At 42.3% G+C, this 71735-nt stretch overlaps 6 protein-coding genes across 6 annotated transcripts; 5 read left to right on the top strand and 1 right to left on the bottom strand.

Moving 5' to 3' along the window:
- Positions 1-1437: 1437 nt before the first annotated feature.
- LOC310988926 (uncharacterized protein) lies at positions 1438-3232 on the bottom strand (the record flags this gene model as incomplete). Its single annotated transcript, XM_083975736.1, has 5 exons — positions 3181-3232; positions 2961-3056; positions 2838-2888; positions 1899-2093; positions 1438-1820 (listed from the first exon to the last, which is right to left on the bottom strand). The coding sequence occupies exons 2-5, from the start codon at positions 3034-3036 to the stop codon at positions 1438-1440; spliced, it is 705 nt and encodes a 234-aa protein (XP_083831862.1). The 5' UTR covers positions 3037-3056; positions 3181-3232.
- Positions 3233-4296: 1064 nt separating this feature from the next.
- Positions 4297-14222, top strand: renbp (renin binding protein). The gene is made up of 11 exons (XM_083975874.1): positions 4297-4411; positions 6387-6492; positions 6627-6702; positions 6793-6868; positions 8619-8797; positions 9116-9343; positions 10391-10472; positions 10630-10805; positions 11847-11978; positions 12954-13041; positions 13599-14222. Exons 2-11 carry the CDS (start codon positions 6392-6394, stop codon positions 13670-13672), a joined length of 1212 nt encoding a protein of 403 aa, XP_083832000.1. The 5' UTR covers positions 4297-4411; positions 6387-6391; the 3' UTR covers positions 13673-14222.
- A 20093-nt stretch (positions 14223-34315) lies between these two features.
- lrif1 (ligand dependent nuclear receptor interacting factor 1) lies at positions 34316-42636 on the top strand (the record flags this gene model as incomplete). The annotated part of the gene is made up of 4 exons (XM_083975729.1): positions 34316-34332; positions 38439-39046; positions 39284-40047; positions 41920-42636. 4 exons carry the CDS (start codon positions 34316-34318, stop codon positions 42634-42636), a joined length of 2106 nt encoding a protein of 701 aa, XP_083831855.1.
- A 2414-nt stretch (positions 42637-45050) lies between these two features.
- Positions 45051-49401, top strand: LOC310989025 (uncharacterized protein). The gene is made up of 3 exons (XM_083975875.1): positions 45051-45118; positions 46058-46576; positions 48466-49401. Exons 2-3 carry the CDS (start codon positions 46061-46063, stop codon positions 48796-48798), a joined length of 849 nt encoding a protein of 282 aa, XP_083832001.1. The 5' UTR covers positions 45051-45118; positions 46058-46060; the 3' UTR covers positions 48799-49401.
- A 606-nt stretch (positions 49402-50007) lies between these two features.
- On the top strand, positions 50008-61536 carry LOC310988920 (uncharacterized protein; the record flags this gene model as incomplete). The annotated part of the gene is made up of 3 exons (XM_083975722.1): positions 50008-50087; positions 60179-60719; positions 61054-61536. Exons 1-3 carry the CDS (start codon positions 50068-50070, stop codon positions 61534-61536), a joined length of 1044 nt encoding a protein of 347 aa, XP_083831848.1. The 5' UTR covers positions 50008-50067.
- A 3060-nt stretch (positions 61537-64596) lies between these two features.
- On the top strand, positions 64597-70991 carry igf3 (insulin-like growth factor 3; the record flags this gene model as incomplete). Its single annotated transcript, XM_083975721.1, has 4 exons — positions 64597-64632; positions 66331-66475; positions 69114-69316; positions 70782-70991. The coding sequence occupies 4 exons, from the start codon at positions 64597-64599 to the stop codon at positions 70989-70991; spliced, it is 594 nt and encodes a 197-aa protein (XP_083831847.1).
- Between the last annotated feature and the right edge of the window lie 744 nt (positions 70992-71735).

Raw genomic sequence — 71735 nt, 5'->3', positions numbered from 1 at the left:
GGGCGGGGGCTGCTAACTCATGGTGCGTTCAAAGAAACTCGTACTTTGTGTTTTTCCTTCCTGTGAAGTCATACCAGTTCGATCTGGTACGAGTTCACGGGTCGGAAGTTACGAGTGGCCGTTATAGGGAACTTTCACAGACAACAGGATGGTAAAAACACGAGCTACGGGTTACCTGGAACGCTACCAAGTCGTAGTTGTGACTTGAAGCTGTAACTTACGGTTTCAAAAGCCTGCCTTGAACGCAGCATTAGCCGAAACGGCCGTGAAGCTGATATCTGCTTTAAGTGGTGACCAAATAGGGAAGAACAATGTCCACATCTGGTCAATCAGACTATTTTTTAGAGAAGAAAACTCTTGCTACTTATCTATACCACTGCTCTGTGCAGAGTCCCCACTGGGTTGACATGTAGAGACAAACAACCTCACACGCTCACTCTCATACCTACAGGCAATTTAGAGTCCACTAGAATCCACCCAGTGTGCATGTCTGTGGAGTGTGGGAGGAAGCCGAAGAGCCTGGAGAAAACCTAAAAGGGAGAACATGCAAACTCCACTCAGAAGGCCCCCAGGTCTGGTAGTGAGACTGATCAGTGAGGGGTAAAAAAGGCTGATGTTTGAAATACTACTAGCACAGGAGGGAGGCTGTGGTAAATGTTCTAACTGTTATCTCCTGCTTAATAAAAACACGTTTTTTGTGTTTCTTTTTCTGGATCCATGAAGCAAAACACAACAAAAAAATTCTGTTTTATTCTTATTGTAAGCAGCAGGTCATCTGAACTGAGATATTGGACTGGACGATAAGACTGGGCTGAGCGTGGCGTGAAGCAGGTTTGTGAAGATGTGGAGCTTGAAGCACAAGGGAAAACAGGCTGCTGAGAAATAGCAGAGTCGATCTGAGATCAGCCATGGCGTTTACATAACCACACAATAGTACAGAACCAGCTGGTGGAGAATGGAAAGATGAGCAGGGCTTAGATGCTGCTGCTGCATTCGGGGCATGATTGACAGATGAAGAACAGGTGTGCAGAGGAAAATGGCACTGGAACAGACAGACAGACACTTCAGACCGGGGACAAACAAAACACATCAGGGAGAGAAAACAGAGGGAGAGCTCAAAATCCTGTAGAAGACTCTGAAATGTGGCTTTCACCTCTTTATTATTAAAAAAGCCTGAGATGACTGGTAGATCAGAACGACTGTGCGTAGAAATGTCTTACATCCACACATGTGATGAAGCAACATAACGTCAAACATCTGTTTCTCAATCCTGTATGAGTCAGGACTGTGAAGAGGAAGTAAAAATCCTTTATTTCTCCATGTTTGAGCCGTTCCTGTCTTTCCTTACAGGGTATAATGATGCATTCAGCTCTCAAAGACTAGGACTTTGGTGCCTGTGGATAAAAGTCTATGAAGTGGAATCATATCCAGCTCAGTTCAGGTGGTGAAATGCTCTGTCATCTTATTTTTTATTTTCATGAAGCCATATAAACAGATGAACACCACCAGGGCGTTTCCCACAGGCATGTAGACCAGTGTGCTGGTCCAGAAGGCAAACAGGTACACAGTCCGATCACAGTAAGGCACTATGGCTGGTAGTGGTCGTGAGGCGTTCAGGCGCTCTCCGACCAGGGTTTGAATCAGTTTTCTCAAAGTGTGCTGCTTGTTGCTGATCATCCCAGTGTGGTTCAGGTTCAGAAGGCTCTGGTTCTTCAGCGTGAGGTCAAACCTGCTGTCAGGTGCAGTGTTGTTGACTCCGTCCTGGATGGTGATGTTTTTGTCGTAGTTGGGTGGATACAGAGAGTAAACCTGGTAGCTACCTGAAGACGAGAGAGAGAGTTAATTAAACAGATGAATGGACAACAGCCGACACAGTCACACTCTCAGGTGTCACTCACCACACAAGAACCAGATGGAGGCAAACAGAACCAGGCCGAGCATGAACGCAGTCCACACCCGATTGCCTGGTGATGCTGGACAGAGGAGCTCTGGCAGAGGGAGCAGGCCCATCAGCAGCAGGGCCAGGATCCCACACACCAGCACATACACTGGGATAACTGGAGCTACTGGGCACTCATACAGGTACACTGCACCTGTTTACAAAGAGCCAGAAGCACTTGAAAAAACTGCACGTACAAATGTTTAATTGGAGTTTAGTCATTTATTTCTTCTCTATGGAGGTCAGAGCCTGCCAGTATTAAAGGTATATATATATTGTCATTCTCAAAATTCAAACTTCATTGTAATTCTATAACAATAATGAATCTTAAAGGGATAGTTCAACATTTTAGCAAATTGGCCCATTGCCATAATCCCTATAGTTTTAGCAGTAGGTTCGTTACCTTTAATTGTCGGTGCAAGCTATTTTTAGAATGGTGGAGCAGAGCCACAAGCTGCTCAAAACTACACTACGGAGGCTAATGGGATTTCTTGGTTTCCCTCATCAAACTCATCAAATACACAATCCAACAACTCCATAACGCTCTTGTGGACAAGTTGTGACCTGCACATTCACCACGCTATGAGATAATAACAGAATGTTATTTTTTCATAGCGTGTTGAACTATCCTTTGAACTATCCCTTTAATATATCCATTTATAGATTAACAGACTTGAAATGGAAATACAAACTTCATTCCTAGATTTAACTAATGCTAAGTTATTTATAAACAATGTCTCTACTCTATTCAAGAATAGAAAAGAGGATTTGAAGACGTAAACCACATCACTACTGTGTCTTTCACATCACCACAGTGGTTCACTGTGACTATAAACTACAAAGTTCACAAAATGTTGAAAATTCATGAATGGAAAGGTTATTTCAGTGCCTCACCTACCTACTGCGATGTGCGCAACTGGAAAAGATATGATGAAGAGAACGACCCATCCTGAGGGAGGAGACAATTCAGAATGAGTGTTTATAAAATCTAATTGTTGCTTTATTTTCTGTAGTTACTTACCTCCAATAAAAACACCTGCACTGAGCGCGCTGCATAAACACTTATAGTGGAGGTTCCCTGCCGTTCTGACGCACATGTTGAACAGCCCACAGTTACCTGAGTGATGTGAGAGGACAAAGATGAAGCTCCATCACTGCAGGTAAACAAACTGCCACTGCTTCCTTAAGATACTTGTTAAAACTGAAGGTAACTGTTAGGAAAGAAAAGTTAGGCTACTTACCACTCGTCTGTTAAAACACCCGAGAGTCAGTCATCTGAGTCTCAACTCTTCAGTGTGTCGGTGAAAAGATGTGTGCAGGAAATACATTGCATCACCTTGGGAGAAAAATGTGTAACAGAGGATTTCCCCCCCGAGTCAACATCACAACATTACAGCACTGCTTGTGAGCCACCAGCTTTTCCTCTTTCAGAAGGGCTGTAGCCAATCAGCTGACACAGGGTGAAGACAGGATACACTGGTCTATCACAGGGCTGACATGTAGAGACAGACAACTTCACACACCCACATTTCACACAGGAGGCAGTTTAGAGTCACAGTTTAACCTCACGTTCATGTCTTTAGACTGTGGGCTTTGTCTCCGTCAAGTATGAATGACAAAAAAGCTATCAAAAATATTGTCTATTCACTATGCAAGTAAATTCCAGCCAGCTGCTTCCTGTTTTCAGCTATTTAATTTTTTTTTTTATCTGTTTCCTTTTTTATTGAGCTGAACAAATTGTAAGCTATTTAACTTCTTATAGGCTATTTGGAGCTTTTCTGTCTTCTTGTTCCAACATAGTAGGACGATGGCTGAAGATGCCTGACATGTGTAATCAATTATTGAAAGAAAGAAAGAAAGAAAGAACTGGTTTGCCCGTCTGTGTCTGTCAGTGCTGCTGAGGTTGTAGTCAACACTTTCTCTGAGAGATGGACCAATGTCACCACATTAAGATGTGGAAAAATAAGAGAGCCATTAAAATGAACAACAATTTTACAAAAAAAAATAAAAAATAAAAGTTTCATCAAATTTTAATGCTGTAGCCTACTTATTTTTCATTTATACAGTTCTACAGTAAAAGCCTGGCATTAATGTTTTGTCTGTGTCTGTTTGTGGAAAATGTGTTTAATAAGGAGCCAACATGGCCACACTGAGCCAGGTGTTTGTAGGTGACGCAGAACACCTGAACACCTGAACCTCTAATGTGGAGGATTTGTATTCTACACACATGTACAATAACTTATATTAACTGATGATGGTGGTGTTTTTTCCACGGTGTCTGGTCACATACAAAGTAAATAAAGTGACGAATCTGCGGGTGGCAGAGAGTGAAAACAGGAAGTGGAAACCAGGATCAGCAGACAACATGAGCACCAGTCAAACTGGAACCTCGGAGCTCTGCAATCACATGATCCCCGGCCACCGCAGCCTCAACACGGTCTGCTGCTGTCGGAGCTTCACCTGGGTCCGGAGGTAAGACGACGGCTTTCACTGCTGAGACGTGACGGAGAGGAGACGCTGCTGTCGGTGCTGCTGTGTGACTCACAGGAGGATGTTAATGTTATTCTCACTTTTTTAAAACAAAAACCGACGAAGAATCCTCCACCGATCTCTGCAGGGACTTTCTGTTGACATAACTATCTCCGTCTGTCTGGCATCTGATTATTGATTTTTGATGGAAGACGCGGCAGTGTGTGGTGTGTGTTCACGGTTACTGCGACACAAACACATATTTGTCTGTTATTAATTTAACAGCTGCGAGAGGAAGAACTCTGTTCTTACTCCAGTAATAATATTCAGAGCACGCCAAAGTATATTCAAGTAGGCTACAGTTGTACTGAAGTGCAGGACTCAAACGCACCACTATTCGTGCAGCAGCTTTTACTGTCAAATTTTAACCGAGGAGCTCAAAGTCTCATCTGGTTGATGCACAAAACTCACTGTCAGCTGTTTTATTTAAGAAATTATATTGTTTTATATTCTGAGGATAGCCTAAAGTTACAGTTGCAAAACAACCATGTTTTAGTTTTGGCCAGGTTTGTGTCTGCATGCTGTGGAGCTGGTTGAGCTGTGGCTGCAGAATCAGCATACTAGACATTATAAATGATAACAGTCTATGTTATTTTATTTTATTTTATTTATTTTGCTTAAAATAGCTGCATATAATAAATTGACCTATAGGATAATTGATTTCCAGAACCGAAATCTGAACAATGGAGCCCCTCTCAAAATTCTTGTTTTATTTTGTTGACATAGAGTCAGAGGTTTTTACAGAGGGGATTTTGGATATCTCTTTTATTCATACTGTAAATGAGAGAATACTGTCAACAGCCCTAAAAAAAAAATCAAATTTTGCTATGTTTTTAGGAGTAAAATGTTGTAGGCTATACATCAGCCTTTGAATGATATATCAACAAATCCCTCTGTAAAAACCTTCAGGACATAGACAGGAATGAAACTGGAAGGTTTGGTGTCTGTAAGTGCTGAGATTTCAGGCTCAGAGTCTGAGGAAAAACTCATTTTGAGAAAACGGCCTCTAAAGACTTGTAGTAGATTGTTCATGTTAATCACTTTTACGATTGGTTGTGGATACGGAGGAAATGACAATTGTTGGAGCCTACATATTTGTTCAGGAGAGAGAGAGCTTTACAATGATACCTGACATGACATGGGTCAGACAACAGGCACGGCACAGTATGTCACAGTAGCTGTTAACTTTTGGTGAATTTAGGAGAAATCTACTAACAAAAGAGACAAAATGAAGTAAAATTACCACTTTAATGTGGATTTTCTACCATTTCTTTCGACTTTTCTGAAAGAATACATGTTAAGGAAGAAAAATAGCCCAAATCTCAAAATTGACCAGTGCATGAAAAAACTGTGTTTTTGCCTTTAAAATCTGTGAAAACCTAGTTTATTCTCTAATTGAATTAATTCACAAATTCACCAGGCAACTAGAAAATGTTCAGAGTCCCCTTGTTTCATAGGGCAGCGTTATCCTGGTGCTCGGCCAGGCGAGTGACCGGCTTCTTGGTCACCTCTCCTCTCCTCCATGATCGCTCAGTCAGTCTGGGTCCAGCTCTAAAAGAGTCCTGCTCTCTGGGCTCTCGGGAACATTCAGTGCAGGAGAAATTGTTTTTAGTAGCTTCAACACAATCCTGTCTCTGAGCTCTGTGGGCAGTTCCTTCCTCCTCATGTGTTTTGCTCTGATCTGCACTGTCAGCAGAGAGACCTCTATAGACAGCTGTGGGCCTTTCTATTTCACATCCAGTCAGCTGAATTCAGCACAGTGGACAGTGAAATGTAGAAACATCTCAACCATGGTCAATTTGAAGTGTTCCAGAAAGCAGACTAAATCCTTATGTCAATATTTCAATATTTTTATTTTGACTTTATAATAAATTATCAAAAGTGATTGATAATATTGGTCCATGGTGTTTTCTGACAGGAAAGATGTCTGTGGTGAAGCTGGAGCAGAGTCGAGAGCGGATTCGTACAGAGCTGGATAACGTTGTGGACTTCTGGCTCAAATACTCTCACGACACCGTACATGGGTACTGTAGTTTACTGTAGTTGTGCATTTGAAATGAAAATATTGTATTTGATCTGTATTATGTACAATCACCTTGCATGTAACCATGTAATCCTCATCATTCTGATGAACATGAGTCCTTGCTTCTTGTTTCAGAGGCTTCTTCACCTGTATTGGGAGAGACGGGGCGGTTTATGATGAGCTGAAGTACGTCTGGCTGCAGGGTCGGCAGGTACGTCCTGGTCCTGGTCCTGGTGCTGGCAGTGTAATGTTTGTGGTCATCAGGTTTTATGTGAGTAAATTGTCTTGTTTTCGGCTACAGGTGTGGATGTACTGTCGCCTCTACCGGACCGTGGATCGATACCGCAGGCCAGAAATCCTCGAGGCAGCGAAAGCTGGTGTGTAGAAATGTGAAGCCAAGGTCCAGATTTGTATCAGTCACTTTACTTTGATTCTCCCATGTCAATGGAATATTGGTCTATGTGATGCTGTACTAGATTTCCAGTCATAAATCAAGTTTTATTTTATTTTATTTTACATAATTACACTTTGTGTTTTGAAACATTATTTGGGAGGGGCTAAGGCCAGAAACAGTAGCAAAGACAGCAGACTCAGAGCATTATGCAGGTTACACAGACATGAACCACAGTGATAGTAATAATGAGTAACTTATTCCTCCTGTAAGGCCACACAATCCTACTCATTATAGTAAGTAATTAAAAAAATATATGAATGCTCCGCCCTTCGTCCTTTGCTCCCCACACACCCTTCCCAACATTTGGTGCAAATCAATTCAGTACTTTATTTTTACAATAATGATTATGATGAGATTAAAAGATGTTAAAACAAAATAGTAGTTTTAGTATAGTAGTAGTAGTTCAGTATTATTAAGGTTTATGAGATGGAAGAGGCAGCAACCGTTTTCAATAATCTTGAAAGTAGAACTAAACTTCTCATGACCTGATCTGAAAGTGGAAATAGAGCAATATCATGTAACTCCATGCATGTGTTTGACTGACTCGCACCTCTAGCGTGAACACAAACTGGATCAGAACAGTGTGTCAGCGCCAAACAACAGGTGTTGTAGTCAGCTCCATGAGGCTGCACAGTACACAGCCCATGGTGCTTTGAGCTAAAAGCACTGGCAGTGTTACCGTTTTTTTTTAGCAGGTGTCACATTCACCATCTCTATTAAGCTGTTTTTGACCAGACCAAAGACACAAATGATCTCTTTGCTGTTGGTTCTAAGGCCTTAATTCATCATGCTGTTAAGGTGGAAAATTTCACACATCCACAGGTAAATGATTGCAGACCCATCACCAGGGTCTATCCGCTGTAGACACAAGTGACTAATGACAGTCATGTTTGCTCTGTGCTCGCTGCTAATTATCTGTCTACATGGCACTGAAACCTTCCTGAATGGAAACTATAGACCTGCAAAATGTCACCTTTTATAAGAAATAAAAGAAAGAAGAGGAATGATTAAACTTTACCACTATATTTGTGCTGCTGCCCAGACTTGATAAGCATTTAACAGTGGAAGGCCAATGACAGTAGGAACAGAGGTTCTTTTAAAGGAGACATATTATGCCTGCTTTCCACAATTTAAAATAGTTCCCAGGTGTCTTAAAGACATGTCTGTGATATGCTTTGGTCGAAATACCCCAAGGATCAAACATCACAGCTCTTTTCATCCACTCAAAACAGCCCTGTTCAGAACGGCTGGTTTCAGTGCCTGTCCCTTTAAATGCAAATCAGCAACTGCTCGGCCCATCCCAACCCTTCTACTGGTCCCAGGTAGGGGTGGGGTTATGCAAATTAGAAAACTAGTTACATAACTGGAAGACATCTGAGGGAACAGCTCGTAAAACCACTTGGATTTAAATCTAGGGAACCTGCAAATTACAGATTTTTTTTTTGTCAATTCTCGCATTTTGGGGCCGGAAGGCAAGACCAACACCTAAATATATGTTAAAGAGCCTTCAAAAAGTGATATTTACATAATATGTCCGCTTTAATCCTGAGTACAAGATAGTTGTGGCTTCATTGAAAGACTAACGAAGAAGATGAAATCATCATTGTTATGAATTCATATCTGTAAAAAGATTCATGTGTCCTGTATGACAAAATGTTGACTTGTGTGTGCAGGAGGAGCGTTCCTCAGGAAGTTTGCCCGAGTGTCCAGCGGCAGTGATCAGTCGAAATGTGCCTTCTGCTTAACAAGAGATGGTAGAGCAGTCAAAGTCCAGAGGACGATATTCAGTGAGTGTTTCTACATCCTGGCCTTGGATGAATTGAGCAGAGTCACCGGTGACAAAGACATGCAGGTATAAAAAGCTATTATTATTTTAACAGTATCTGCACTTGGCACCATTTTACCAGCTCAAAGAAAAAAAAAAAAAAAAAGCTGATTAAAAGTAGGACCATTGTGTTGTAACAGGTGTTACATGTATTGGATTTGTGCTGGTTTAATGCTGATTATGCATAAACTGAAACAAATATTGAAGCCACACGAACTTCCCTTTTTTTTTTTTTTTTAAATGTGAACTTTTGCTTTGTCACTGGGACAAACATCACACTGTAACTCCATCAGAGCCACAACACTTCATATCTGGTGCTGACCCTCTGCTCTGCTGTGTTTCCAGCTGGAGGCTGAGCAGATGATGGAGCAGTTGATCTACTGGGTTCGCAAGGACTCATCCGGTCTGGGCCGGCCACAGCTTCCTGGAGACGTCGCCACCAACAGCATGGCAGTTCCCATGATGCTGTTGTGTCTGGTGCAGCAGCTCACTGAAGGCCGGGGTCAGGAGGTGGTGCAGAAGTACAGAGAGCTGGGCAGCTGGTGTGTACAGCAGATCCTACAGCACGTCCAGGTATGGATACATTTTTTGGCAAATTGGCCCATTACCATAATCCATATAGTCATAGCAGTAGGTTTGTTACCTTTAATTGTCGGTGCAAGCTATTTTTAGAACGGGAGAGCAAAGCTGAGAGCTGTTCAGAGCTACTCAACTCCAAAACGCTCTTGTGGACAACTTGTCCACGAGAGTGTTTTGGAGTTGTTGGATTGTGTATTTGATGAGTTTCATGAGGGAAACCAAGAAATCCCATTAGTCTCCGTAGTGTAGCTCTGAGCAGCTCACGGCTCTGCTCCACTGTTCTAAAAATAGCTTGCACCGACAATTAAAGGTAACGAACCTACTCCTAAAATTATGGGGATTATGGATTATTTGCCAAATCTTGAACTATCCCTTTAAAGTAGTGGTTCTCAAACTTTTTCGGTCATTCCCCACCTTGGACAAGGGAGAATTTTAAACATCTAGTTTGTCCAATATAAAGTTTGTGAAGTGTCTGAGAAAAACTTTCCCCTTTGGACAATAAAGGCATCTATCTATCTATCTATCTGGAGCTGCTGACAGTGATAGTTTCCTCATCACTCCATTTGTGCCACCGCCTGATCCTCCCTCACGGGACAAAGTCTTTTGGACATACTATGTAGGCCTGTATTCTCTATGTTTTTCCTCTCTTCATTTCTAACCGACTCGTTTCCGTTTTGCCAGTAGACAAACGTGAAATGGGGTGCACGAGTGCCCAAGCTTGCTCACTCTTGATTTGCATATAAGTGAATGTTATATGAAAACAGAAAAGAGTGAGGAAAAAATCCAGACGCTGCGACACCACAAAATGGAAACATTGTAATAATTCCTGTGACCAGTGCCCACAGCTGGCCATAAGTAAGTGGTGTAAATCAGCTTGTTGCACCCCACCTGTCATTTCGCTATTCCCCACCGGTAGGGAGCGCCCCACACTTTGAGAATCACTGGGTTAGTGGCCAGGTGTATATACTTTATTGTATGTTTGCACTTTGCTGCTTTTACCAGTAAACATGCTGAAATATCTTTGTTCTCCTTGTGTAACAGAGGGACGGCACAGCTATTTTAGAGAACGTGACCCTGGATGGAGCAGAGCTGCCAGGTTGCCAGGGTCGACTGCAGAACCCAGGTAAACACTCGGCCGCCTGCTGACCAGTCAGCCAGGTAACGGCAAACAGCACGGAGAGTGCATGGGGAAGCTGATGTCCAGCCAAGTGCTGTGTCCTGTGCTTAGTTGCCCACCTCAGTGTTGTCCCTCTCTTTCATGCTGACCCGTGCTGACTCAGGCCATGCCCTGGAAGCAGGCTGGTTCCTGCTTCAGTACAGCGCGGAATGGGGGGACGAGGAGCTCCAGAAAACTGCCATTAACAAGTTTGTGCAGCTGCCTTATCAGCGTGGCTGGGATAAAGAGCACGGTGGCCTCTTCTACTTCCTGGATGTGGATGGTCACTGCCCTACACAGGTAAACTTAGTTAGTGTGCTTGTTGTTCTTAGGGGCCTCCTCTTTTTTTGAACTTGATTGTTTTTTAGATTGCCTTCTTTCTTTTGCATCATGTAGGACAGTTTTTGTTGGTGTGAGCGTGTGTGTATGTGTGTATGTTGGACATGGAACGTGTGTGACCACATCAATTTCCTCACTGAGGATAATAGACCGAATCGCCTTGTTGTTTACATTCTACTTCCGGGTAGAAAACCAGCACGTAATTTGAATGAGATCAATAGTAACGAACGAGAGTTTAGCTATATATCATATTTTTCACGCCCTATCACCGTTTAGACAAATCTGAAATTATTGAAGAAACATTACTATTTCTGTGTGTGTGTGTGTGTATTTTGTGTTGCTATGTGTTGTATTTATCCAGTTTGGGGGAATCACGGTGTCTAGAAAGCATCAGTGGCTCAGCTGACAGGGACAGCTAACGGCGGTAGCTAAGCTAACGGCGGTAGCTAAGCTAACATCAGGACGTCAGCTGTTAAAACCCTCCCATTGTGGGACACGACATGAAACTACTCCAGTTAGCTCAGTCATGTTGGAACTCAGATATCCGCTGGAGAAAATATTTTTTCATGAACCGTTTATTGAGTCACTGAGTTATTAAAGTTCAACAGGTAGCTAACCATGAGCCCAGCTAATCTCTGATAACTAATTACAAAAATGTGCACACGTAAATAGTAATGTTTGTCCAATCATTGGTTTTATAAACTTTACAAACATCAGATTAGTCTAAACAGCGATATAGTGACATGAGAAAGTAGATATATATAGCGAAACTCTCGTCCGTCACTATTGTTAGAATGCTGGTTTTCTACCCGGAAGTAGTTGTAAACAACAAGGCGATTCGTCCTATAAAGTTGACCTTGACCTTGTATACACAGGATCAGATTTTCCTTTAGAGAGTATTGGTAGATGCATTAGTATTTCCCTTGTAATAGTAGTTAGTGTTTACATAGTTTTTTATGATGCATTGAATGACTTGTTGACACTGCTTGTGTGTTTAACTAGTTGGAGTGGAACAAGAAGCTGTGGTGGCCTCACTGTGAGGCTCTCATCGCCTTCCTGATGGCCTACAGTCAAACCAAGGAACCAGAGCTGCTCGACAGATTCTCCGAGGTTTATGAATACACCTTTAGCCATGTGAGTTTACACTGTAGCGTCGACAAGGCTGTACATTTTCAATTTTATATTTTCAGGCCTGATTCAACATTTGGCAAAGATTCTTATGGTTTCTTTTTTTGAGATTTTAAAGGGATATTTCAACATTTTTGGCAAATTCACCCATTACCATAATCCCTATTGTTTTAGGAGTAGGTTCGTTACCTTTAATTGTCGGTGCAAGCTATTTTTAGTACGGCGGAGCAGAGCTGCGAGCTGCTCAGAGCAACGCTACGGAGGCTAATGGGATTTCTTGGTTTCCCTCATCAAACTCATCAAATACACAATCCAACAACTCTAAAACGCTCTGGTGGACAAGTTGTGACCTGCACATTCACCACGCTGTGAGTTGTTTTTGAGGTAAATTCTTGTAAAACCGCTGTCGGTGAATGTGCAGGCCACAACTTGTCCACAAATAAATGCAAACTGATACTGAACCTTGAAATGAGTCATTAGGACTTCTCCCAATAAAACAGTCACTGCTCTCAGACATGCCCAAGCCCTGCCCATTGGGTTACTCTCAGTGATTACCTATGAACACTTTGAGATACAGGTTCTTACTTGTAGTTGTTTATCCATGCTCTGGGAGAGTAGAGCATTACCAACCATCAGTTATCAAGTCATGATGATGCGTGGGGCAGGGCCTCTCTCCATTTATAGTCACGTGTTGTCTTGTTTGATAATATTTCATGAACTTTTCAGCCCTAATGTATCATTACAAGATAATGTACTCTTTATGTGAATGACACAACCTTTCACCGAAAAAGTGTAGGCTGAAGCATCAGCTTATTTTGCCTACCCTGCTTAAATTAACATTTTACGTCCACTCATTTAAAAAATTTTGACAGAACAAAAAAACAGCATATTCTACATACAGCAGTTTATGAGCACACTGGTATTTATAATTCAGTTTTATATTTATTAATAATGGTGAATATTGTGTCTGATTCTGTGCAGTTTCCTGATGCTAAGGGTGGCGAGTGGTTTGGCTATTTGACACAAGAAGGGAAAGTTGCACTGGATTTTAAAGGAGGACCCTTTAAAGGTAAGCAAAAGGGGAAAAAACTGAAACATAGTAAGTCATGAATGCACGCATCATCACTGCTACAGGCTCCAGGCGACATTAGCTACCACTAGCTTAACGCACCTGTAGCTCACAGTGTTGGTGGTCAGGATGCATTGTGGGTAACAAAAGCACCCAGTTTCCATCATGAATCTTGCAGTATTAGTGCTAAATCAGTGCAGTACTATTTGGTTGTATCTGTGTCCTTCTGGTGATGTATTTAAAGGTGTCATTATGTTTTTCTTATGTTATCATATAACAATGTTAGACTCACTATGAATAAGAAGAATAGAAATCAAAGTCACCAAAACAGATACTGTATCTTGTTTTTGCCTTTGTCAAATCTTAGTGCCTGCATTACCCACAATGCAGCCTGACTTTAAGTTGCAGTTTAATAGCTAGAGTAACCTGGAGCCTGTAGCAGAGATGAGGATCGGGGCACAGAGATCTGGTCGGTTCCTTACTGTTCTAACTTAGCGTACATGCAAGAGTCTGTAACAGGATTAGTAAGATAACTGTGTTCCTCTCATCTTCTTCAGGGTTCTTCCATGTGCCTCGCTGCTTGTACATGTGTGAACGTATCCTGGACGGCCTGCTGGCAAACAAGGACTAAACATCTTGACATGAATTTCATGATAATGGGACTGACTTTGATTTAGTCAAACTACAATTATCAGGTTATAAAGAAAAAATGCACAAATTTTCACATGTGCAGCATTTCACATTTCAATAAAGTTACTTTAATCTAATGAAAAAATTCCTGTCACTGAGCAACTCATACATTTATTAGCATATTATATTAGAATAGTGCTGCTGTAAAACAAAATGAACACTGTCCTCTGGAACCTGTGGTAGTTTGTGTCAATATTAATCTAAGATGCCTTTCTGGGTCAGTCTCGATCATGTTTTCTCCACCCCCCCCCCCTTTTTTTTTCTTTACTACTGTTTTTATTGTTACTACTCTAAATGTAATGGATTTGTGAGCTGCTCAATGACAGTTTACAAGAGGACACCTAACATGACTGCCCTGTATTTTCCACTTCACCTGGCTGCATGTCTGTAGCCCGTAGAGGAAATCACCCTAGTTCCATCCCAGGCGAAACACTATCCCTCCCTCATCGTACATAGTAAAACATTAAAAAGACATGTCAAATTGTGCCTTCTACATGCACACTTAAGTTTTAAAAGACAGGGCTCACCAGTGAATGGGGAAGTCCTGGGGTCTCATTTATAACCGTTGCGTACGCACAAAACGGGCCTGAAAGTGGCGTACGTGACTTTTCACGCCACGGTTGTGATCTATAAAAAACTAACTTGACGGGAGAATGTGCGCAGCTCTAAGCAAACTCTGGGCCATGCGTACGCATGGTTTGGAGGAAAAGGGGAATTGGCGACACAGACGGTGTGGTGGTGAACTGAAGTCAGACTCAGGAAATGATGATTGAGAAGAACGATTATGTTTTTATTATCGGCCGTCACACATTTAATTTCAACCCTTATGTGTTAGATCCATGTTGCCACGGTGATTTAATTCAACAGCGTTATGTTGCATCGGACTGGTTTCAGAAACATCTTCTTAGAATCTAACTTAAAATTCAAAATCAAAATTCCTTATATTTAATCACCACCATCTCTCCATCATATTGTCCACTCCCAGAGCGCAGGAGGAGGAGAGGACGGCGCTGCTGCATGGGATAAATACATGGTGTAAATAACTAGCCTATATGTTCCTATGATACTGTGAACATAGGATCGAGAGTCAATTAAATCTCAAACCCTGGAGAAAAAAATCCAGTAATCGTTCCCACAATTGTTACATTCTGTTTTCTTGTTATCAAGAGAAGTGTCATGTTTGATTGTAAAATATGACTGGGTGTGGGACTAGGCTGGTTCCGGATTATTGTAGATCAACGCAATGAGTGGTGGTTTAAAACAATGGCACAAACGCAGAAGGTCCAATTCATCTCATTTATTGTTTGGCTGGTTAATGCTGATGAAAAGGAGAATGAAAGAACAGAAAGGATTAGCCCACAAAACTCAGATATTCATGGTAACAAGTACTCAATCTTGGCAAACCTAACTCAAACTTAAGAGTAAAAGAGGTAGCAGCAATATGGTTCAATTAACTATAACATAAACAAAGAGTATGTGGGACTTAACTGAATCACTTACATCAATCACACAGCTCAACAATCAGGGAGTTGGGGAGGACAGGACTAGGCAGCAGCTCCTTTGTTCCCCAGAGCAGAAAGGGCTTGCCACAGGTGAGCTACCTGCCTAAATCAGCCTCCGAGCTCCGCCCTCCGGTGATGTAAGGGGAAGGAGGAGGGATAGAAGGAGTTGAGGTGGAAGGAGGGATGTGGAAGGAGATGGGGATTTTCTACATTGATCATTCCTCAGAATGTAACTGATTCTGCTAATTATTCAAAGTTTTATGATCAGTCTAATTACTGTAAATAATACAGCGGTGAGCCCCGTGCGTAATTCTGCACCACGGCACCGCGGGAGGAGAAAGGAGGGAGAGGGAGACCATGATGAAGGTTAATAACTCTTTCAGATTAAAACTGTTGTCATTGTTGTAAATGTGCCGAACCGGGTCCAGCATGTGAGAGGGCAGCGCACCAAAACAACACCGCGTGCGCTCTGAGCCGCTGACGCCGTTAACAGCTGCAGCAACACGTCACGTCGCCACTTTCACACCTGCAGCTAATTCACAACAGAGCACGTCAGGTTCATTGACATGCAGATGGCATTCATGTGGTGGTTTGCATTGACCATCTAGGGTTAAAACAGGGCGTGAACAGGGAGGAACGTGAAGCGGATTCAGCTGCGCACACTTGTAGGAACTCTGTGATTTATAAAGGGAAGTTTGCTTGCAGGTGTGCGTACGCAGGGTTTTATAAGTCTGAATATTTACTGGCGCACGCAAAACTTGGCTTTTGGGCGTACGTACACTTTTAGTAACAATCCCACGCACAGTTTTATAAATGAGACCCCTGGTCTGGTGAGTCACATGGCAGCAAAGTCTTCCTCCTCGAGCTTATGCCCCCTGTTTCAAGTCAAGCTCCTCCTGCCTGGTGGTGCACACACCCTGCCCACCTTCATAGACTTAGGTGCAGATGCCAACATTGTGGCTGAGAGCTTGGCCACACAACTGGGACTGGAGAGAGCTCCACTTAACACCCCTATACCTGCCAAAGCCCTTGATGGCCATCTTCTGGGGACTGTCACTCACCAGACTTCTCCTGTCCATATTATGCTGATCTCCAGTAACCACCATGAGACCATCCGGTTTCTCCAGTGGGCCTTCCTCTGCACCGGACCTGTGGGAGGACTCCCTGTCTGAGGAGGAGGCAGTCTCCTCCCAGCCCTAGGACAGAGAGTCCTCGGGTTTTGAAGAATTCTGGTTTCTGACTGATGGCCTGGTTATATTGTTCCTGCTGCCTGCTCCTCGTCGGATTGTTTGCCTGTGCTGTCGTCTCTCTGGTACCGAACCCTGCCTTGACCTAGCCCTTGAACTGTTTGCCTGTCTGCCAGAGCTTCAGTAAACTGTTGAACTATCTCCATTTGTTCCCAGTCTTTTGTGCTGCAATTGCTGCTGGTTCATACATCACCCATTACATATATGGTATGTATTGATTATGTAACGGATGTGCACTCACTCCACCCATAAAGTACGTGCTAACCAACTTGCCAAGCAGTTGTCAACCTCTAGGCGAAGAGGTTAGCATCGTCGCCTGCCGTGCAGGAGACCAGGGTTCGAACCCCACCCAGGGCAGGCCGTGAGAAACACAACGCAGAGGGCCAGATACGATCATCGGCTACAGTGGTGCCGTGACCCGGATGCCCTGGGTGGAGTGAGTTCAGCGAGGGTGAGTGTAATGGACATAGATATATATAAGAACTAGATGACTCACCCACCGCTGTTTCCCAATGACAAAGCGTAGCCAGTATGGCGGCCATCTTGGGACGGGCAACTCTCTCCCTCAGAGCATTAAAGCAGAACTATGCAACTTGGCCGGAAATAGCTCGCTCCTTCGTTGGTTTCTCTTTTTTTCCCTCTCCGGGGCTCCCCCACAGTTCTAGGAGGCACATGTCACTGTCGTAAAAGAAAAACTCGCCGCCACCACCTCCTCCACCCCCTCCCTACACGTGCTTGTGTTTACTGCTGAAGGTAGAGAGCGGTGTTTGCTAAGCACGGAGCTAATGCTAACACGGAGCTAACGCTAACAGGGAGCTAATGCTAACACGGAGCTAACGCTAATACGGCCACACAGACAAAGACACAAAGACACAGACATACACACACACATGAATAAAGGTTCCAAAACGCGAAGGCGTGTGTGTGTGTCATGATGTATTACATTATCTTATAAAAGATCCATGGTGTGTGTGTGTGTGTCTGTTAGCATTAGCTCCGTGTTAGCCACAAGCCGAACTTCATCAGTACAAACATGTTTCCATGGTTTCCTCCGACTTTCCGAACTCAAACCAATCACGATTCATGACATGCATGACGTCATCTGCGTTCTTATCTCCTACTGCCGTAAGGCAGTTTCTCGCGATAGTCCATCCATTGATGAGATTTGTAACACCGAGACGGAGGACTGATCTTGCAAGTGCGGTTTTCAGCCAGTGGGGGGGGTGAGCGCATTGGCCTAGACCCCATTCACCTCATAATAGGTCACTCTACCATCACAGTGACTCTGAGCCACAAATCCTGCATAGTTCTGCTTTAAGCCTATGGCGCATGTTCTGCTATAATGACCATAACTTGCTCAGTTTTTGTCCGATTTCAAAACGGTTTGATTTTTTATGAACGTCTATGCAGTTATGATGCAGCATACTTAAAATCACGGATAATTTTAATCATGTACTTTTTTTTGTAAAAGTAACATTATAGTGACATTATGCAAATAGTTAAAGTAATAGCTACATACTGATTTATTTTTCACAGAGTTATGAATCGTTTTTTTAGTGAAGATGACTGGATCACCTATCTACTGCACTGTAACTGCAGCCAGAGTCAGAGCAAGTTGCCCGTCCTCATATGGCCGACTGTGAGCTACGCCTGCGTGTAGTCCGATCCACCCCCTTGGTAATGGATGTGCACTCACTCCACCCATAAAGGATGTGCTTAACCGACAACCTCTTGGCAAAGAGGTTAGCATCGTCGCAGAACTAGTTTATTTAAATGGAGTTAGATGGAAGTTTTTCTCACCGTACAGCAAACAAACAACACAACAAACATCCTCATCCTCTCTAAAACCACAGTCCAGTTAAAACAGCTTCTTCCTGGACTGAGTAACCATCAGAACCGAACTGAACCAGGACTCTGCAGCGATGAACATTTAGTTTCTACTTCAACACAAAGTGAAGTTAGGACAGACCGACTCTCACAGAGCGTAGAAAAGATACATTTATTACCTGTAGGGTCAACAATACTATCATCAGTTCCCTGTCATAAAGTCGACATTATCTTAAGTATCAAGGTTCAAGGTTCAGTTTATTGCAGTTTGCATGTTGACACATGAAACAAAATTCATATCAGCAGTGTACAATAAGAGTGAGTTGTGATTCATATGTATAGATCAGAATAATAATAATAGTGAATAAAAACATAATAATTACATATATTAAAGCTATGGTCTAGCATTTGGAAGATTGGTAATTATTAACATTGTCTATACGGTGATTATGGTCCTGTAGTCCGATCTACACAACATGAATAGCAAAAAGAACCAAAAAAATCCATTCAGTCTATCCGCTGTAGGCCTGCATAGAAATTGAGCAATGCTATCCATACGTCATGGAAGGCTCCCTTTGGCTCGTACCCTCCATCCAATCGCGTTGTCTCCCCTGCTCCTCCTTGTCCCCACCCCCTTCCGCTTAGAAACTACAAGCAGTTTGTAACCGTCCTGAGCTGCTCAGCCACACACACATGAACCCATGAATTCAGCGCCTGCTGGCCCCCCACCCCCGGCCGGTCTGCCGCTGAAAGCCCCACTAGGATTCAGAGAGGCACAGTACAGAAGCACAGAATGTGTTGCCGCAGTTACTACCGGTACCGGTGCTGCGTTGAGTCTCCCTGATCCTCTCCCCGACACACAGTCGCTTCCAGCCGCAGCTGCAGCCTGAGCGGGGTCGCTCTGCAAACTGCACAGCCACACAGCACCCTGTACTGGGCCGCGCGGCGAGCAGCCTCAGTCCAGCTCTGGAGCTTTCCTTGGCAGCGGTTGCCGCGGCTACCGGTAATTACAGCAACGACGGCAACTGGCACTGCCGTCATTACCGGCAGCTGGTGCACAGCGGCTGCAACGGGACCGCAGGTACTGGTGGCGCCGCCATTAGAGCTGGAGGGAGACTGGTCGTGCCGGGCGACCCAGCACAATTTTTTCAAATTCTTCTCATCATCTTTCAGATCGTGGACCATAGCTTTAGTCCATCAGTGACAGGCTTCTGCACCCGCGCTGTTCAACTGAGAGGTACCGCAGGTCCTTTCTCCCCTCTGCTGTCAGACTCTTCAACAAGGCCTGCTCCCAGCAACCAGACCAGAAACCCCCATCCCTATGTGCATAATGTGAGTCAGTAGCGTCCTCCTGTCTTCATCCATCGTCCATCAGCTGCTTCACCTCCATCTTCTCTCTGGTCCAAAGTCAGATCCTTTCAATAACAATCACAAATTGATCAACAGACCAATCAGACTGGTTGATCAGCCATCAGAGGAGTTTCAGCTCCGACCTGAGTTCTCTCTGTGGACGAGACAGAGACAGAAGACAGAAGACAGTGAGCCAGAGACAAACAACCAGAGACAAACAAACAACTCTGACCTTTGACCTTGAGAGTCACTACTGTCCCTCTCAGTAAGTCTCCGTCCTTGTCGTAGACTCTACATCTGTATCTTCCTCTGTCTCTCCTTGTGGGGTGTTTCAGGGTCAGACTGAGGTCTCCAGTCCTCAGCGGGTCTCCATTCATCTCTGTTCGTCCTCTGTAAACCTGGTCCTGTCCTTTAGATCCGTTCTCATATACATGGACCTTCCTGTCGTCTCTGTCTGTCCACTCCACTCTGACGTCTTCAGACAGACCAGCTGTGGTCTTGAAGGGCAGCTGGACAGACTCCGCCCCCTCCTTCACCTCCACCTCCACCACCTGTCGGACTGAGAGACAACAAACCACATGATGATGTCATCAGACAGCAGCAGCAGAGGCCTGTACCATGAAGCCAGGGTTCCTCTCAGCCTATCCAGCTGATCCTTTCCAACACAGTCCCTCTGGATCAGCGGTGCCCCGACGCTGGTTATCAACTCAGTAACTCAACCCCGGTTTGTCTTATTGTGAATCGGTGAACGTGCACATATAGAGGGCAGGTTCAAGGCAGCAGACCAATCACAACCATGAGCACTGACGCCTCAGAGAAGAGGTGAGCGAACACCTAATTTCTCCTGCGAGGTAGAAGAAAAAAGAAAGGAGTCTATGGTCCGACCTGACCCGAGTTATTAAATGATTATGATTATTTATTAGTTGTTGAATGGGTGCTGATTAAACTTGTAAGTGATGCTGCTCTGGATCCAATTTTTTCCCTCTATTCCGACTCTTTTAAAACAATGGCCAAACAAGAGAACCATTTTATTATATCATATATTTTCCATCTCTGCTGAGCATAAGGTTTGTTCTAAATTAAATAAAAGCCTGTCCTATAGACGCGTGTCTCTATAAGACGGTCCGCTTGGCACACACACACACATCCTCAAAAAAAACAAAAACAACAACAATTGGCATCGTATGGATAATCATGGTGAAAATCGAACGGATTTGATCGATCCTGGAAAATCCTTTTATCCGTTGTTGTGAGACGCATGTGTTTTTCCATAATGTATCATAAATTGGATACAATCACCACAACTCTGTCCAGAGCTTCTGTCTCCTTGGAAACAGTAACCCACGGTACAGGGATTTCAAAACAAGCATCATAAAACATTACAGCCGTAACGCTCTTCTCACTACCTGGGCTCCGGGTTATCAGTGAGAGGATACGTCATTATTCCCGATTGGCTGGTGGGTGGAGCCTTTTACTGGATTCAGATCAATCCTGAAAGCTACGCCGACCCGGAGCAGGTTAGCCGTTCAGAGTAAGTTACCATGGTAACTCACCTCGCTAAGACGGTGATCCTGCTTTGTGGTACAGGCCTCTACCACCTGAATCTATAGCTCTGATTTCAACTGTTTCATCTTTGACATGAATTCTCTGCAGAGGAGACAAAACCAGAGACAAACAAACAACTCTGACCTTTGACCCTGAGATTCACAGTTTTCTCTCTCATTAAGTCTCCGTCCTTGTTGTAGACTCTGCAGGTGTATCTTCCTACGTCTATCCCCATGAGGTCATTCAGGGTCAGACTGAGGTCTCCAGTCGTCAGCGGGTCTTCATTCATCGCTGTTCGTCCTCTGTAAACCTGGTCCTGTCCTTTAGAACCGTTCTTCTCATACACATGGACCTTCCTGTCGTCTCCATCCGTCCACTCCACTCTGACGTCTTCAGACAGACCAGCTGTGGTCTTGAAGGGCAGCTGGACAGACTCCGCCCCCTCCACCTCCTCCACCTGTTGGACTGAGAGATAACAAACCACATGATGATGTCATCAGACAGCAGCAGCAGGTTATAATCTCTTTACTGAATGTGTTGGACATGATCAGAGTTTAGTTTTGTCTGTTTTTTTTGTTGGTTTGCACGCGCGCGCACGCACACACACACACACACACACACACACACACACACACACACACACACACACACACACACACACACACACACACACACACACACACACACACACACACACACACACACACACACAGTCTCCCACCCTGGGGCTGAGGTGTAGAAATGTGTCTTTGTTAACTGAATAACTAACATAACCAGTACTACTGTTACCATCTGCATAAGTATTTCAGTATGAAAGCCCACAAACATAGACAGAGAGAGCTCCCAGGTTTCTTTATTGTTATTGGACGAAGCAAGAAAAAGAAAAAAGAGAGAGAGAAGAAGTTTACTGTCAGTATTAACGTTGCTTGTCAGAACTGTGTGCAGTTTGTGATTATTGATGATGATTTGATCAGATCTGATCCAAGAACATTTGATTTGAGTCTGTCCCTCACACACCAGACCGGACAGAGTCAACAACATTTTGTTGTCAAGGTAACGTGAAAAGGGGGTAAGTGCTGTTTGAACATACATTGACTAAAAAAGTAACGTTCTTCAGTCTAAATTTTGTCCAGTGGGGGTCCGTGGTCTAAGTGTGTCAATTTAGGGGTCCTTGATGTAAAACAGTTTGAGAACCACTGACTTAGGCTACAGCTGAGGTCAGGGTTCAGGGCCTGAGTCCTTAGAGGAGGGAGTGGAACTGGGCCACAGTCAATGAGGTGTTGATGTGAATAAATGTGTGTGCAGCCGTTCATGGTCTCTGTCTCTCAACACATAATGGAAGATTTTTTTGGAAGAGCTCTGTAGTCTCTCTCTCTCTCTCTCTCTCTCTCTCTCTCTCTCTCTCTCTCTCTCTCTCTCTCTCTCTCTCTCTCTCTCTCTCTCTCTCTCTCTCTCTCTCACACACACACACACATCCTACCTCTTTTGATTAATCGTCTTTTATGAACTTTGAGCCACCAGGCGACACCAAGAGAAACACCCAGTAGAACCAGTAGAACCAGGAGACCGCACACAACGGAGACTTCAGCATCGACAGAGAACTTTTCTGTGGATGAGATGAACATAAACAACAACGTGACCTTTACATGACCTCTGTGACGCTGGTTCAAATTCCAACCAGATCTGACCTCAGACCTGTTTCTACAGCTCTGACGTTTGACCTCTGACCTGTATCCTGTACTGTGGGTGTTACTGTGCGTTCACACCAAAAGCAACTTGAGCGACCGCGGCAACCAGCTGCCATTCATTTTCAATGTACGCTGGCGACGATGAGCGACCGGAGCGTCCGGCGACAGCCAATTGCGGACTGGGATTCTCACAGCGGCAGAAATTGAGAGAGCCTGAATGGACACATCTACAGCACAGCTTGAAAGTCCCGCCCCTTTGGTCGCTTGGTGCAAGGGCGACCAGAGCGACTACAAGTGATTTTATCGCTTTTGGTGTGAACGCACAGTTAGGGTGTGTTGCTGACCTTTGACCTTCAGCTGTATGTTTCTCACTGTTCGTTTATTTCCAAACGCTGAGATGATGCAGGTGTAGCTTCCGCTGTCAGAGAGGTGGAGGTTCCTCAGAGTGAGACTGAGGTCTCCAGTGGTCAGAGCGTCAGTCTTCATGGACGTTCTGCTCCTGTAAACCTGGTTCTGGTCTCTGAGGTCGTCTTCCAGCTGGTATATCTGGTGGACGGTTGGAGGACGGAGGTCGTGGCAGCTCCACATCACTGTGGGGTTTTTGGGTAAAGGATAGTCCTCACAGGGCAGCAGGACAGACCTCCCACTGTAGAGCTCCACAATGCCTCCATGCCAGGACACTGAGGACAGAGACAGGAACATAGAACGTGGTAGTATGCCTGCACACAGTTTACACACAAATTTGTGCTGCTCACGTTTCATGAATGAGACCCAAATGAGTGTTTGAATTGAGTGTGTGAGTTGAGTGTGTGTTGGGGGGGCAGGACACAAAGAGACAATTTATACTGGCTAATCTACACACACACACACCATCTGTGTTCTTAATCCCTTTGTGAAGAATGATACAGCAAGGAGCAACGGCAGCAGCAACCAGGAGAACCAGCAAAACCTGGAGAACCAGGAGAACCTGGTGAACCTTGACCCGGTCTGGATGACGTCCTGTAGTCGACACAATCAACAACAATATAAGATTCAAATATTAATAAACAAAAAAACATTAAAAAAAAAAAAAAAATTTTGCTCAGTTCCACTGTGACCTCTTACCTGAGAAATAACCAAATATACACAATATATTTTCTAAATGTGTGCGGACCCAAACACAATAAACCAGGAGAGTCAGGAGAAGCAGGATGAACATTAGACCCAGTAGACCAGTGATCCAGTCTGGAGCAGGTTCTGTAACTGAGACAAACAACATGAGATTAGATGTTAGTGTTGTTGTCAGTCAACAACCCCCATACATACACACACACTACATACCATCTTTGTTCTCAGTCCCTTTATGAAGAAAGAAAATGCATACACCAACACCACAAGCAACCAGGAGAACCAGGAGAACCAGGAGAACCTTGATCCTGACTGGTCGAGATCCTGTAGTCGACACAAACAACAACATGAGATCATTTATAAACATTAACACAACATTTCTGAGCAATTGATACCAACAAAGGGTTATTTCCACCCTGACCTCTGACCTCAGTTAACAGCTCTGACATCACATTGACTTACATTAGTTTCCTGGATGCACACACACACACACACACACACACACACACACACACACACACACACACACACACACACACACACACACACACACACACACACACACACACACACACAGATAACTTACTTATTCTCTTTGTCATTGTATACAGTATGCCAGTGTGAACAGCAGCAGTCAGTGAGAGCAGGAGACAACAGACACCAAAGAGAATGTAGACCGACTCTTCAGGATGTCCTGCAGTCGACACAAAAAGCAACATGAGATTAAAATAGCACTATAAACAATGATGTGAAACATTAAAAGACATTTCTGATGAGTCCATGTCCTCTGACCTTTGACCTTCAGTGGTACTTGTCTCTGCCTCTCCTCTCCCTCCCTCCCTCTGAGGATGCAGGTGTAGCTGCCACTGTCTCCGGTGGTGGGTCTCCTCAGAGTGAGGCTGAGGTCTCCGGTCCTCAGAGCGTCAGTCCTCATGGACGTCCGTCCTCTGTAGTCCTGGTTCTGGTCTTTGAGTTCGCCCCCGTCCGGCTGACGCTGGTGGACGGTTGAAGGACGGAGGTCGGAGCGGCTCCACATCACTGAAGGCTCTTTCAGGTCAAACGTAGGAAAGTCACAGGGCAGCAGGACAAACTCCTCCGCCTCATTTGTCTCCACAGCTGAGGCATGCTGGGAAACTGAGGACACAGACAGAGGTGAGCAAAAAACCCTGGGCCCAGTTGTTCAAAAGGTGTAATCTGGATCAAAATGATCCATATTTTGAAATCCCTTTTTTTTTTGCTATCCAGGATCACTAATCCGTCTTACTTTTATCTCAGTTGTTCATAGCAAAGTTGGATTGGATCAGTCTGATCCAGATCCAAACTTTTCAGGATTACCAAATCCAGATAATGAGTGCTCTAGATGGACTGTATATCACACTGAAGGCTACTAGGTAGATTAAAAAAAACAGGTCTGGAGTAATATTTCCCTATCATCCCGTAATCACAATCATCAGTTAATTCATTATAAGTTAATACAAAGATTCTATCTATCCCCAAGACGATGCTGCCAGATCCATATTACCCAGAGCCCACTATGCCAATTATGTCCTCACAAAGTGTTAGGCACATACATGCACATGATGTGGGAATGATCTGGGGTCTATTCCTTTTGGCTCAGTATTTCAAATCTTCTTTCACGTTTAATCCAGACAAATATACCTTGTTTACCATATATATTGCTTTTGAATGATGACACCTCTCTGACTTTATCATTTCTTAAGAAGAGAGTACTGTTTGCAGGTCTAACAGCTGCTAAAAAGATGTTGATAAAGAGATGGAAACCACCACATGTTTTAAATGTGTATTTGTAGAAATGATCATTTTATGAAATTTTGTCGCTAGAAATTTCCAGTGCCCAAAAGGCAAAGTGTTTTTCCCTGTAATCGCTCTAACCTAATGTTACCCCCGGGACAAGGGTGGGGTCATGGGGAATGGATAAATGGAATTGTAATGAAATAAAACAAAATAAAAAATTGATCACAAAAAAAACTGGTTGAGCCGCAGCATGGGGTCACTCAAAGGGGTCCATGGCACTGGTCCGACCTCCCATTGGTTCGAACTCCCATTGGTCCGACAATCGGAGTAATGAGAGTTCGAACTAATGGGAGGTCCTCATTAGTTCGAACTGGACTAGTTATTAGCATTAGTCCAACTCTCCGTTTTTACCATTCACTATGCATTTATATAATTATTCATATAGGCTCCACCTGTCAATAAGACACGCGTGGAAGAAGAGGTGCAGTTTATTGTGTTTCACCAACGAGGAGCTGTCATTACGCACGACTTTTACGCACTGCTGCGCGCTCATTAGTGTCCATAATTAAACCTTGACACTCATATCAAATCAAACTTACATTACAGACAGGTATACAGACAGGGTTCTCTCTCTCTCTCTCCCACTCCGAACAGACAGACGGACGCAATCAGAAAGGAAACGGAGGCTGCGCATTGATCCTTTTTTCCTTTCTGGGATCAAACGGATCATGTGCATAATTAACTGCAAAACAAGCACATCATATTAATAACATATAACGCTCATTATGCTTCCAGCCTGTCTAGCCTCTACCTGGTGTTTTTACTAAACTTAACCAACTCCTTTCTTCATTGCCTGAACCTAACCAAAGCGAAATTTAGCCTAGGCTACTTCTTTTTTTCTCTCAGTCTGCTGTCAGCAGGAGCGGCGGCTGCAGCAGGCTCGCGCCCGTGAAGTGAGCTCAAGCCGGCCAGGTTCAGCCACGCTCGAGCGGAGGGAGAGAGAGAAAAAAAGTGCATTTATTTTACTCTGTACTCTGGGAGGGGGGGCTTTGATTATCAGTTTACACATCTTGATCAGCATGTAGGCCTATGGTTGTGCGCGATCTGACATGATCTGGCTCCTTTCTGGGCCGCGTGTGTGTGTGTGTGTGATGTGCGTTTCTGTGTTTCTGGGAGCTCTCTCTCTTTCAGTAATTCTCGTTATTTTGCTCTCTCTCACAGATAAAGAGAGAGAGAGAGAGAGAGAGAGAGAGAGAGAGAGAGAGAGAGAGAGAGAGAGAGAGAGAGAGAGACAGAGAGAGAGAGAGAGAGAGAAAGCTGCATGCTCCTATCAATGGAAGAGCTTGTCAGAAAGTAGCGATGAATGACAGTTCGAACTAACGGGAACTGCCCATTGGTCCGACCTCCTATAGACGGGTTTCTGTGCAACGTCATCGCAGATGTAAGGCTGGGGCATAGTGCGTTGAATAAAACATTGAAAGTAATGGGGAGGCATCAGACAGGTTTATGTGAAGGGTGTCAGGAGGAGGAGTCAGTGGAGCATGTGGTTCTGAGGTGTAGAAGGTATGAGAGGCAGAGGGAGGTGATGAAGAGCAGGATCAGGGAGTTAGGGGTGCAGGAAATCACGCTTAAAGGATTACTGAGTGAGAGGGCACAGGTTAGAGTTTTGTTATGTTATTTAAAGGAAACAGGGGTGTTTTATAGAATTTGATGGATAGGCAGGAATAGAAGGTAGGGTATTGATGGCAGTTGTAGGGAGTGCAGGATGAGGGTGTTTATTTATTTATTATCATTATTATTATTATTATTTTTTTTCTTTCTTCTCTATGTATGATATGGGGGTAGAATGTAAGTCTTGTCTGGCTCACACTCCAGAACAGAAGGTGGCGGTAATGCACCAAAAGCTGGATGCCAACCGCCGTAAAACGAAAAGAAGAAGAAGAAGTCATCGCAGATGTGCGCGCGCAGCCAGGGGGCAGAAAGCGGGACATTTGTCATTTGTTTACCAGCGGAGTCAGCGGAGAACGAAAATGACAAAGGGCTGTTGTGCTGTAAACTGCACGAATCGGCGAAAGGATGGATGGAAACAGTTTAATATCCCGAGAGGATCTCATCCTTTTGCCAAGAGAAGAAGAAGATTGTGGCTCCAGGCCATTAAAAGGGCGGATTGGGGTCCCGAAGGTCCCAAAGGCGGCGAGACTTTGTGCAGCGCCCACTTCGTTTCTGGTATGTTTGTCTTTTCCAACATGAGCTGGATAATGAGTAGGACTGCGTGTGATTTTACCATACTTAATGAGGATATATTAGTGTGATTCACTGACTAACTGGCCAACAAATGTGTCCGTCTTCTACTGAGTTTGTAAAGTTTAACGTTGTAACCTATAAGTTTAGCTTTTGTTGTTACTGTAAGTACCAACATTAGCTGCATGGCTGGTGTAGGTTTCTTGGTTCAGGCTGAAAGTACGGTGGCCCTGAAGTGCAAAACACAACGGCAAATCAGACAACAACGGCAAAAGAGAAAACACAACACAAAAAGAGAAAACACAATACAAAAAGAGAAAACACAACGGCAAAAGAGAAAACACAACACAAAAAGAGAAAACACAACACAAAAAGAGAAAACAACAGCAAAAGAGAAAACACAACGGCAAAAGAGAAAACACAACACAAAAAGAGAAAACACAACACAAAAAGAGAAAACACAACGGCAAATCAGAAAACACAACGACAAATTACTAAACAAAGGCAAATCAGAAAACACAAAAGCAAAACATTTGGGAAATACATAGAGGCCTCTGTGCTAGTCCCGCTCATGGATGTATTATATTACATGTAACGGTCCCACTTGTCTGTCGCGCTGGCGGTGTTGTCTTTCCGGTTCAAAGCACGGACCAGTTCTTTTGTCCAATCAGCAACGAGTCATGTCGCCCGAGGGTACCTACCTACCTTTTCCGGTTTGGTTAATGTCGTTGTGTTTTCTCTTTCTGTGTTGTGTTTTCTCTTTTGCCGTTGTGTTTTCTCTTTTTGTGTTGTGTTTTCTCTTTTGTCGTTGTTGTCTGTTTTGCACTTCAGGGCCACCACATGAAAGTCATACAAGAAAGTGTCTTCACAGTTCACACAGCTAATGTTACAGTGTACGATTTTCTTTAACTCTGAACCCGTAACTTAAATGCTTGTGCTATTGGTGCTCATTATGACTGAGCTCGTAAATTAGCAAATAGGTTAAAAAAGGTGAAAATAAACAATAAGCATAGCTAATCTCATTCTTTTTCTCAGGGTCACCGTCCATGGATTGTGATAGTCCAGATTTTGTTCCATCCGTTTTTTCACACAGCAGCAACAGAGACATCTCGGGAAATGGGGCAAGGTCAGTGTCGTCATGTATTTGAAAATTTCTAATTTCTTGGTAGCTTGTTAATTATCTGAGCAAATAAGATGTTCTTGTTATTATTATTATTATTATTATTATTATTATTATTATTATTATTATTATTATTATTATTGTTGTTATTGACACACCTGAGGGGTATTGCACAAAACCTAGATAAGGGATTAAGCCGGGATATGTTGGTTATCCTGGCTGAATTTAGCCTCAAGTCGGTTGTACGAAAGCAGGCTAAATCTATCCTGGTCAAGTTACTATGGTGATTTATTCTCTGCAGCTAGCCTGCTCCAGACCAGGCTAACAGCCAGGCTAAGTTGATTCTGTTGTCTTTATCTGTGAAGTCAGCAGTCACTCTGATCAGAAATCAACATGTTTCATACAGTTATTCTACATATTGGCCTGATTTATAAACAAACTAAATACATTTACAAATCTGTGTCCATCTATGATATTTTATGACCACTAGTAGCTATATATCACTGGCTTCTCATAAAAAGCAATGGAGCAAAAATGGCATATAGATTTATTTTTATTTTTTATAAATAGAAGAAGAAGATTGTGGCTCCAGGCCATTAAAAGGGCGGATTGGGGTCCCGAAGGTCCCAAAGGCGGCAAGAGTCTGTGCAGCGCCCACTTCGTTTCTGGTATGTTTGTCTTTTCCAACATGAGCTGGATAATGAGTAGGACTGCGTGTGATTTTACCATACTTAATGAGGATATATTAGTGTGATTCACTGACTAACTGGCCAACAAATTTGTCCGTCTTCTACTGAGTTTGTAAAGTTTAACGTTGGCTCGCGTCGTAACCTATAAGTTTAGCTTTTGTTGTTACTCCTACCAACATTAGCTGCATGGCTGGTGTAGGTTTCTTGGTTCAGGCTGAAAGTTATACAAGAAAGTGTCTTCACAGTTCACACAGCTAATGTTACAGTGTACGATTTTCTTTAACTCTGAACCCGTAACTTAAATGCTTGTGCTATTGGTGCTCATTATGACTGAGCTCGTAAATTAGCAAATAGGTTAAAAAAGGTGAAAATAAACAATAAGCATAGCTAATCTTCTTTTTCTCAGGGTCACCGTCCATGGATTGTGATAGTCCAGATTTTGTTCCATCCGTTTTTTCACACAGCAGCAACAGAGACATCTCAGGAAAGGTGGCAAGGTCAGTGTCGTCATGTATTTGAAAATTTCTAATTTCTTGGTAGCTTGTTAATTATCTGAGCAAATAAGATGTTCTTGTGTGTCTTTCTTTATTATGTTATTGTATTATCTCTTAAAGCAGATATCAGCTTCACGGCCGTTTCGGCTAATGCTGCGTTCAAGGCAGGCTTTTGAAACCGTAAGTTACAGCTTCAAGTCACAACTACGACTTGGTAGCGTTCCAGGTAACCCGTAGCTCGTGTTTTTACCATCCTGTTGTCTGTGAAAGTTCCCTATAACGGCCACTCGTAACTTCCGACCCGTGAACTCGTACCAGATCGAACTGGTATGACTTCACAGGAAGGAAAAACACAAAGTACGAGTTTCTTTGAACGCACCAAGAGTTAGCAGCCCCCGCCCTTGTCAGGCATCAATTGGTCCTCGTGCTACGTCACCACATTCACGCGCATCCCTTGGCTGCACACACAGCCCTTCATGCCGTTCTCTCTCCTCATTGGATAACACTTGTATCCCACAAGGAAAATTTTCTCCTCGGGTTACAGCAGAGCAGAGTGACGGAGAGACTCGTGTTTAGGCTGAAATACTTCATGTAAGTGATTGCTGACGGAAAATAGGACTATTTAGGACTTATATTAACAAAAACATTCCACTGATATCTGCTTTAATGTGTTGATTATTTTGGGTTTTTAACTGAACTCTACTCTGTTTGTCCTAGATATGAAAGAAAGAGAATAAGAGATGAAGATAAGGCTGTGTGAACCATGGTTTCCTGATACTGTGATCGACTGTTAGGTGTAAAATAATGTTAAGTTGTGTCTCTGGTATCTGATTTTTTTTAACAGCCCAACCAGATGGGGTCTGGCTGCTTAAAAGTAATTGAAGAAACGATTGGTTCGACCTCCCGTTACTCCGACAAAATCAACAAGTCGTTTCTTCAATTACTTTTAAACAGCCAGACCCCATCTGTTGGGAGTGGAGGGTTAGAATTTCTTCTCAAATCTATGCACATGTGTTTAGTTTTTGTCACATTTAAGTTTAAAAAGGAATCATCACACCAGCAGATAAAATCATCCACCACTAGTCCCGAGGCTGTGTCCTCCCTTTGCAACAGACTCACTGCGACCGTGTCATCAGCAAACTTAAGTACATGTCTGTCTGGATGTGAGCTTCTGCAGTCATCAGTGTACAGGATATATAGAATGGATGAGAGGACACAGCCCTGTGGAGAACCAGTGGCAGAGAGGAGGACATCAGACAGAGCACTGTTCACTCTGACACATTGTGATCTGTCTGTTAAAAAATCTAAAATCCACAATCCATTGATCCCTATGTCTGATACTGCAGCACAGAACAGTGCACTTGCCACCACAGACTGGTAAAACATCTGCAGCATCTTACTGCAGATGTCAAAAGATCTGAGTTTTCCTTAACAAAAAAGAGAGGGACTAACTGGATGCAATGAAGACCCTAATCCTCTCTCTTCTCCTAATGAACCTATAACTAAAACACATAACAGTCAAGGAATTTTAGTTGAGATACACTGACAACATTGGTAAGGTAAAATGATAGCAAACCAGAGAGAAGTTTACCTGTCCGTCCTGAATAATGATAACCATGCTCATGTATCTGCTATATCATGGCTTAAAATTTAATGGATACAACAGCCTGTATTATCTTTGTATATACACACTGCTGTGCTCAAAATGTAGTCACCTTAAATGTTATATAGATGCTAATTAAAGAAAGACTGTCTTCACGTGGCCCACACAGGTAAATGAGGGGCCGCTGCCTGCACGAGTTGCAGCAGGTATGAATCAGTGACAGGTGCCTGCAGCACAAAGCTGCACTGAAGAACGACCTGTGACCTCTGGTGATGTCACAGCTGTCATGTCTGCTATAAATGCATTAAAGCATCTTTATATAATTCTCAGGTCGTCCCGTCTTGAGTCCACAGGGACGTCTGGCTCCATGTGGATCTTGTCTGCAGGGAAAGTGAATAATTATGTTCAGTGTCTGATCTGTCTCGGTGTGGAAGGCTCGTCTGTCTTCTTTCTGATCTTCTAACGTAGTCTGTGTCTAAGTCAGTGTCTCATCCGTCTCAGTCTTCTTTCTGATCTTCTAACGGATGGACATATTGGTGGTCGTCGTCCTCATATCTGTGATGTCACAGTTACAGCAGCACATACTGTTCATTCATATTCCTCTGGCCACACCTCCAGACATAGTGGTTATGATAATATAAATACCTTTATTGATTTTCCAATGATTACATATCGACTGTATACGCATTCAAAGACAATCTGCTGTTAAACTGCAGCTGTAACTCTACTGCAGCAGCTCCACCTAGTGGCACTTTTAATGAATAGCACCAGATGTGTCAATAATAATAATAATAATAATCTTTATTTATAGAGCACTTTTCATGCATAAAAGCAGCCCAAAGTGCTTGAACAAAGCAGAAACAATTAAAAAAAAAACACACAGGAGCTGTGTCCTAGTATTGTTGGGTGGATTTTAGATTTTTTAACAGACAGATCACAATGTGTCAGAGTGAACAGTGCTCTGTCTCCATGTCTCTCCCCCAGAATATGACAGGTAGCCGACCTGTTATTGTGATGCATAATGTTTTTAATGTCACTGTTTGTAGGTTTTCCAGCTGTGCACTAATGGTGGAAGTATGTGTCTGTTATTCTACTTTCTCTATGTGTGTGTTTGTGTCACGGACTTGTGGTGCCACAGAGATGAGAGCTGTGACACCGGGTCAGGCTCTGATCATGCAGGTTTGGTTTTCAGCAGGGGTGTGTGCATCTCACATTAATTTACAGTAAATGTATAAAGTAAAGAAACCAATCCTTTCTTTTCATTAATAAGCTCCAGAGACTTGAATGGGAATTTAAACATCTGCTATTGAAACATGGGGTTTTTAAAATAGGCCTATACCCACATTTCTTTTCTTTTCATTAATAAGCTTCAGGGACTTGAATGGGAATTTAAACTATTGAGTGTATGTAAAGTGATGAGCCCTGTCAAAGACAAATTTCTGCTACCCTTTGGTAGGTGATCTATCTATCTATCTATTTAAACGTGGCGTTTTAATATAGGCCTAGCCATGTTTATATGTATGAATAAGAACAAAGCCCAAATTCTGATTTTCAGCCTAGACTCTTATTGCTTTGGCTGTCAGAGGAAGCCACTTTTGGACTGTGTCATGCTCCGCATTTTACTTCAGAATAAGCAATTGTCAATGGAAATAATTACACAAGAGTCTCATCTAGGGTTGTGGGAGATATGCTTGTAAATATAACACGTAGAGTTGCTTCAAGTTCAGCCCAAGGGAGATTCTTCGTCAGCTGTCTATAAAAAGATCTGTGGTGGCGGTGTAGTCACAACAATCACGCAAACAACAAAACGTTTCACAGACCGGAAGCGGAACATGCAATGGCTGGGCGGAAGTTGGCAGCGGGGAAGGTTCAGAGACTATCACGGTTTGGTAACAGTACAAAACGGGATTTTTCTGTGGCGTTAGTAAACACAGACGACTTTGGAAGAAACACGAGAAAATATTATTCTCTTTAAGAAAACCGTGTGGTTAAAAAAAGACACAGTTTGACGAATTCAACATTAAAAGCAACATTATGAACCGTTTGATGCATTGAACACAACCCGTGTAACAGACCGGAAGTTCAGTGTAACAAACGCCTAATAGAAACGGGAGCCGAGAGGGCAAATGGCCGAAGCAGAGCCAAGTAAATAGTGCTGAAACATTCAATCGACGCGAATTAAACGTAGTTTATTTATTCGAAGATAATGAGCATAGCGAGGCAGCAGACGGTTTAATGTGCTGCTGTGACGACGGAAGTAACGACGGAAATAACCGCTGCGCCGTGACGTTACCATATGTTAACTCTGTAATGTCCACCATGTAAGCCCAGTTAGTTAACACTTACCAGTTCACCGTCGCAACGTCTAAAGAGCCGAGAGGGAACATTACAAGCTGAGAAACCCACCATTGAAAACATGGAGCCAGTTCCCAGGTAGGATGCAGTTATATGGACGTTTAACATGTCTATAGTAATGTCTTGACATATTATAATCCTGCTACCGCTTAAAGCAGAAATAAGCAAAATGTTTGTGTTAATATAAGTCTTAAATAGTTATATCTTCCGACAGCAATCACTTATATAACTTAGAGTGTTTGGTCTGAAACACGGGTCTGTCAGTCACTCTGCTCTGCTGTAAGCCGAGGAGAAAACTGTCCGTGTATCCTACAACCTTTATCCAATGAGGAGAGAGAACGGCATAAAGGGGCGGTCCTCTCTGTGTGTGCAGCCAAGGGATGCGCGGGAATGTGGTGACGTAGGGACGAGGGCGGGGACTGCTAACTCCATCGGCTGACAAGAAGTTAGCCAAAACGACTTGTGGCAATGGCAGTTTAATATTTTTATTGTTTTTGTTGGTTAGGAACTTTGGTCAGCTTCCCTCAATACTAGGTCTGTAACAATCTTCTAAATCAGTGGTTCTCAACTGGTGGGTCGGGACCCAAAAGTGGGTCGCGGACCCGTTCTGGATGGGTCGCGGACAGCTGGTCAAAACAGTAAATAATATTTAATGCACATCTGATGTTGGACATGTCTTTTATTTTGAAAAATAACTTATTTTGAAGTTGAGTTGTAACGGTCCTCCTCACTTTCTTATTATTTGCTCCATTTGCTCTGAATGCAAAGATATCAGTTTCTTATTAATGTGGCCTGAATGCAGTGAATCTTGTTTTGTTTTGTGGGTCTTTATTTTGTGCAATTTGATATTTATTCACTTTTGTGAATATGCTCTGAATGCAGAGATGCATTAGAAGTCAAATATATCGTTTTGTTGGTCTCCATTTTGTGCAGTTTGATATTTTTTTTATTCACTTCCGTACATGCAGTTGTCATGGTGCTCCTCAGTTTCATTCATGTGCTCTGAAATGCACTTTGCTCCATAAAAAGCAAAATGAGTTTTTAAAGGCTTAAAAAAAATTCTTGGTTTGAATTCTATGAAAGTGGGTCGCGACTTAATGACCATGGGAAAATGTGGGTCCCAGAGTGAGACTAGTTGAGAACCCCTGTTCTAAATGACCCCAAAGTTTGTAGGCTGTTTTTAAAATTGGTAGCTGGTCTCTAATCTCTATCATATGGATATCATACAACACAGTCTGTCCATATTGCCCTCACTTGGGCTTATGGTCATCAGTGCATCATCAGAGTCTTGTATCAAAACATCCTAGACTGGCCATCTAAATATAAAGCCATCTATTTTCTGTATACACTTTTTACCACCATTATGATATTTTTGGGGCCATGTTTTTAGACCGTGCAACCTACACTGCACCTTTTAGGCTCACATTGAAATTAATTTAGTTGTTCAGATATATTTTGCAGATGCAAATAGAATGTATACAATTAATATCTGTGCATGATAGATAGATAGATAGATAGATAGATTACTAAATTCACAGCCGAAGGAAAATTAGTCCGTCCATTCTTCCTCCCATTCCACCTCCAGGGTGTGTCAGGGTGTGTATGTGTAAATGATTGCGTCAGGAGGTGTGATAAAAAAAAAAACTGCTTTGCTCTGCAGCACAATGAAAGGAGCTGATTGCTGCAGCTATATAAAACATACACGTTAAATAATTATGATTATAACCATTGCATTAATATGTCCCATACATCTGCATGTTATGGGCATTTTTGTGGCCCACTCCATTCCACTCAGGTTTAGGTACCACAGTTGCCTGGGTTTGATTCTTACCTGCAAATGTGCGCGTGTGTGTGCCATACAGTATAGTCTAAAAAGAGGCAACATGAAAAAGAAGATACAAATAGTCAAACAAAACAATCAACAGTTAGTCAGAAATGTGTGCTGCCTGTTTTGCCACCACTCTGTTTTATAGCAGTAACCATTGTTGTTAATTGTATTTTTATTTTATTTTTTAATCTGGAGTTAATTTGATTTCAGTTGGTTATGTTCATGGAGAAAGTTGATCCAAATTAAGATTAATTACAGTGTGATATTCTTGCAGTTACTATTCACCATGAATCTAGTTACCCTGTTAAAACTATGACTATGTTTGTATGCAGTCAATATTCAGGTTAAGGTCAATATTCCGGTTTCTGAAACATTCGGAATAACCCGTTTACATGCGTGAGCAAACAGGGTAATTCCTGTATGTATACATGGTAATTGTAATCAATTGGGATATCCTGATCAAAACAGCGACGTATGGACAACTCTCGACACACCAACAACAACAACAACAGCAGCAGCGCGGCAGCACAGTTGCCAAGTCCGCTTATTATAAGCGACTTTGGGCTTGTTTTTCTGTGAAGTTGCTTATAAATGTTGGTAGTCGCGGGTTGCGGGTTTTTGGGCTTGTTGTTAAAGTGTGCTTATTTAGGTCAACGCTTGACTCCTCCACCCGCATCCGGAGATTGGCTTTCACCACACTCTCCTCCATTGATCGAGAGAATAGTTAGCCTACCGTACATTCTCAAATAAAAGCGGGGGTGGGGGGCACATTAATTTATTAGAAATTAAAAGGTGCTGATTAAACGCCTGACACAGGTATAATTTGTATAGTTTACAACAAGTAGTTCCTGTACTCAAAATTGTGAATAGAATGCGCAGAACACAAATTAATGTTCCTTTCGATGGGGATATCCCAATAGATGTATATATGACCAAATATTTGGGTTAGAAAAAGAGTAACCCAGGGGTCATTTCCAAGTTTTTAAAAACCGGAATATAAGCATATTGGCCGTGCGCAACTGGGTTATGGGGTTGCTAATATTCCGGTTGTAAAAATGCTATTGACTGCATGTAAACATAGTCTATGTTAAACTATGGCAGTTAAGACGAGACCTGGAAATCCAAAATAACCTGGGCCCAGTTGTTCAAAAGGTGTAATCTGGATAAAAATTATCCGGATTTTGAAATCCCCCTTTTTGCTATCCAGGATCACGTAATCTGTTTTACTTTTATCCCAGTTGTTCAAAGCAAAGTTGGATTGGATCAGTCTGATCCAAATCCAAATTTTCAAGATTACCAAATCCGGATAATGAGTGTTCTAGATGGGACTGTGCATCACAATGAAGGCTGATTGGTCTGTTAACAACAGGTAGAACAGCAGCATGGGTCACTCAAGTGTGTTTATTTGAAAACGGAGTGTATGTATTGTTTTCTGTGATCTTTGTTGTTTCTTCAATGTCTTTTAAACAGCCAGACTCCATCTGGTTGGGCTGTTAAAATAAATTGAAAAAAGCAAATATACAGTTCATTAGTGAAATTGTGAATATTTCCCCATGTGTTTCAAATTCAAACTTCAAATTTCAAAATTCAAACTTCAAATTTTAAAATTCAAACTTCAAATTTCATTAAATTCAGTTTGGGGAAAAGTAGTTGGGGAAACATTTTTCAGTTGTAGAATATTCAAAAGTTAACATTATTTACTAATCACTGTTGTGGTTTAAAATTAGGTGCAAAATATAAATCAAGAACTGTATATAATACTACTTTATGAATATTGTTTATTTGACCAGTTTGAATTTAATTTAAATCACATTTTGTTCCTGTAATCCCCCCTGAATCCACCAAACTGCTGGGATCAGAATAATCCTGATTTTTTGGATCAAAGTTATCCCGATCCTACTGAAAAGTTTTGAACAACACAAACTGAGGGTTTTATCCAGATTAAAACCAAGATTGGATTACGTGATCTAATCCGATCTCAGAATCCGTTTTTGGTTTTGAACAACCCATTTTCAAGATTTGATCCAATCCATTATCCAAAATCCGATTGGATTACCTTTGAACAACTGGGCCCTGGATATAACATTGCCACTCAGCTGGACAGAAACCATACCCACATATGTGCTGTGTTGATACACAAGCAGGGTCTATATCCATTCATTTAATCATTATACCTGCCGCATTATAAGTCTGTTTCCCCAAATGTTTTACTTTTCTCCTTGCACTACCACAGTACTGTAAAGATCCAGGCCTATTTTATTTAGGAATATTGCCATTTGTCATTTTCAGGCAGTGAATTGGAATGTCTCTCACCTAACGTTTTCTGTTTCTGTTTGTTTGTTTGTTTTTCTTTCAGTGGGACCGGTGTCTTTTATCAGGCATTGCCTGCTGTTGGAGCCGATGGAAAAAACATTATGAAACTCGTTCCTGTACGCATGGTCAACGGGCAGTTTTTCAAATATCAGGCAAACAAACCCAGACCTGCCTGTACGGCACAGAAAGCTGTTACTACAAATGTTCCCTCAGCTCCTGTACAGACGGAAAAAAGGGCATTAAGTCCTTCTACCATAGAGCAAGTGGTCAGGAAGCAGGTTTCCATTGTGAAAATCTTGCCTAGAGTGGATCCTTGTACTTTGATAAAGAAGGATCCACCAAAGCAGCAGCCTCCACCAAAGCAACAGGCTCCACCACAGCAAAAGATTGTAAAAGTACGGACCAGTGTACCTGTACCTGCAACAAACTTAGTAAGACTTCCAAGTCAGGTCCCAGTGATGTTGAAATCTCCAACACTTCCTAGTGGACAACGCTTCCAGACGCCGCCAAAGGCACAAGTCCAAACAGTCCCAGCATCTGGCCTGTCTGAGCTGATTAAGAAACAGATTTCTACATCGTCAGCTGGCTCCTCCTCAGGTTCAGGACCATCCCATACGCTTTATGTGCTGCGAGTACCTACAGCGAAACAAGGTGTTACTACTACAGCGAAACAAGGTGTTACCCCATCAAGTCATTCTACACATCCCTCACTCAACCCAATTCCCAAGACTTCATGTGAGCTCCCGACAAAAGGATCAAAATCATTGCTAAAATTGGTTCCGAGGGTTTCACAAAGGCCCAACAGCCCTATAAAGTGGGTTATTGAAGAAGAGGACACCACACCAGCTCCAATTCTGAAACCATGTGATCCATATCCTGTCATGTCAGAGATACTTCGAACTCTGGCAGCCAGAGAAAGCACAACCAAGCTCCATGACAGGATTGAAAAAAGCCCTCAGTCAAGTCAAGGAAGCGGACAAGGACAGGACAACGCTGTGGTCGTGTGCGACGGAAAGGTCTTTTTCGAGGCCAGAAAATGCAGCCGACCAGTTGAAATGGAAAAAAGCAGCTCCTCCACAGCAGCAACAGAAAGTTATCAATTCATCAAAAGCCTCTTAGCCACAAAACAACCGTCTCTGCAGCCAAATGCAGCTCAAACACAACAGGATGTCAGAGTCATTCATCCAAATGAGGCAGATGTGATAGATCTTTGTGACGACGATGATGATGATGATGATGATCAGGCATCAGTTAAGTTGTCAACTGTCTGTCAGCAGGATGATGACAATGTCATATTTGTGTCGTATATTCCACCCGTGTCTGAGGCAGCGTCGACACAAGACGAGAGACTAAAGACTCAAAAGTTTCCTGAGAAGGAAATAGAAGATGCAGGAACGAGCAGCTCAGACTGCGGGACAGAAGAGCGGAGGCTGGGGGGCGGAGGTGGCAGCGACGGCAGGGATGTTTATGGTCCAGCAGTGATGAACAGCCATGTTGATGAGGACTCAAACACCAAGGCTCAACAGACCGACTCCACCCAACAGGTGGAGATGATGAAAGTTGACATAGAAACAGATAGTCCTGTAGATCCCAGCACCTCTGACCACAGCGGTGGAGCACCCCTCCAGGAACAGGACTCCCACAAAATGGAGGTGAGGGCACATTGCTATATTGGGGTACTAATGTGTTTTGGATGGGACTGTTTTCAAGGGCTTGGGGCTGTAACTCAGTCAGTTTTTTTTAGAATTTCATTTAATTTAAATTATATTTTATTTTCTCTGACTCACAGTTCAAAACCCAAATATCTTCATTTACAATGACATAAAATAGAGAGTATTAGAGAAACTGCAACAAGAGAAAGAGTCTATTTAACCTCAAGAGTTACTGTGGAGCAGATAGACCTGGGTGACGTTATTTAAAGCAGAAGTAAGCGAGTCGTTTTGGCTAACTTCTTGTCAGCCGATGGAGTTAGCAGTCCCCGCCCTCGTCCCTACATCACCACATTCACGCGCATCCCTTGGCTGCACACACAGAGAGGACCGCCCCTTTATGCCGTTCTCTCTCCTCATTGGATAAAGGTTGTAGGATACAAGGAAAGTTTTCTCCTCGGCTTACAGCAGAGCAGAGTGACTGACAGACCCGTGTTTCAGACCAAACACTCTATAAAAGTGATTGCTGTCAGAAGATATAACTATTTAAGACTTATATTAACACAAACATTCCGCTTACTTCTGCTTTAAAATCAATAACAATTATTTCTAACTTAAACCTTTTATTTCAGTGGTCAAAGGGCTGTGTTTTTATAGGTCTTTCCCAGTCTTGCACCCTGTTTACACCTGGCATTAACATGCGTCTCCAGTGTCCACATTGAGATCCAATCACATATTTGCGTGGGTAAATTAAAAAGGAAAAAATAAAAATAGTAGAAGTATTTCCGCCCGCGTAGTTGTATGCGGATACAGGACACATTACCTTGTGTTTAATGAGGTCCCAATGCGTCCCTGACCACCTTCAGAAGTGGTTTGGCCAATCGGATTACAATCCGTTCTCACTAGCTGCACATAGGTCCAAAAATCCTATTTATAATCAGATTAATAGGTCAATTAGATCAAAAGTGTCTCTTGTAAACACCTTAGCGGATCTGATTCACCCCTGGATCTGATAACATTTCCGATCGGATAGAAAGAGGTACTCTACGCTGATTGATAATCAGCTTGATGCCGCATATAAACGGCTGAATAGAGTGGATTGGGTTGATAGAGTGGATTATTCATTCTGCTAATGCGCGCCCTAGTATGTAGGAGTCATGTATTGACATTCGCAGGAAATAGGAAAGTCAAAGCAGTGTTGCCAACTTGGCGACTTTCTTGCTAAATCGGTCGACTTTTTTTTTTGTCAAAAGCGACTAGTGACAATCTACCGACTTTTCCCGGTGTTGTTGAAGACGTTTCTGGTTTGGAGACTCCGACGTGAAAGCACGTATCACTGCTGTCCTCAATGAGCAGCGGCTGCTAAGCCCCGCCCCCGTCCCAAAGCACTCACCGGCGGTCAGTCTCACAGCAGTATAATCGGCTTCAGCTGGGGCCATGTATACGCGGATTGAATGTGGATCGCTTTATTTAGCGTTCATGTATACAGATTGAAAACAATCAGATTAAAATAATCGTATTCAATCAGATTGAGGAAAACACTGCATGTAAATGCAGCTAATGTGTCTTGGGTGCGTTTACACTTGTACTTTCATGTGGTCAAGCCCTGTCTGATTGCAATCTGATCACTGAAAACGCATGTTAATGCCAGGTGTAAACAGGGTGATGGTGACCCCTCAAATACTAATAGTCACATTCACACATACAAGGACACATTAACACATGGACAGGAGGAACCTGGGGATTGAGCCATCAACCTTGTGTTCTGTGGACAACCCACTCAACCTCCTGAGCCACAGCCTCGTCTACAAGACACGCTACACCATCATTACATCTTTATGTACTGTTCTTATGTATTGCATCTTTTCTTTGCAGTGTGTTCTAGACCCTGCACCCAGCTGGACGTCTTCACCGGCGCCAGAACCCTGTCAGATATCTGACCATCGGCTGAGGCAGATGTTCGGTATCACAGATGATGTGAGAATCTGCCTGCAGAGGATTGATGAAGCCGCAGCCTGGACTGTCCCCGCAGAGCCTCTAAAGAGCGACTCCGTGAGCTCAGAGCTTTGTTCACAGGAGCTTTGTAGTCCTGGTAACATACAACAAACTCCCCCTGCTTTGACAGATGAGTGCCACTTGGGTCAGAGTCCACTCAACGGAGCATCACTTGATTCTGAACACTCATCAATGATTGGCTACGTAGAACCAATAGATGAGGATTTTCCCAGCACAGATGCCAGTAGTATCCCCGAGTTACAGCTCACACACGTCGAGCAACATACTCAGACTTGTGCGGATCTGAACACAAACGTCACGAGAATAGGAAGGACAAGGAAACGCACGACGTGTCCATGTTGCGTCCCCGGTTCTCTGGAGCTTGCAGGAAAGTCCAGCGCAAGGTTGGAGGAGCCCGACGGTGGGGTGTGGATGACGGAGCCCACGAGCAAAAAATGGATCAAAACAAAGATTTCAAGAAAAGATGGGAAAACAACCGTCAGCTTTGTCACAGCTAAGGGCAAGGTTCCCTCCTGTAAGAGCTCAATGACAACATCGCTACACTCTCCTGAACGGAAAAGACACAAACACATCTAAAGACTCTAAGAACATATAGAGAAAGAGGTGTCGCTAGAATTGATGAACAACAGCGTGAGCTGAGACAAGAAACACTTAATATTTAAACTAATATTCTAACATAAAACTTTTGTTCTAATCTCTTTATTATATTACTGCTTATGATAACCCTTTCTCTAAACTGTTCAGTTAATTACTGTTTTTTTTAACACTGACATTGAATTTTAACACACAACAGCATCATATTGTTCAGTTACTGATGTGAGTTTTTCTACACCTGTTAACCAGTTACAATGAAAGGCTTTTCGTTTGTGTAGCTTTGTTCGTTGCCATGGTAATCGATTGCTTTTTTTTTCTTCCTTTTTTCCGTTTTGACACCGGTTGTCATCAGCAACTGTTACATTAAAATGAGTAGGCGACTTGGCATCCTGGAAACCTGCCTGATTTTGGAGATATGCAGTGTTTGTTTGCCATTACTTTCATTATTTCCGCTACGGTCGCCCCCACCCCCCCCCGTCAGACGTTACGATCCCGCACCCCCTGGCCGTCCAAGCTTCGATTATGATTGATTTTATGTCCGCGAATATTCAATTATCAAAATATGATAATCGGGTCTGCCCTATTGTCCACTTTAACAGTGTTTCATTTGAGGTGTTGATCCATGCGGAGATACGGTTTTAAAACTAGAAAACATCTCAATGGGTTGCTCTTGAGCTCTGATGACTGACCAAATCCTGCAAATTGGTTGGTGTGTCCATGTGGGTGGGGCTCGGGGCATGGCTGTGAGAGGCCTGTGATCACGTCACAGTTTTGTGTACTTGTAATTGTGAATTTTTCTTTTTTTCATTTACATCTACAATGGCCATGGTATGATCAAAAAATCCTTTTTCAGTTTTACAGCTGTGGAACATTTATCAGTCAAAGTTGAGTTTTTTACTGAAATCCAAAACTACTACTACTGAAAGCACCTGTGGACCCAACTCTCATTCTTTGTTCTCTTGCTCAATGGAAATGCAAAAAATGCAAAATATTAATATTTCTTTTCACTCAAGTGGCTTAAAGTATAAACATTAAACCCTTTTTATTGTGTCCACTACGTGTCTCAAAGACAGCAGGAGGTTTTCTGTTGTTCAGCAGGACTGCATGGGACAAAAGAATAGTTTAAATCGTCTAATATATTCCTTTTAATATTTCTACAGGGGTCAAAACATACCTAATTATAAGTTGACTCCCTTTTCCTTTAGGATTATGTTGATTGAAAATATGATTTAATAGTGTGGTGATGTGTCAGTGGCACAATAAAACAATGAAAGCATACCTATGGGGGTCCTGAGAGCTCATCACACAAGAATACATGCAAAAGACAAAACACAATTAAATGCAGAAAACAAATTCAGGACATGCATGGATGTTTTATATTCAAAGATACTCAATTGTCTATGATATAATACATTCATGCGCACTGGAATGTGTTATTTGCAGCGCATATGTTGATGATGAAGATTACAGAATACCTTGTGTTTTCGTGTGTTTGCATTTAAGTTCTAAGGGCCACCGTACATCCCAGCATACAAAGCACACGACCTACCTCCCCTTTCAATGTGTTGAAAGGTCACAGACAAACCAAACTCTCTGCACCTGACTTAAACAGCAGAGCAGACAGTCTTCACAGACTGGTCTATGCACTTAAAGGGATAGTTCAACATTTTGGCAAATTCACACTCATGTCTGCCCCGCAGATCTTAAAACGGCTTGCACCGACAATTAAAGGTAATGAACCTACTCCTAAAACTATAGGGATTATGGCAATAGGCCAATTTGCCAAAATGTTAAACTATCACTTAACAAATGATGTGTGGACCACAAGTTTACAAATAAGTTATTTCCCCATCACTGAAAAGCTAAGGTTTATAAATGTTTAAAATTAAATGCCATACCATATTTGAAGATGTAGATTTGACCAAGTCATGAATGAATCCTCTGGTTGAAACAAGTCTTGTAAAATATAGACTGCAGAAATCATTACTGTGTAGGTGTTGGATTGATTTCATATTGATACTTGTCTGTTTTTGCATTGCAGCCTAAAAATATTGTAATGTTTGCCAACCTTTGTCTATTTTCAGTTTATCACATTTAATAATCATACAAGACTGTTATTGTTTGTTTCAAACTTATCTGTTGTTGCTTTGGTTTAGATCAGCACGTTATGAACAGTTCAAGCAGAGATTTGAGTTGGTCTTGGCTACTGCCTATATTCTTCAATAAAGTAAAAAAAAAAAAAAAAACTAAAGAGGTGTCGTCTTTAAGATGGTTTCAGTTGCATTTTAATTCAGGAAAATAACGTGAAGCTTGTTGTATTTGGAGTTCCGAGATTTGTCGGGGTCGCTTTTATTCTGAAAACCTCGGCGGCGGATATCCGGTTGTACTTCCGGGGAAAAGAAACAAGCCTAGAAACGAAACTACGAGAGTGGGTTTTTAAATCTGGACACCGTGACTCTTCGAGGTAGGCTATGACAAAAGTAACAACTTTGTCTGATATTAACTCGGCTGGTGATAAAAGAAACATCGCTCCGTCTTTACTAAGCTTCGTCACGGTCGTGGTCTAAACGCAGAAGACATTGAAATCAGGAGACAAACTCCGAGGTCTCGGGTCGGGGGAAACTAGGCTAACGTTACCCGGGGTAGAAACATACATGTTCATATTTGTGATGGGAACCCGTGTGTTTGTCTCTGTTAAAGGGATAGTTCAACATTTTGGCAAATTTGCCCATTGCCATAATCGCTATAGTCATAGCAGTAGGTTCGTTAACTTTATTTGTCGGTGCAAGCTATTTTTAGAGCGGCGGAGCAGAGCCGTGAGCTGCTCAGAGCTATGCTACGGAGACTAATGGGATTTCTTGGTTTCCCTCATCAAACTCATCAAATACACAACCCAACAACTCAAAAACGCTGTCGTGGACAAGTTGTGAGCTGCACATTCACCACGCTATGAGATAATAACGGAACGTTACGAAACGGAGCCGTTTTAGAGGTAAATACAGAGTCTGCTTGCTGAAAAACTGTCCCTGAACGCAACGCGCATCAGTGGTTTTGCATGAATTTCCCTCTAAAACAGCTCCGTCTCGTAACGTTCCGTTATTATCTCATAGCGTGGTGATTGTGCAGCTCACAACTTGTCTACGACAGCGTTTTTGGGTTGTGTATTTGATGAGTTTGATGAGGGAAACCAAGAAATTCCCTTAGCCTCCATAGCATAGCCCTGAGCAGCCTGCCGCTCTGCCCCGCCGTTCTAAAAATAGCTTGCACTGACAATTAAAGGTAACGAACCTACTCCTATGACTATAGCGATTATGGCAAATGGGCCAATTTGCCAAAGTGTTGAACTATCCCTTTAAGGCTGCATCTAAAATGACAACTTCTTTGTCTACTCGGCAAAACACAGAACATGGATCTCCTTGGCAGACTGGAAATCTACATCCCAGCAGAGGCGGAGGTGAAGAACGTCCCTCTGAGGAGTTTACCAAACTCAGTGCTCAGGAGAATGGGCAACCCTCTGTCTGACTCTGAAGGCCCCACGCAAAACCTCGCAGGCTCTCCAGAAGTCGTATGGATCTGTCCGGTAACCCTGCGGAGGAAAGGGCAGAAAGCAGTAGAAAACATGTCCTCAGTCCTGGGCAAAGAGTTTCAGCCTTCACAAGGTAGCCTACGAATGTCCTTTGTCTCCTCTAACCACACAGCTTATGAGGTGCTGAAGGAAATGCCCGGTAATACGGTCTCTGCACAGAGATCCCCCAACTCATCATCATCAGATCAGGCCTTGGCACCCCAGAAGCACCGGGATGCTGTGGTCATCTATCATGGAAACATTTACCTGTCCATCAGGAAGCCCGGTGGAAGCCAGAGGCAAAAACAGACACCTGAGCCACAAACATCAATGTTATCATCTAAAAGCCAGCACAAGGTAATGTCACATTACACGATAGAGCAATGGCAGCAGCAAACCAGTTTAAAACACATCATTTGACACTTTAGCCTTAAAAATAACGTAAAAATAAGATTCTTCAGAGTTAATAGTCAGATGAGGGTACACTGACACAGGGTTTTTCTCAGTCACAGTTCAATTAAAGGGATATTTCAACATTTTGGCAAATTCGCCTCCTTGCCATAATCCCTGTAGTTTTAGCAGTAGGTTTGTTACCTTTAATTGTCGGTGCAAGCTATTTTTAGAACAGCGGAGAAGAGCTGTGAGCTGCTCAGAGCTACGCTACGGAGGCTCATGGAATTTCTTGGTTTCCCGCATCAAACTCATGGACAAGTTGTGACCTGCACATTCACCACGCTATGAGATAATAATGTAACGTTACAAGTTGTTTTCTAGGAAAATTCATGCAAAACCGCTTGTGCGCGTTCCTGTCGGGGGCAGTTTTTGCAAGCAGTCTCTTTTCCGGTACGACACCGGCTTTGCATTTACCTCGAAAACAACTCTGTCTCGTATGATGAGGGAAACCAAGAAATTCCATTAGCCTCCGTAGCGTAGCTCTGAGCAGCTCACTTCTCTGCTCCACCGTTCTAAAAATAGCTTGCACCGACATTTAAAGGTAACGAACCTATTCCTAAAACTATAGGGATTATGGCAATGGGTGAATTTGCCAAAATGTTGACATATCCCTATCCCTTTCAACTTCAAGGTGGTGCAACTTTTTCTGTGTAACTAATACCTTGCTCAATGAAAATGGCCACCACATTGATAAGACATGAGACACAGTGAAAACAAAATGTGGAAAATGTACTTTAAAAAGTATAATGTAGTCCAGGAAACATGATACTGTCCATAGCAATTAAAGTCTAAAATAGGGCATCTAACGGCGCTTTTCCACTACACTTTCACAGCACGGCTCGGCTTGGTAAAGGTGCTTTTCCACTACAGCTGAGTTCTTCTAGTACCTCCACAGCGGGGGCGGGGGCGGCACGGGGGTGATCGTGGAGGCGGTCGCGGGACCGCATTGTCCGTCTCTCTTTTTTCGATCCGCTCGTCAGCTCCAAACTCACTCGTCTGCACCTCGATTACAGATCACAGTGTGGTTTTGCACACAGCATCATTTGACTCGGGTGAAGGAATAACAACAGTCTCGGTACAGATCAGCGAGCGCTGTTGTCGCTGTGTTTTTGAAATTTCCGGGTTTGATTCTCATGTAGGACGTAGCGCTCGCACTCTCCCAGTGAGGACGCTCTGTCCAATCAGTGGAAGGCAGTTAGCCTCGTAAACCAGCCTCTCCCAGAAATGCAATTCATTTCATTTCTGAGGGAGAGTCTGGCCTCATCCCCGTTGTAAGCGTTTGGCCTGAAACCCTCAGAAGGCCGAGCCAATCAGTGTCGCCGCTGTGATTGACACAGCACGTTGGCCAATCAGGGACCGACTGGTGCAAAGCCCCGTCACTACAACAACTTGCTGATTGGCTGAATGGGGTTGTCTGTCAACGCTACTACTCCCGCCCACCCCAAACACTTACAGGGGGAACGAGGCTAGACTCTCCCTCAGAAATGAAATGAATTGCATTTCCGGGAGCGGCTGGTTTACGAGGCTAGAAGGCAGTCGGCTGACGTCATGTTTTAGTATCGCTTCGGCTCACTTGGAACAAGGGCCGAGGAGGTACTAAAAATAGCACCTGGTACCAGGTACTAGGGCTAGTGGAAAAGCAACATAAGCGCCTTAAGGTGATGTTTAGCATGAATGATGTTTACAGTTCTACCTCATTGTTGTATATCTCTGCAGTGTATTTTGATTATCATGTACCATGACTATAAAAATTAGCAGAAACATTACATAACACATATTTGCATCTTGCACAGGAGAAGCAACACATCACATGTGAAGTGACAGCTCGCTCCGTGCCTCAGTCTACTGGTAGTGCGCACAAGGTGGACGACCACAGTCACAAGGATGCTGAAGGACAACAGGCAGCAGAGGGAGCAACAACCCTGGAGCCAGACATGGACACTAATATGCAAATCGACAGCGCTGAAGGAAACCAAAGCAGCACCAGCAGTGAGCCCCTGGGTGCAGCTTGTGCCTCCACATCAATGCAGATGGAGGTGGACTTTGAGCAGCTGGCTAAAGAGGAGAAGATTGGCAAATTGAGGGCCAAACTCCGACAGGAGGAAGCTAATGGTCATGGTATATGAATACAGTAGTTGGACTGAACAACAGCAATGAAACTAATCTCACAATAAGTTTCAGCAACTTCCAGCAATGTGAATGTAACTAATTGAGTGAGTGTCTTTGAGAGTTACGCTTGCGTAATGACCAGCATAATCAAAATAAATCGTGACAAATTTAGTTTTTTACTTTTGGAAATTGAGTTTGCATATAAATAGCCAGCCTGAACCTGGATTGTTTTATTGTTTATATTTAATACGGACCACAAAGGCTGCAGGAGATGTGCTCAGTTGTTCAATGCGACTGCATGAAACCATCAAAATAAAAGAAAATACTAAAGTATTTCATTCAGATGAAGTCCAGCTACATAGCTATTATTCCTTTAATGTGCCTGCAGAGAGTCAGAATGTATCTGATGCTTAAGCGATCAGGCGTCTAATAAACACCAACAGGTGTTAAATAAATGCCTGCGCCATAGCTTGCTATACATATCGTCACGCTAACCGTTATAAACCAAAGTACGGGTGATGGTCTGTGCTATGCAAGTAAAAGCGCTGAAGTGGACCTTTACTCAAGATTATTAATGTCACACATACTGTTTCTGAGTTCAAGAATGAATGGTCTATGTGGGCAGTGGGCATCAAAAGAAATGTACACAACAAGCTATTTGTTACTCACTGTAAAGCTAATGTGCATAATTTTTACTATATATATTTCAATAAAGACTGATTGAAATGTATTACTGTATGTTGATTTTATTAGTCTATTAAGAACTAGAGAAGAAATAATTATACAACTTGTGATGGATGAATTTATATTTTTACTTATGATCAGATCAGATACAAGATTTTGGTCCAGATGATGGTGACAAAACACTGTTCCTTTTTTGTCCCCCAAATAAAAGTATAACTTGGCACTTCCCAATGTTTATCAAATAGCCTACTGAAACATGGTTATTGTAGCTTTATTAAAATACTGCGCACATACATACAAATTATTTAAATTATACCTCACTGTAGTCTCTGTACAATAACTATTATGAAGGACATTATGAATCGGATGTAAAACAGGTGTTTATGCCAAAATTTTGCCATAGTTAACACCAGGCGGCGCCAAGCGCTTATTAATCGCCTGGTGGCGTTTTGAACCTCTCTTTTACGGTGTTACTGAAACGTGATGGAGGAGGATTCTGACCCATTCGGCTTGCCATACTGCAGAACTCCATCCGGAAATCCGGTTGAGTTTACAATGAAATGAAAATGCTACTGGACTGTAGTCGGCTTTTGTAGAGCTGGATGCGACTGTTTCGTCCAAGGTAGGAGCAACAATGCACGCTCTTCTTTTAAGTTTTACGTATTTATGTCTTTAGGAAACATTTTCCGACGTAATTTAGTAGCGTATCAACAATAAAAACGTCTATTTTCCTCGTCGCTGGTCATTTTCAGTCGTTTTGAGGTCATTATTTGTGATAATGAGACCAGGTTTTGTGATGTGTGTCTTCAATCTTAGACGAGACAGTTCGACACATTCTCTGTGCTGAAAACCCAGAGACATTTTAAAGCACAGTTCATTCAGTGTCTTGGTTAGGACTGACTGGTTCAGGTAGGAGAGATACTCCTCCGCCCGAGCTGTGTCTCATCATGTCGACCTTTATCACCGCGGGCAGTTTCATTTGTCCTTGTTATTTTCTATCCGCTATTATGGTGGCTGACTGCCTGCTGCTCAGGCTTATTAAAATAACTCGAACATCCAGTTTTATTATTATTATTGTTGTATTATTTCACTCGTGAGAAATTTTAAGAGAGCCACTCTGGGGTCACTGCTGGGGCTGTGATCTCTGTCAACATGGGAATCGAACCCACGACCTTAAGAGCAAGACAGAGCTAATCAGACACGATCATACGAGTTACTCACACACGTTAGTCCACAATGAGAACACTTTACTGGGAGGCTGCTTTGTTGCACAACTTCATGTTAACACATTCACTTCATATCCCTAATTACCAGTGGCGGCTGGTGGTGAAATTGATTGGGTGGGCTAACAAATAAGTTATAGCCATAGAATAAAGTTTTTAAAAAAGTAACCCCCCCCCCCCCTCTCTCTCTCTCCCCCTCTGACACACGCGCACACAGTGGACCCTGAATAAAACAATGAACAACAGCACAACTGGCATTATGGCAGATATAAACAGTTTATAAGCTGGGCCTGGGCCTACCTTATTTGAAAAGAAGTTCACATCTGCGGCCTTTTTGGGTGGCAAACATGTTAATGACCATGTCATTAAAGTCTGGTGTTCTAATGAACTCCCGCTCGATAGAGAGCATAGCCAGGGCGTTTAGTCTGTCCTGTCCCATTTTGCTTCGTAGAAAAGACTTAATCCGTTTGAGTGTGCTGAAACACCTCTCTGACTCTGCTGATGTCACTGGAGTTGTGATGTTTATTTGTGTCAATTTCAAAGTTTCAGAAAAGGTGCTCTGAAGATTATTTTCAGTGAGCATCCTCAAAAGTGACATAGCGGACTTGGACGCTGCAAACTCCGCACTGCTGTACATCACCATCAGCTCACCCTTCAGTTTCTCTTTGCAGATCATCGGGAAACTTTCACTTGCGATGTCCAGCTGCTTCTGGGGGAAACTGGTCTTGAACGTAGGGAACAGTTCAGGGTCAATAAGTTCAAAAGACTCCAAGTGTCGGGCTTTCTCAAAGCGAGCCTTTGATTGCTTGATCATTATGTCACAGCACTGTGCAGCCACTGAAACAGTGTTGCACCGCCGCGTCCGGCGCGGTGCTTCGGCAGCAGCTGTGTCTGCATCTGGATTTGACTGTGTGCCCTCGCTGGCGATCTTGTCCTTCACTTCAGTTATGGAGCGGGAAAAATTGTCCAGGGCCTGTCTAGTTTTGAGTGGATCTGTGTTTCGTTTCTGAAGAATGCTGTACAGGATATCAACGTGCAGAAGAGCCGAGTGAAAAAACGACAAAAAAAAAGGAAGTTGACATCCTCTAGCAATGCGCACAGGCCGTGGGCTTGCTGGATTGACACACTGTCCCAAGACTGATCATTCCGGATTTTTTCGAAGCACTTTTTCAAGGTGTCCTGATGATCAAACACTGTGTGCACGGTGCGACTTTTAAAGTTCCATCGTGTCTGTCCTGCCGCTGGGATCCTCGCGCCACACACTTCATCCAGGACCATGGTTCTCTTGGGTGACTTGGAGAAAAACGTCGCAAAAGCAGAGATGTTGGCAAAAAATAATCTGATGGGTGTGAGAGAGGAGCAGGCCTGCTGCATAATCAAATTTAATTGATGAGCATAGCAATGCACAAAATGAGCATGAGGGAACGTCTCCTTCAACCTGGCCTGCAAGCCAGATGATGCTCCGCTCATCACGGCTGCTCCATCGTAGGTCTGCGCAATCAGTTTGTTTTCGAGTTTGTGTGGCTGGAGCTTTTCTTTTAAGAGTGTTTCAAGTCCCGCTGCAGTCCTGTCCACTAACGGGGAAAAACCAAGAAATCGCTCCACAACGGAGCCTCCTGTAATGTACCGAAGCACAATGACACACTGGCTGATACACGCCACGTCCGTGGTCTCGTCGGCCTGGACAGCCACAAATGGTGCCTGTGATATTTCCTCAGCCACTTTTTGTTCGTACACAGAAAACATACAGTCAAGCAACTCATTTTGACTTGTCTTGGACGTGTACTTGGCAACCTGCGTGTTTGACAAGTGATCAGCTAACTGGCTGTCTAAAAAAGAAAACTGGTCAACCAGGTCCAGAAATACGCCGCGCTGGACTGAAGATGCAGATTCGTCTGATCCCCGCAGAGACAGCTCATGTCCCCCACAAAATTTTATGCAGTCCACAATCCTGGACAGTGAATGTCTGTTTTTTCTGACCAGCTCGTTATGTCTCTGCACAGCAATACGATGGCCCTCATCCAGTTGACAGGCAATGTTAACTTTTCCCAGCATGGATAGTTTAACGCTGTTGCCGATGTGACTTGTGCTGCATTCATGTTTCCTCGTTTTGTCAGACAAATGTTTCAAATCCACAATTCCTTGCTGGGTCCAAACCGTGTCTCCCCCAAAAAGCAAACATGGGAAACAGAAAAGTGACTTCTTAGCTACACTTGCTGTTAGCCAGTCTTTTTTTTCAAACCAAGTTACACAAAACTTACGGTTTTGTCGTTTATCAGTTTGTGTGATGTTAATATCATTTGGACGATGTGGCCCCAGTCTCTTAATTTCCAATTTTTCCCCAAAAGACATTGAAGAAAACTGATTTTTTAGAAGATGATCGACCTCATTAATGTTAGCACCCGCCATTTTCTTCTTTTTCTTCTTGTTATTATTATTATTTTCATATTCTTCTTCGTCTTTTTCATTATTCTTCCCTCCCATCTTGTCATTGGTCAGAAAACCGCGGTGTTGGGCTAAATGAAATTAGCCCCAATGACAAGTGAATCAAGGGGGCGGGACATGACGCCTGTCAATCATTGACCCTGCGTCAGCCCGCTGCTGATTGGTCAGAACCGATCGGCCTGCGGGCTGAATGAAATTAGCCCCAACGGACAGTGAATGGCGAGGGCGGGACATGGCACCTGTCAATCATCCACAGTCGGAAAATGAATGAGAGCAGGCAGGAGCAGACTCGGTGAGCTCGGGCTGAATAAAATTAGCCCATTTAGAGATATCCAGTGTTTTTCTTTTAACTACTTGGTGCTGTTGTCACACAAACTACATTTTAAACTTATAACAATCTTTTGTATGTTATTTAGACATGTAACTCTCATCATCTCATCTTTATTGCATAACGTAGGGAGGGCTTAGCCCCACTAGCCCATTGATACCAGCCGTCCCTGCTAATTACTGAATAGGTCTCAGCTGTGGCTCTTGTCCTACTTGCCTGAGGCTCAGACGTTGCTATGGCAATTTGAGGAGGTTGCCATGACGATCAACACACTAGTGGCAGAGGCAGGCAGAAAAGTCAAGAAAGAGGGTGATTTTTCTGCCTCGGTGCAGGTCTGACATTTGGGCTACTTGTGCCAAAACAGTAGCTCCTATCAGAGCAATAAGCAGACCGTGAACAGCCAGAGACCTTCCTGAACACGTTGATATGTTTTTGGCGTTTCTAGAGTAAATATTTCTGAAACTCATGTGAGTTAAAAATGGTAGTCCCATCTGCTTGGCTCAGAGACCTGGCTGCACTCAAGAGTCTCACAGGTCAAATTCTGTAGGCCTCTCTGCTTTTTTGAGCACATTGTAAGTGAGAGGACGAGTATAGGCTATCTACAACAGTGGAGAAAAAAATGTGTGTAGAATGTAATTTGTGGCCATGAGCAGTGTGGAAAGAGAAACATTTCAGACAGTTTCTCCTACTCTGGCCAATAATGTCACCCACTCTAGCCTGATAATCTCAACATTTCTCCAAAAGTGATCATGATCATTGAACAACAGTGATTGATCTAAAACTAATATTGATATTTGGCCTCCCATTCATTTTTATTGGAATTTTTTTTTTTTTGCAGTATTCACAATGGCGATTCTGGGGGGTGGCCTGGGGTGGCACTGGCCACCCCTGAAAACTCATTGGCCACCCCTGTGGCCACCCCAAATTTGATAGGTAGTTGTTGGTTAAGTTCGTCAACACAAGAAACAAGAGGAACGCTGTCACACACTCCTCTACACACAGTCACTGTAGCTGTGCCTCGCTCCGCTCTCTCTCTCTCTCTCTCTCTCCCTCTCTCTCTCTCTGTCACACACACACACACACACACACACACACACACACACACACACACACACACACATACGGGCGCATAGGTCGCGCTTGACCGCTAATAAACGGTAAATGCGCTATATCGCGCTAATTGTACAGTGTTGAAATTAACACACTTTATACAGAGTGCAGTCAGACACCAGGCTAAAGAGAGAGGAACAGCAGATCCTCTGACTGCGCAGTCAGCTGCAGAGTGACAGACAGGTGACTGTGAACCAGCGACACCAGTGAGGCACAAGTTAACGTCCGTTTGTGGTCAGACCTTCCGTCACGGGGTCGGGGACGAGCTGCTGCATAACTGACACACATCAGGCTACTGTAGCCTAGGCTAAGTCCTCCTGTTAATATGTTTGCTGTGAAATAGGACTAGACTATATAGCTGTGCAGTACCTATTCTTAGTAGACCGGAAAGCAGCAGATGATAGAAGCGTCATTACAACCAGAGGAGACAGGAGATTTTTATTTTTTAGAGAATTGAGACTTGACTTGGATTTGGTAAAAAAAAAAAAAAAAAAGACTTGTGAACATCTCTGGCCCCCACTACTTAACTTTAGTTTTCATTCTTGCATTAGAGCATGGCATTTAATGTTTTAATGTCATGCTGTAATTTTCTGTCATGTTTGTACATTTACTAGCTATACATAATGAATATTGCACTGAAGCTTGATTTTAAGAAAATCGTGAATCAAATCAGAATTGTAGGCTAATATCTGCCCGAACAATTGCAATTAGATCTTTTCCCAAAATCGTTCAGCCCTAGATGCACTTAAGAATATCCATGTTCTGTGTTTCTAAGAAACTTGTTCTGTAAATTGTTTACTTGTGATCAAAAATCTGAAGCTCAGTGCTGATGCTTTTCTGTAAATACTATAGTTTTCTAATAATAATAATAATAGCAACTTCTTCCAGTTTTAGGCTTACAATTACAGGTTAAAGTCCCACCCACTCCATAGGCTGCATACAGATAATTTTTATATGGTTGAAGAGACAATGGTGTAGCTACTTGCTCAGCCATCTGGCCACCATCTGTGTCACCTGTATTGTTACCTACGTTTGCTTTACTAATTTAGGCAGCATCTTGTGATTAAACAAAAACCCACGTGTGCTGGCAAAAAACAAACCAAAAAATCAAATTCCAGTATCTTCAACAAATTTAGATGTAAGATAAATAATAACATAAACCAAGCATGTTAAGAGCAATTTCAGTTTTTTCTTACAAGCATAGTTTATCTTTTGCTTACAGATAGGCCTACACTTTTTAATGAGGCCTATCTTTAAATATTAAGCTTTAATTTGAGTTTTTGGGTTTCTTCTGTTGCCTAGATTGCTGTGTTTATTTAATCACTAGATAGGGCTTCAATTAGTAAAGAACACACAGGTAACAATACAGGTAGGCTAATACAGATAATGAGCTAATGACTGATGAATGTTATTCTATAGGATGAGTTAAGAGCAGGTGAATTTTGCTACCCTGATACAAATTGTGAAGAGGTGAGGACTTTTATCCACTACAAGGCTCTTAGAAAAGCTGTACCCTATCCTGAACAATTACTGATTAAAAACCGACATGTTAAAACAACCAGAGAGTACCAAGAACTGTGAAAAAAATACTGTTTTTTAATTATTTTTTTTTTTTTACCAGTAAACCTTTCTTCTTGACATTTATGAGACAGGAAATCATGGGCGAGAGAGAGGTAATGTGACATGCAGTAAAGAACCTCCAGCCAAGATTTGAACCGCGGTCGGCTGCGTATATCACAATAGTTTTGTTATGCCATGGCCACCCCACACTAGCTTTGTGTCCCATCTTGGCCACCCCAGTAAAAATATCCTGGATACGCCACTGAGTTCTTGGTACTCTCTGGTTGTTTTAACATGTCGGTTTTTAATCAGTAATTGTTCAGGATAGGGTACAGCTTTTCTAAGAGCCTTGTAGTGGATAAAAGTCCTCACCTCTTCACAATTTGTATCAGGGTAGCAAAATTCACCTGCTCTTAACTCATCCTATAGAATAACATTCATCAGTCATTAGCTCATTATCTGTATTAGCCTACCTGTATTGTTACCTGTGTGTTCTTTACTAATTGAAGCCCTATCTAGTGATTAAATAAACACAGCAATCTAGGCAACAGAAGAAACCCAAAAACTCAAATTAAAGCTTAATATTTAAAGATAGGCCTCATTAAAAAGTGTAGGCCTATCTGTAAGCAAAAGATAAACTATGCTTGTAAGAAAAAACTGAAATTGCTCTTAACATGCTTGGTTTATGTTATTATTTATCTTACATCTAAATTTGTTGAAGATACTGGAATTTGATTTTTTGGTTTGTTTTTTGCCAGCACACGTGGGTTTTTGTTTAATCACAAGATGCTGCCTAAATTAGTAAAGCAAACGTAGGTAACAATACAGGTGACACAGATGGTGGCCAGATGGCTGAGCAAGTAGCTACACCATTGTCTCTTCAACCATATAAAAATTATCTGTATGCAGCCTATGGAGTGGGTGGGACTTTAACCTGTAATTGTAAGCCTAAAACTGGAAGAAGTTGCTATTATTATTATTATTAGAAAACTATAGTATTTACAGAAAAGCATCAGCACTGAGCTTCAGATTTTTGATCACAAGTAAACAATTTACAGAACAAGTTTCTTAGAAACACAGAACATGGATATTCTTAAGTGCATCTAGGGCTGAACGATTTTGGGAAAAGATCTAATTGCAATTGTTCGGGCAGATATTAGCCTACAATTCTGATTTGATTCACGATTTTCTTAAAATCAAGCTTCAGTGCAATATTCATTATGTATAGCTAGTAAATGTACAAACATGACAGAAAATTACAGCATGACATTAAAACATTAAATGCCATGCTCTAATGCAAGAATGAAAACTAAAGTTAAGTAGTGGGGGCCAGAGATGTTCACAAGTCTTTTTTTTTTTTTTTTTACCAAATCCAAGTCAAGTCTCAATTCTCTAAAAAATAAAAATCTCCTGTCTCCTCTGGTTGTAATGACGCTTCTATCATCTGCTGCTTTCCGGTCTACTAAGAATAGGTACTGCACAGCTATATAGTCTAGTCCTATTTCACAGCAAACATATTAACAGGAGGACTTAGCCTAGGCTACAGTAGCCTGATGTGTGTCAGTTATGCAGCAGCTCGTCCCCGACCCCGTGACGGAAGGTCTGACCACAAACGGACGTTAACTTGTGCCTCACTGGTGTCGCTGGTTCACAGTCACCTGTCTGTCACTCTGCAGCTGACTGCGCAGTCAGAGGATCTGCTGTTCCTCTCTCTTTAGCCTGGTGTCTGACTGCACTCTGTATAAAGTGTGTTAATTTCAACACTGTACAATTAGCGCGATATAGCGCATTTACCGTTTATTAGCGGTCAAGCGCGACCTATGCGCCCGTATGTGTGTGTGTGTGTGTGTGTGTGTGTGTGTGTGTGTGTGTGTGTGTGTGTGTGTGTGTGTGTGTGTGTGTGTGTGTGTGTGTGTGTGTGTGTGTGTGTGTGACAGAGAGAGAGAGAGGGAGAGAGAGAGAGAGAGGGAGAGCGGAGCGAGGCACAGCTACAGTGACTGTGTGTAGAGGAGTGTGTGACAGCGTTCCTCTTGTTTCTTGTGTTGACGAACTTAACCAACAACTACCTATCAAATTTGGGGTGGCCACAGGGGTGGCCAATGAGTTTTCAGGGGTGGCCAGTGCCACCCCAGGCCACCCCCCAGAATCGCCATTGCAAGAACTGTGAAAAAAATACTGTTTTTTAATTTTTTTTTTTTTTTACCAGTAAACCTTTCTTCTTGACATTTATGAGACAGGAAATCATGGGCGAGAGAGAGGTAATGTGACATGCAGTAAAGAACCTCCAGCCAAGATTTGAACCGCGGTCGGCTGCGTATATCACAATAGTTTTGTTATGCCATGGCCACCCCACACTAGCTTTGTGTCCCATCTTGGCCACCCCAGTAAAAATATCCTGGATACGCCACTGAGTATTCATATTCTGTAGAGAAAAGCCACATGTTTAGATATACAGCAGGGAAAATAAGTATTAAATGCTTCAACATTTTTCTCAGAAAATATATTTGTAATAGCTATTGACATGAAATTTTCACCAGATGTCGGCAACAGCCTAAGTAATACACACATACAAAGAAATCCAAACATTTATTTCCATGAATTAAAGCAGATATCAGTGGAATGTTTTTGTTAATATAAGTCCTAAATAGTCCTATTTTCCGTCAGCAATCACTTACATGAAGTATTTCAGCCTAAACACGAGTCTCTCCGTCACTCTGCTCTGCTGTAACCCGAGGAGAAAATTTTCCTTGTGGGATACAAGTGTTATCCAATGAGGAGAGAGAACGGCATGAAGGGCTGTGTGTGCAGCCAAGGGATGCGCGTGAATGTGGTGACGTAGCACGAGGACCAATTGATGCCTGACAAGGGCGGGGGCTGCTAACTCATGGTGCGTTCAAAGAAACTCGTACTTTGTGTTTTTCCTTCCTGTGAAGTCATACCAGTTCGATCTGGTACGAGTTCACGGGTCGGAAGTTACGAGTGGCCGTTATAGGGAACTTTCACAGACAACAGGATGGTAAAAACACGAGCTACGGGTTACCTGGAACGCTACCAAGTCGTAGTTGTGACTTGAAGCTGTAACTTACGGTTTCAAAAGCCTGCCTTGAACGCAGCATTAGCCGAAACGGCCGTGAAGCTGATATCTGCTTTAAGTAATGTGTGATAAAGCTAAATGACACAGGGAATAAGTTTTGAACACATGGAGAAAATGAGGTGCAAAAGGTATGGAAAACCAAGAAAGCAGCTGGAGTCTGTCAGTATTTAGAAAGTAATCCTGTTAGAAAGTAATCCTGTCCCCTGTCAGTGCAAAGTAATATCAACTGCTTTAGTCCAAATGAATGCCTATAAAAAGGGTTCTCATCACCAAGGTGTCACAGGAAGCATCTCATGATGGGTAAAGGCAAAGAATCTTCAGAAACATATGTTGCAGAACATACTGATGGCATCGGTTACAGACATGTATGAATGCACCGTTTTATCCGTTTGTGCTATTATCTGAAACTGAAAAGAACAACATTTCACCATAAACTGGCCATGACCAGGTCCAGTAATGAATGAGTAATGCACTCAACCGCCATGGCCCCTATGCTCACCATGCAGGTCTATTGACGTGTTCAATACTTATTTTCCCCGCTGTATAATTAGCCAAGGTCCTGTCAAAGGTGGAAGACAAGTAGCAAACTGAAATTTAGCTGGAAGATGAATAATAATAATGATAAGAAGAAGAAACATGCAGGATAACAATAGTGCCTCAGCGCGTTAGCCCGTGGCTCTGATAACAATCATAGAAACACAAGTCTGTATGCGGGAAATTGTCTTTGAAAAAGTGCAAAATTGATAATGAAGCAGCTTATCATGATAAACATTCATCATAACTTGAAAACTGAAAATGTCAACAACTGTGTTTACTTTGGTTTATTCAGCTAATATGGGGTGTCAGATTTCATTTAAAGCATTATGTTTTAGCAGGGAGGAAACGATGACATTGGGCTCTAAAACTACCCTAGCTGTGGACAGCACCTAAACTGTTAAACTCTGTCTTCTCAGGAAAAACACACAGAACATGGATCTCCTTGGCAGACTGGAAATCTACATCCCAGCAGAGGCTGAGGTGAAGAACATCCCTCTGAGGAGTTTACCAAACTCGGTGCTCAGGAGAATGAACAACCATCTGTCTGACTCTAAGAGCCCCATGACCCTCACAGGCTCTCCAGAAGGCGTATGGATCTGTCCGGTAACCCTACGGAGGAAAGGGCAGAAAGCAGTAGAAAACATGTCCTCAGTCCTGGGCAGAGAGTTCCAGCCTGCACCGGGTCCTCACCGAATGACGGTCGTGTCTAATAACCACACGGCGTACAAGCTGCTGAAAGATGTCACTCCTGGGAAAGGGCTCTCCACACACAGATCTCACACCTCTCTGTTGCCTCAAGGGTCTGCACCTCGACTCTACCACTCTGCTGTAGTCATCTATCACGGGAACATTTACCTGTCCATCAGGAGGACCAATCGAAGCCAGAGGAAACAGCAGACGCAGCTGACTGGCCAGTCTTCCATTCCTTCAACATCATCATCTAAAGGCCAGAGGAAGGTAATTTCAGCTGGTGATCACAATCACAGCAACAACACAAAAGAATAAAACTTAAGGTCAAAGGTTGCCATAATCCCTACAGGAAGGAAACCAAGAAATCCCATTAGCCTCCATGGCGTAGCTCTGAGCAGCTCGCGGCTCTGCTCCGCCGTTCTAAAAATAGCTTGCACCAACAATTAAAGATAACAAACCTACTCCTAAAACTGTAGGGATTATGGCAATGGGCCAATTTGCCAAAATGTTGAAATATCCCTTTTTTAATCATGTACCATGACTATAAATCCCCAAAAACTGAGTTTGAACCTTGCGTGATATGTCTTTGCATATTGTACAGGAGCTGCTGAATAACAACAGGCCCAAGAGGAAACAAACCACATGCAAAGTGACACAAAGTGAAAACAAGAAGGGCGTTAGACACAAGGTAAGGGAAGTATCCTCCTCCAAAACGACACGCTCTGTCCCTCAGTCCACCAGTGGTGTGCACAAGGTGGACGGCCACTGTCACAAGGACGCTGGAGGCCAGCAGGCAGCAGAGGAAGCGTCCGGCCTGGAGCCGGTGTGGTTTCAACCCGAGGAGGAGCAGGAGGCAGCGGTGGCCAACATGGACAGCTCCGGAGGCGAGATGCAAAACTTTGAAGGCGATGAAGCCGAGAGCACCAATGAGAACAGCGACATGGACGCTAACATGCAAACCACAGAGCCTGGAGGCACAGCCTGCGACTATGAAGGCCTGGCGAAAGATGAGAAGATAGCTCAAATAAATGCAAGACTAAATGCAAGAATGAAAGAAACTGTTCCCAACAACTCTTCTTCATAACGACACACTCGTCAGACAGAAGCAAAGTGATGATACACCAGTTCCACTAAATGTAAACTCAGGTTAAGTTTAATAGAAAGCATTTATTTTCTTTTTGAGAGGCCAAAAGATGAAGATTAATCAAGACATCAAACATCAGTCTGTGCATTTAGCACTTTAATCCAGAGATATAGATAATGTAGATAGTTATTCTTATTTAATGAGTTTGTTCACTGGTGCATCACTATCCCATTTCCTTGTGAGGTTACAGATCAGCATCATATTCATATCTATATTATGTCCACACTGAAACTGTCCTCTAAAAATGAAGCCTATGGTTATCTGTGCAACAGATTATTATGACCCATAGTTGAGTTGTTTTCAAGCATGAATAACTAGGAAATTCATGTTTGAATACAAATGTGACTCCCAGCACGCGATTGAAACAAAGGAATGAGAAAGCCGAGCATGTAAAAGCACTGGATGGAAGTCAACACATTCCCATAACATTTGTTCCACAGTGTGATTTATAGATATTCTCTAAACCTGACATTTCACTGCATTGGACAGGATTTTTTTTTAATATGAAAAAACAAACGAACCTAAAAACATTTCTTATTCCTGAATAATCCTGAGTTGCTAATTTCCTACTTATCAATTACAGAATTTCTGTTCACTGTTTAAAGAAACATCAAAAGCTGATGAAGCATTCTCCTCTCTTGTCAAAACCCACTGCCTACATTTAACTGTTAACGTTTCTCTCCTGTGGTTTTAACTTTTCAAACGTGTTGTCCTCCTCCAACCGAAGCTGATGTCTCTAGAGGACGAACTGTTCATCAGACTTCACTGTCGGACACAAACTCTTTTTCACAGACTCAGCAGAACTCCCGACCTTGAGGAAACTTGGAGACTTTGATGTGTAAAGTTCTTTATTTTCATCTGGGCCTGCAGGTGTCACCAGAGGAGTGGACTGTTTACCAACCCACTGTCATGATCACACGTTCAAAACCCTGCTCGACAATAAGGACTGTGTGATGACTTGAGCACATGAAAATAGTGAAGCTTGTGTTTTCTGTTGTAATATTGTTTAGTGAAGCTGTAGAGGTGAGTTTGAGCTCACTCATTGAGTTACTGTGAGGCTGAGATGAATCTTTATTTTAGGATCATTACAATAATGTGATAGCCACATAATGTTTGGTTTAGAAATCTTTTCCGGTGGCACTGTTGCTGTTTTTGTTTGACCATGTGTCCTTCATTTGCTCCCTTATTGCTTCTCTCCTCATTGTTTCATGTAAACAAGTTCTGTACCTGTCGAACCTTTTATCAAAGAGCCTGAAAGTGGTTTCTCATCTGTTGAACCGGTGACCAAATATGAATCTACTGTACCCTTCAGTCGTCTGTTCTCAACCTGTCGACATGTTCTTCACCATGACTTTAAAATCTAGCTGCTAAGTGCTCGTGCCTCAAATGTAATTTATGTTCCAACAGACACAATCACTTTTGGCCGAGTTTGTTTTTTGTTGTTTTTAAAGGGAGATGTCAGATTTCTGTAAATGCAAATAAAGAAATGGGTTTGAACAGCACCATGACTCTTTGTTTCTAAAGTGAAGCAGCACTTCACCATCTTAGATTCTCTCCCAGATGATTCACATCGTCTCCTCGTCGGGGGTTATTTATTTAAACTTAAATCAATTCAGTCAGACAACTCTGAAATGAGAACAAATCATTTATTGAGTATAAGCATTGCAAGCTGAAGCACAGCATAGGTATCCTTGAGCATGGCTGCAGCAGGTTTGGAGTCAGGCTCTGTCTCAGTGCTTGAGTTGTCTGCCAGAACTAGCTCCGCAGGCTTCGCATCATCAATTGGGACAAGTGTGACTATCAATATGAATGCTAATTGAAAAACGTATATAAATAATCTGCACACTAGGACCTAGTAGATTAAAAAGTGGTGGAGTGGGCCCATAAAATTTTAATGACTGCTTTTCCAAAACAAAATGGCTTTCTCAAAAACAGAGCTACTGTAACCATTGAACTGGCAGGTCAGGCCTTCAGTTTAAATTTGAGTTTAAAGTTTAGGTCCAACAGAATTGTTGAAAACAAAAACTAGACTGACTGAAAAAGATTTAAAATTATCTTTAATTTTTAACTACTTTGGCGTCACAGAATTGGGACTTAAGCCACGATTTAAATGATGATTGAATTTACAGCTGAAAGTCAAATTACAATGCTGTCATCTATCAATTATTTATCTTGCTGATAATCACATCTAAGCTGTTTAAGCCAGGAGCACACTATGCAGTATACGTTTAACACCTGTTAAAATTGTAACACGTTTTCTGAATTTCCCAGAGCTATTAAAAATATGAAACTTTCAATCTGATACTGCTGCTGCCCTGAGAAAAAACATAATCAATTTGACAACGTATAGGTACAACACCTAGAGAAAAGTCAGAAAGCACCAAATGGAAAATGGCACATGGAAAAAATAATACTCATCTAGATTTAAATGAAGAGGTGTGGTATATCGTTATGTGTTAATGTTGTGATACTAGCATTGTACTGATTTCGAACATACAAGTTCAAACACAATATCTGAATCATGACATCACAGTGTTAAAATATATACAATAAATATTATACTATATTCTAAATATTATTATGGACCGGTATATTACCGGTATATACTTTTTTGTTTGTTTGTTGAATTTGAACATGTTTGTCTTTCTTATATTCAGTTTGTGAGCTAGAAAACCAAAACCATCCAGAACATGAAGCAAATAAATGTTCTTTAATCTAAATTTAAAAAATGTCCCGTATCTGTTCAACCAAAACAAAACATGTAAAAATCCCATGGTTCCTTATCATAACATGAAGTTATAGAGACGTTCTGGAGGATCTGACAGTCAAACACAGTAGGAACACTGACAGTGACAGTGACAGTTTGTCAAATCGTCTGATAGGAGATATGAGAGTGAATATGTGAGGGGTGAAGGGAGGAAACCTCTGTGAGGAGTTCCCTCCTTCCCGCTGCCTCAGTATAAGACTGCAGCTGTGCTGAAGTCAGTCCACTCAGACAGGATGCACTCCTCATGCTGCTCCTCCTCCAGACCACAGGTAAGACCTGCTCTCTCTGCACTCGTCCGCTCTGAGACTGACCACACGTAGCTGATATAGTGTAGACGGTAGCGTTGAAATGAATGGATGATAAATGAAGATTTCTTGCTTTTCTCACTAACACACTTCTCATTGGACGCAAGAGTTTCCTCTAATTCGTTGAGCGCAGCAGCTAAACAGGCAAATTCACAGATTTACAAAACACTGAAATGGACAAAACCTTTCTACATGTACAGGATTAGTTTCCAACAATAACTGAGTGATAAATGCTCAAGTGTCTTAATATTTTCCTGTGCATTGGAAGCAGCGATGGATTGTCGCTGACCACCAATGCAGTGCACTGTATTTTTGTTTATTGATTATTGTATACATAATAGTTGGGGAAATGATTAGGAAATCCTTAGCCGTACCTCATCTCTCTTCAAATACTTATATTTGAACTTTGAACCAAATGGTTTTAGGTCATTATTCTTCATTATTCTGTAACCAATTTATAACCAAAATGAGTTGTGTAAATGTATTACTATTTTTATGTTTCTAATGGGCATTGAATCATGGTGGAAGCGTTTTTACTACTTGCCAAATATAACAATAGTATTCTTTAATATCTTTTTAGTAAAATAAGTATTTATTGATCATTTAAGGTCTAAAGGCTGAAACCCGTGTTCCCATTGGATGGCATGTCAGGATTTGCTGAGTTGTCATATTTCAAACCAACTAAATGTCTATTCAGCCCATGGAGCCTCCATCTATGATTTTTAGAACATGACACTAGTCTAATTGCTGGATGGGGTCAGTTTTCACATCTAAAACAGGGTCAAAGGTGAGAAAAAGGCCAGACTCACACCTGATTCAATATGATTAAATAAAAACATGTCCATAGTGTTTCAAGTTCAAGTTCAAAGTGTTTATTGTCATATGCACAGTGGAAAGGTGAGTTTCCCTGACAATGAAATTCTTACTTTGCTGTCCTCGTCATAGAAGCCAGCAATTAATAAAAAGAGCAATTACAAAACAACAATAGTACAATACAACAACAATGAGCAGCAATAATAATAATAATAAAAGAAATAAAATTAGAGAAAAGGAGGTAGTGTTTCTTTAGTTATCAAAAGATAAATTCATGTTCTGAATGTTTAACAAAATCAAATTAGTTACCACTGATTGTGACTCACATTATAAAGGGCAAGGCTGAGCATTTAGAAACACTGGGGTCAAGTTGTTCTGGACTCCCAGACTGTCTCACTTCTGGCTGTGACACTTATGGCAAAATCACTTCTTTATATTTATGTTTTTGTCCCAAACCATCACCACCATTTAAAACTTCTTCATTGTGTTATTTTTATTAGTTACCTGACATGAGTGCAGTTTTTACAGACCGTAGGAGGAGACAACTGTGTGTTTGATGAATGAGATGAATGTTTAAATCACTGGTTCCCAAACTTTTTCCAACTCAGGGCTCATGAAAATCTGACAAATGTTTGCATCCTACATCCAACCCTGTAACAATGTGGAGACAAAATAATGCCAGGTTGCAAATAATTTCAAGATAATTTTGTATTGAAATATTTAAAACATTACATTTATATCTATATTTACATCTTTTCCCCAAAACAGTGCTTTTTATGCTATTTCATTGGATGATAACATGCAACAAGAGTTAAGATACATCCTCAGAGTTGTTCTTGTCGTCCTCAGGTGTTGTGTGTGCAGATGTGTATGATCTACTCTGTGGTGTGCCTGGCCAGCTGGCCGCTCTGCTCGGAGGCAGCCAGACTCCGCTGTGGCACTGATCTGCTCAGCGACCTCATCTTTGTGTGTGGGGATCGTGGGATCTATTTAGGTGAGTCTATCATGATCTCCGTCAATCCTGCTAACAAGATTCAGACTTTTCTTCTATACAAGTTAAAACTGTTGCCTCAAAATGGAAAGGTCAGGAGGTCACCGACATCTCATCCTCTAGAAACATAAGATACAATCCCATATTGAAGTTCACACTGCACACAAAAACAAGTTGCATTCAGGGACTATTTTAGCAGGACCTCCTCCCACTTCATTGATAATTTCCTTATTAGGATTTGATGACGTAAACAATGATAATTCATATTAATCTAAACATAACGTATCATTATCTTTCATGTCATTCAGCTTCTGGTCTTGTAATCAGCATCAAGAACTCTTAATCATATCCTTGTTCAGTTCACATCAGTGTGTTTGATTCATCCACATCACATTTGATTACATTTCTCTGAAGTATCGAATCAGAATTACTTTAGGGAAATTCATTGGTTAATAAGCTCCTGAATAGTAATGGAAAAGCAACGAAAAAAAACATAAGAGTAATTTATATTTAGTGTTCACAGTATAGGGCAGATGAGTTTGGAGTTAAACAGCTTGATAGCAACAGGCACACTGCAAAAACTCAAATATCTTACCAAGAATATTTGTCTTATTTCTAGTCAAATTGTCATTTCTAGTCAAAACAAATATCATTATACTTAAAATAAGACTCGTCACATTAAAAAGTAACTTGTTTTTAGACACTTTTTACTTCTTTCAAGGATATTTTCACTTGAAATAAGTAGAAAAATGTAATAGTGGAGCAAGTTTTTCTTCCTTATTACAAGCACAAAAAACCTGCTTTCACTGGCAGATTATTCTACTTATTTCAAGTGCAAATGATCTAAAAACAAGTAAATTTTTAGGTGATGAGTCTTATTTTAAGTGAAAAGAGATTAGTTTTGCCTAGAAATGAGACATTTTGACAAGAAATAAAACAAATATTCTTGGAAAGATTTTGAGTTTTTGCAGTGCAGGAATGGTGTGAAGGAGAGTCCAATAAAGTCCCTCATCTTGGACAGTATCCTCCTCTCCAACACCACTGTCAGTGAGTCCAGTTCCTCCCCCACAACATGGCTGGCCTTCTGATGCTCTTGTTGAGTCTGTTGGTGTCCTTCGCTCTCCGGCTGTAAATACGATGCATCATTTGCAGCCTGCATTAAACGTGACAGCAGCTGAACGTCGATACATTCAGAAAATGTAACTATAGCATTATTCCTGTTATATTTCCTATTTACATCCATATACACAGAGGATGTCAATGTGATCCAGTGAAACACTCTGATAATTTATCTCTCGTCAGCTGTTGGTAAACCTACGGACTACAGTATCTGACTGTGTTCGCTGACTGTGACGCAACAGCACATCAGACATGAGATCAAAAGTAAAATAGATTGCAACATGCGGCTCCTCCTGCAGCTGTCAAGGCTCTTTCAGTCCTACACTCACAATGTATATTCACTTTCATCCTGCTGCAGAATGAATGAGTCATCAGGCACCTCCCTGACAGCGTTGTGTGGTGGATAGTGATCTAAGGTGACATGTCAACATGTCATCAAGGCTAGTCTATGAGGGAACGCTTTCTCCAGCAGAGGCCTGACAGTGCAGATATGGCCATGGTCATCATATCCACATGAAAACACTGCAGTTATTCTGAGCAGGTTATCAGCTTGAAGATAGAAATGTGTTAATGCGTGCTAGTGAACACAGCAGGCTACAAACTTCAATTTTTAGTTTTAATTTGTTATGATTATTAGAATATAATTTCTCCTTCTGCGCTCAGTTTTACCCAGATGCCCTTTCACCTTATTACCTCTCCCCTGTTCTGATCAAGGCCGACTCTTCCATCTGCTATCAGACCGGTGGCAATACACCAAAAATGGCCGTGTACCAAGCAGAACACTGTGCCTCGGTGTGTGATAGCTTTGTTGTTAAAACACTTGTTATCTGAGAGGAGCTCAGCTCTCACATTAATAACAGAGAAAGGTGCAGAAAGGGAGGGATGGCAGCGGAGGAGCAGAGCCACTCAAACAGTGGAACTTAAGATAAACCTCAGACTGTATTCTCCTGTGACGTTACGGGTTGTCTCATACAGATTGCAAACAAGATTACGCTTCAAAGTCTTATAAATAAAGCTGTTTTGAGATCAACTGATTTAAGATTAACACGATGAAAACTCCAATCAGTCTTAGTTTGGATGTTGTTATCCCTGGAACATTGCAGCATAGCTGAAAATAACAAGTTAGCAAACTACTGTAAAAAAAGTATAATATGAAGATAATCTTTTTCAAAAAGGTCATAAACAATACAAAACTATCTGATGGCACCTACAACATACAGCGTCACTGCCACCATCAAAAAACAATCTTTTCTGGAGTCGGACAATGGAATTTAATGTCTGGGTTTGTTGATCACATTCAGATTCTGCAGAGGATGAACCCTGTTGATGGTGATGAACTTTCCTTCAGTGCCACCTTGCAGATCTCACTTTAATTATCTTACTAGAAAAGCATCAGTGTGAATGGTTTGCAGACTTGATCAAAAACAAAGCATGTTTTGGCTTGATGACCTCATGAATGAGTTTTTTTTTCTTTCTTAAAGCAACAAAGGTTTGACCTGAGCTTCTTTATTTCTCTCTGCAGGTAAAGGCTCGTGGTCCGGTTACGGTGCTCGGCCCCGTGGGAAGGGGATCGTGGAACAGTGTTGCAGGCCGTCCGGTTGTGATCTTCAACATCTGGAGATGTACTGTGCCAAACCAAAGGTCCAGCAGCACACCACAGCTTACCCGACAACAACGTCATCATCAACAACAATGACAGAACACACCACTACACAGATGGATGTGGTAAGAGCTTGCAGAATGTTCATTTCATAACTTTTTCAGTAACTGTCAAACATGCTTCATGGTCATCAGCAGTGAGTGGTTTGGCTTCTCTTTGTAATCAGGCCTTTAACATCCATAGCCCACCTTGAGTTAGGATTGTTTCTACTTTTGAAGCCTTTCATTAGTTGTTTCTTTTGGGGAGACGTTCTCTCTCCAAATTTTATCTTTTTAATGTAGCACTTTGAGATTGTTTGCTCAATATAAAGTGCATTACAAATAAAATTCATTATTATTATTATTATTATTATTATTATTATTATTATTATTATTATTATTATTATTATTATTAAGTGCATCGCTTTCACAATAAATATTCAAGACTCTTTAGAGTGACAGCTCAATGCTGCATTGCAATCTGGATGGGGAAAAAACACAGACTACTGGACAGGTGAAGATGTGGGAATCATCAGCCTTGACTGTCAGTGGTGAATCCTTGGTGTCTTTGCTAGCAGCTTTGCTGTTAAATTTGCATTGTATTTTTTGCAAATAAACTGGACTTGACAATCGGCATGTCCAAGCTCAGTACACATAATTGATCATGTGCGAGCTGCTCAGAGCTACGCTACAAAGGCTAGTGGGATTTCTTGGTTTCCCTAATCAAACTCATCAAATACACAATCCAACAACTCCAAAACGCTCTGGTGGACAAGTTGTGACCTGCACATTCACCACGCTATGAGGTAATAACGGAACGTTACGAGACCGAGTTGTTTTTGAGGCAAATGCAGAGTCTGCTTGCCGGAAAACTGCCCCCGACGGGAATGCGCATCAACGGTTTTGCATGAATTTACCTTGAAAACAACTCCGTCTTGTAACGTTCCGTTATTATCTCATAGTGTGGTGAACGTGCAGGTCACAACTTGTCCACCAGAGTGTTTTGGAGTTGTTGGATTGTGTATTTGATGAGTTTGATAAGGGAAACCAAGAAATCCCATTAGCCTCCGTAACATAGCCCTGAGCAGCTTGCGGCTCTGCTCCACCATTCAAAAGATAGCTTGCACCGACAATTAAAGGTAACATACCTACTCCTAAAACCATAGGGATTATGGTAATGGGCCAATTTGCCAAAATGTTGAACTATCCCTTTAAGAAAATGGTGTCAAGCTCCACTGCTGTCTAAAGTAAAACATAGCACAGGCTTAAACTTGTCCTCCAGTTAGCATGAAGCAACAACCTCCTCAAGACACAAAAATCGGAGAGATGTTCTGCTAAAATATGAAGTGCTGCAGCAAGTTTTAATCAGTTTTCTGACAGAAAAATTAGGTATAAAGTGTAAAGATTCAAAAGTAGTGACTTGAATACCAACAAAACACCACAACAAACTGATATCAGGGATGAGTCCTAGCTGAAGGTTACCTGCTCCATCCAGGCTACATGCCCTTGAAGCAACTCAGTTTTTCTTATCTTTGTGTTGCAGGCACAGCAGTTCCAAGCAGTATTTCACAAGAGACTTGTAGAGCACCTGGGGGGCCCCAACAGTCAGAAGAGGAACGCTCACAGAAGGAAAACACAGACCTCCGTATCAGGCCAACGGAAACGCAAATCATCAAACAGGAGGGGTAACATAGTGAACACATCCAGCAGGCCTCCCACAACCTCTGGGAGTCCCCCTCAAGGAGTGACGAGCGAGTCGTGACCTCTGACCTCATGTGGAGCTGCGTAGTATTAATAGTTACTGGACTGGACCGAGCAAGTTGGAAAGACTGATGCTGACTGTTGAGAAGTAACAATGATGGAAACATCAGATCATGAACAGATCTGAATGGAAACAAACAGCTGTCTTGTTGCACAGCGACAGCGTATCCACCGGCAGCCATGTCAGACGAACGTCTTCCTCTCTTTTGACTCTGATTTTGGTCTCCACCACCAAAATATCTGACTGTTTAGCTGCTAAACACTTGACTGTGTTGTCTCTAACTGCGTCTGTCTGCTGTCTGCTGCTGGGCAGGGACTGGACAGTTGTTAGCTTGTTAGCCACTGTCACTAAAGGTATTTTCTCATTAGCCTTTTTAGACACATGTTTTTAGACATTTATAAAATATTAAGAGATCACTGTAGGCCTATGTGTTAATTCACTGTGTTTACGTCTTTACAGCACTTTGAATGAATGACAGCTTTATCCTGAGTTTTGCATACAGACATTAGCAGAGCAGAATGTACTTAGATGTTTTTGGACTTGAAATGATTCCAACTGAATGTCCTGTTTGTATTAAAGTTGTTATTCATTTCTATATTTTTTCTCTCATGCATGTTGTTTTTTGTTCAAATTTTGAATATGAACATGTTTAATGTAAAAAAAAACTTTGAATGCATACATTATTTATTTGACTATGACTGTAATAATATAAATAACCTTTTTCATTGTTTGTGAGATTCATAT

The sequence above is a fragment of the Trachurus trachurus genome (assembly GCF_905171665.1).
Source record: "Trachurus trachurus genome assembly, chromosome: 7".
NCBI classification, from domain to species: Eukaryota; Metazoa; Chordata; class Actinopteri; order Carangiformes; family Carangidae; genus Trachurus; species Trachurus trachurus.
Note: the sequence above shows the minus strand (reverse complement) of the source record. Positions and strands in the feature narration are given on the sequence as shown.

What these genes read in the sequence shown, in the direction of transcription:
- renbp (XM_083975874.1), top strand. Translation starts at nt 6,392, where the DNA reads ATGTCTGTGGTGAAGCTGGAGCAGAGTCGAGAGCGGATTCGTACAGAG. An exon ending in CCTCGAGGCAGCGAAAGCTG is followed by an intron (nt 6,869 to 8,618) that starts GTGTGTAGAAAT and finishes TTGTGTGTGCAG; the next exon opens with GAGGAGCGTTCCTCAGGAAG. An exon ending in ATGGTCACTGCCCTACACAG is followed by an intron (nt 10,806 to 11,846) that starts GTAAACTTAGTT and finishes GTGTTTAACTAG; the next exon opens with TTGGAGTGGAACAAGAAGCT.
- LOC310989025 (XM_083975875.1), top strand. Translation starts at nt 46,061, where the DNA reads ATGGATCTCCTTGGCAGACTGGAAATCTACATCCCAGCAGAGGCGGAG. An exon ending in CATCTAAAAGCCAGCACAAG is followed by an intron (nt 46,577 to 48,465) that starts GTAATGTCACAT and finishes CATCTTGCACAG; the next exon opens with GAGAAGCAACACATCACATG.